The sequence below is a fragment of the Oryza brachyantha genome, chromosome 9 (assembly GCF_000231095.2).
Source record: "Oryza brachyantha chromosome 9, ObraRS2, whole genome shotgun sequence".
NCBI classification, from domain to species: domain Eukaryota; kingdom Viridiplantae; phylum Streptophyta; class Magnoliopsida; order Poales; family Poaceae; genus Oryza; species Oryza brachyantha.
In genome coordinates, this window is record NC_023171.2 from 7073199 (window position 1) to 7134146 (window position 60948).

At 39.6% G+C, this 60948-nt stretch overlaps 2 protein-coding genes and 2 pseudogenes across 2 annotated transcripts in view; all 4 read left to right on the forward strand.

Annotated features, from left to right (window-relative positions):
* Nucleotides 1-1756, forward strand: part of LOC102722799 (senescence-induced receptor-like serine/threonine-protein kinase) — a 9846-nt gene extending 8090 nt beyond the window's left edge. Inside the window, exons 11-12 of the mRNA XM_040527796.1 lie at nt 972-1161; nt 1357-1756. Coding sequence (XP_040383730.1) covers nt 972-1161; nt 1357-1756 — 590 coding nt within the window. The remainder of the gene's footprint in view (nt 1-971; nt 1162-1356) is intronic.
* Nucleotides 1757-17324: 15568 nt separating this feature from the next.
* Nucleotides 17325-24142, forward strand: LOC102723081 (receptor-like protein kinase At3g21340). The gene is made up of 12 exons (XM_040527574.1): nt 17325-17914; nt 19521-19678; nt 19766-20071; nt 20759-20900; nt 20999-21070; nt 21614-21691; nt 21838-22004; nt 22132-22385; nt 22576-22702; nt 22957-23025; nt 23333-23522; nt 23746-24142. Exons 1-12 carry the CDS (start codon nt 17325-17327, stop codon nt 24140-24142), a joined length of 2550 nt encoding a protein of 849 aa, XP_040383508.1.
* Nucleotides 24143-28097: 3955 nt separating this feature from the next.
* On the forward strand, nt 28098-37723 carry LOC102699531 (annotated as a pseudogene).
* Nucleotides 37724-44353: 6630 nt separating this feature from the next.
* On the forward strand, nt 44354-53091 carry LOC102718105 (annotated as a pseudogene).
* Nucleotides 53092-60948: the final 7857 nt, after the last annotated feature.

Consider the following 60948-nt stretch of genomic DNA (forward strand, 5'->3'; position numbering starts at 1 on the left):
TCAGATCTTTCAATCCTACTCTCCATTGAAGTGCTCCTAGAGAAATAAGCTCCAAGCGCCATTCCGTATGCATCCATAGACTCCCAACGATCACTCATGAACTCTCCAACTAGAAACTCATCCCTAGACCTAGATCCTCACAAGAATCACTCTAGATGATCATGAAACTAGTTGGAAGGGATAGATAGGTTCTAGAACAACCATAGGTGAGCTCTAGTTTGAAGTGAAAGACCAAACAATGGCTAGGGGGTGGGTAGCATTTTATTGTCCTATCATACGTCATGTAGCCGTTAGAAAAGTTACTTAACCAGACTGTCCGACTAGGTGGCCGAACGGTCCGGCTTACACTTAGGGTTTCTCTGAAGTTGTGGCCAGACTGTCCGGTCCTAACTAGATTGTCCGTTCCAGATTCTCTACAATTTTGACCCTAAGACTGTTTTTCATGACTTGGATGTATACCGGGACTGTTGTAGCTCCTCTTAATACAGTACGGTGTTCCTATGACTCAAAATAAAAATAAAGACCGTCTATCTCCATCAAATTGAGCCTCCAAATACCTTTGATCAATTTAAGCCTATGATCCTCATGGGCTTAACCGAACTCTCTGCATCACAAACTCATTAGCACAAAACTGCTTTAATGGGATTATCATTAATCATCCAAAACTCGATTTGGGGCTAGATGCACTTTCAATAAAGAGTCTCATGAATGATTCACATACTAATTGATCAACAATTAAGTTATCTATTTGAAGGATGGTGTAACACTTTATTCAAAATATACGTCAACATAGTAAGTGATACAAGCATCTCTGTGATTGCTTGCAGTGCATATCACTAACAATATTTTTAAAGACCGTGGACAAAATATATTTATTGTGACAATGTGAAACAATCAGCTTTCTCTTATGCAACATGAATGCGTGTACACTTCTTCTAACTATAGTTTTCCTAATAATGTTATAAATGCAGGCTTGGATTATCTACACAAAGGGTGTAGTTTACCAATAATTCATCGAGATGTGAAGACCCAAAACATTCTATTAGGTCATAACTTGCAAGCTAAAATAGCGGATTTTGGACTTTGCAAGACTTATCTTAGTGAAACACAAACTCATATATCAGTTGCTCCAGCTGGGTCAGCAGGTTACATGGACCCCGAGTAAGTGTATTTGTGTGCATACTTTTACATCTATGAACTTACTTTTGGTAACATATCTCTCTCTTAGTTAACATTTCAAACTATCCATGTTTGTCAAATTGGGAAATTAAAACCGATGAGATTGTGATGTTTGAAACATTTTTCCACCTTTAATTTTTATGCAACACATATGATTTTTGTCATGGCTGTTTGTAGGTATTACCACACTGGCCGAATCACTGAGAGTAGTGATGTTTATAGCTTCGGCGTTGTTCTCCTAGAGATAGTTACAGGTGAATCTCCTATACAGCCAGGACAAGGACATATTATTCAGCGTGTGAAAAAGAAGATTGCTAGTGGTAACATCAGCTTGCTTGTCGACACACGACTCAGAGGTGCCTATGAAGTCAGCTCCATATGGAAGGTGGTTGATACCGCATTACGGTGCACGGATGATGTTGCTTCTCAAAGGCCAACAATGGCTGCTGTAATTGTGCAGCTTAAGGAGAGCCTGGCATTGGAGGAAGCTTGGGAATATAGTGGCTTTCAGGGAAGCACAAAGACACCAAGTGAAACCACAATTTCGACGTCAACATTTGCTCCATCAGCAAGATGAAGCTGCATTAGTTACTGTCTTTATTGCATTTGTGTAGTTATCTACATTAGCTGGGTTTGATAAACTATTTCTCATGTCTGGATTGTGATGGATTAGTTTGTTTCTTTTATGTGTGGCAGCAACAATAAGGTACATGTATGTGAGCTCTAGCTAGCTTGCAGACCTGTCTGGTACTGTGTAACGAAGACCTTACTATCATCAGCTTCATAAGGCCGTGCCATATTTTGCTGTATTTTGTTTGATCTGTTCCATTATCACGTGATTAGAACAATGAAGGCCAATTTGCTTACCTTGTCTTTGCAATTCCGGCCTATTGTAGGAGTTGTAATACTCATGTTTGGTATCTCCAGGTGCATATCACCTAGCTAGAGGCAGCAAATATTTACGCCAAAATTTGATACCTCTCGGTATCTTTTCAGGTACGGCAAAATTGACATATAGTTTTTCCATGATTATGGAAATATTTATCTTTTTCATTTTTGCGTGAGAGAGATATGTTATCATTCCTTCACTATTTATTTAAATGCTTATGGGAAGAAAATCATTAGTTCAATATGCTTTCAATGTGCCATTTTGTTTTTAACAATATCAAAGTACCTAATAAAATTCTTTAATTTTTAAATTTAGCCATCTCTAATATATGGTAAAATTATTTACCATGGAATGTTGTCTGTATGCAGGTGTGCCTAGGAACGTTGTTTGAATTTGAAAAGATTTATTATATTTTATTTATGCTTGGACTATATTTCCGTTGCACGAAAATGCTTACGATGAAAGAAATATGGAAAGTGCTCTAAGATATATTTTAGAGCCGTTAACATGATTTAATTTAAAGATTTTAATTTCTGGTATGGTGCAACTTCCTCCCCCCCCCCCCCCCCCCCCCCAAAAAAAAAAATTCTTCCCGTCGCAAGGTATAGATCATGCGTAAAGATCGATATGAGGGGAATAAAATAGATGCCTGGTTAAGAACAATCTGTACTCTGTGTATTCAGTTTAGCTATACCGATTAAGGTACCCACTAAGATCTGATAGATCTTTGTGAATTTATCACTAACGTAAGTACATGAAATGTCAAGCCATTAATCCTTAAACTGTACGTATTAACACACAAAGAGGTGATCTTTTGGTTTTTTAATGAAAAATGCAAAATGACGTATTTGCAAACAAAAAATAATTTGTTAATAAAACATTTATATACATGTTTTTACCAATCTAAAAAATAAGACTAGAAAATAAACTACGATAAAAAATATCTAATTAATTTACCATGTAAATTATGAAAATTATGAAGCACACGCTAACTCAGCCATACACATGGTTCCATGCATATGGTTCTATGCATGTTTCTTAGGGCACTGAGGTGAGGTGAGCACGCATATAAGGCATGAACATAGGACTCTGTATGTATGACTTTTTGAACTCTCAGGTCAACGCAAGGGTACGAGGGAGCTATATATCGAAAAGGCTATTTTGCACACCCGCACGCGGAGCGCGCGCATGCAGGAACACTTTCAATAAACTGTTTTTTAAACAAAGTTTGTATTCTTTATTCTATGTATGTAAAGTTTGTAGTATAAATTTATATGTATACAAATTTCTTTATATTAAGTTTATATCTATAATATTTTTGGTATATATAGTTCGGTATATATAGTATTTGTATATATGTAGATATTTTATATAGACAGTTTGTATTTGCGTGAGTTTATATATATATTTATGTGTGTGTATATATACGTACTTGGGAAATGAGAGCGCGCGGCTTTAGTTTATATAGTAAAAGTCCACCAAAGATCCCTAAACTTAAAGGCAAGTCTGCTTTTCGTCTCTTAACCGGAACACTATAAATGTATCCTGATAAAATTATATAATCCATTAAAAAAAGATCACTCGACGGTATTTGACTCATTTTTTAATTGGTTTTGCTGACGTGGCATACGATCGGTTCCATATGTCAGGTTTTTTTTTTCTATTTCCTTCTCTCCCTTCCTATCCACTCTCTTTCTTCTTCTCTTCTCTACTTCTCTCCTATCCTTAGAGCAACCACAATATATCAGCCCAAAGCAGTCCATATGAGTGGGTCCCACTACAGGTGGCAATAGCTAAATTATAATGCACAATGTATCCAGATGAAGTATTCTATAGGAGTGGGTCCCATGGTGAAATAAAAAATCTTGTTACTTTAGGTGTTTACTTTGATGTGCTAGATGTATAGTACAAATAATTTTTTTTTTGTCTTATGGGCTGTCCATAGTGCTATGGGTAGCTTTTGCTATTTGTTTTCTATGAACTACTTTCACAATATTTCAGTCAGCTGGTACAAAATATTTAATTTACTATGGACTATTTTTTATCAACATTGTGGTTGCTCTTATAGCTCACGGTCGGTGGTAAGGATGGCAATTTTACTCGCGGGTACCCGACCCGATGGGCATGGGTATGTGTGTAACTTTTTGTCCGTGGGCATACCCATCCGATACCCAGTAATATAGTGGGTAGCAGCCGGGTAATAAAATTTACCCACGGGTAACCCGTACCTGACTCGAAAATTAGATAGAGGATGTATAATAGACTTAAAATGCTCTATGCGACTATGCCTCTATGGTTTTGGATAACTGTAATAATTAATACTTGAAACTACTGTAATAATATTGTCCAATTACTTTGGATGACTGTAATATATTTGTTTTACTGACTGTCTGTAATGGTTGAAAATTTCTATGGTTTTGGATGACTGTAATATATTTGTTTTACTGACGGTAATGGTTGAAAAATTAAAATGTTGTGAACTTGTGATGCAAATGCCTGTTTTATACACTGCAATGTTTTTTTTGAAATTTTTTTGTTATGTGGATTACTCTATTCTGTACCCTGTAACTAAAATGTATTTTTTTTAAAAACAACCACTGGGTACTCGCTCGCCGTCTGGCATGGGGTACAATAATTTACCAATTCAGGTATGAGTCGGGTATAGGCGGGCAGGTATCGGGTTGAGTATATTCCTGCTCCGTCCGTAGCTGATCCGACCCATTGCCATCCTAGTCGGTGGCGGTATACGTGCTGGGGCGCTGTCGACGGGCGACGGCGGCCTGTGGGCTGGGGTGCGGACAGCGGCAGGGAGGCGGGCGCGCCCGTACGCGGAGATGACGCGGCACGGGAGAGGCGGCGGCAGACCGGGGCGCCGGAGAGAGCAGAGCCCCACCGCAGCCACTCGCCGGCGCACTCTGCCTCGCGCCGGTCTGCCTCCTCGCGTCATCCGCCGTCGCGCAAAAGTTCGCCGACCACCACGCCGCCAGCCTTCCTCCCCAAGATAACGCCCGTGGCCGCCACGGCGCCGGTCACATCCCCTCCTCTCACCCCGGCCCCCGCCGTCGCGCCCACCCCCCGGCTCCGTCGTCACCCTCCGCCCGGCTGTGCCGTCAAGCTCCGACCGAGGAGGCGTTCGAGGACGGAGGGTAGGGCGCGCACGTCGCCATCGCCAACCACCACTCCCGCTCCGCCGATGTCGTGCTGCGCGGGTACAGCGGCTACAACACGCGCTCGGTGGCCCATGGTCGTCGGTCGCACAGTCATCGTCGGGGCCACTGTGTGGCCGGCGCCGCATGAAGATGCCAAGATAATCAATGGCGCGCCGCCGTGCATCCCGGTTGATTGATTCCGTCGTTGCGCAATGCGAGCAGGAGACAACGATTTGCTTCGATTTTCATTTAGCTACTTGATTTTCATTTAGTAGGAGATGGTTGATTGATTCATACGCGGAATGAAATCTGATCGATTTTCATTTAGCTGCTTGATTTGTTGTAAATCGTCTGGGTGTGACACCGGCTTTTTGGATGAAAAGAGTACAAGAAGAGAAAGACTGATAGGTGGGCTCCACGTATCTTTTTAAAATTATTTTTCTAACTAGGATGCCACATTAGCGAAACCAAAAATACATAGCGTCATGAGACTAAAATTACACGGTTTTTGTATAGTAAAGGGTGAAGGTTTCTGGTACTGAGATTTAGGGATGTCTACTAAACTCGACGTAAAATGGCACGTGAACCTGTTCCTTAGTTTACGGCAGGGGTCGCGCATGGTGTGGATGTTGTGCACGGTAGGCCATGTGGCGACCGTGGTTGGCGTGCATCGGCTTTCAGCCCACGAGCGCTTCGCGGTTGGGCCAAGTATGAGGAAGATCCAGCAGGCTTCACAAAACTCATCCTGGCATGCAAGCTTGCAAGACGGATGCGGTTGTGTGGGCTTGCTGCGTGCGATTATTTTTATTTATATTTTTATTAAAATTAACAAAAGTATTTTCTTTGTTTGAAATAAATTACAAAACTAGAACCCTATAGCTCAACTAATATGTGATATATATAAAACCCTCGTCTTATCGCTAAACATATGTGTATAAAATAATTTTTTAGAAGTTCCTTTTATTTATAAATATACAGTCTAATTTTTTTTCACAAAGCCAAACAAACAATCACTCCCACCGTTTAAAGTCCAAGGGATTGCAGCTGTGCAAAGCCTAGGGGCTCTGGCGGTTGAGCGGGACGGTAGAAACAGAGGAGATCGCGGCACAGTCGGCTATGCACGTGAAACCTTTATGTTTTTCGATTTAGCATTTGACTATTCGTTTTATTTAAAAAACTATAAAAAATTCAAAAAGGTCACATGTATCATATAATAATAAAAATATTAATCACTAGTTTTCAAATAAGACAAAAAGTTAAAAATTATATCTAAAAACTAAAAAATGAACCTATTTTACGACGGAGGAAGTGACGTATGAGGTGCCAAGGATTGCCGTGCTTCAGCTCTACTTGGAAGTAGACCCGCAATTAAGGGATGGGTCCCACATAACAAAGTGTGCTCCTGAGACATGTCTACCTTCCCAAGGCTACCTGAGAAGAGATTGGAAACAAACCAAGCGTAATTATAAATAAAAATTTATATACGTGTTCTTAGTAATCTAAAAGCTAAGCCCAAAAAATAAACTACGATGAAAAAACTCTAAAGTCAACTCTAAATAAAAAGTTGAAAATTCAAATTTAGACGTATAAACATAAGCAGAAGCAAAAAGATAGGGCAACTAGTCAAATGTCCTAATATATTAATAGTAAATGGATTTTCTCAATTTTGTAACTGAGTTTGAATGGTCCGTCAAAGGTGTAAAATTGAACAAAATGTTTTCAACTTTAGCAGATAGATTCCTGAAATAGGGAATAGTTTATGCAGAATTTCTGGTAAAGATAGGTTAGGGCCGTGAATGCTTTTCCAATTTGCGCAAACGTTTCCTCCGCTTGGTGGAGGTTTGCATATATATATATACACGAAATATGAGATGCCATGCATGAAAAAGAAAAAAAAACACTTTTAAGCACTCAAAATGCAAAAATGGACTGTTACAAAAGGTACACCATACACTTGAGTTATAAAATCCATTTGTTTAGATAGAGGTTCAGTTTTTTCACAACATTGGTTATTGTTGTAATTAGACATTGACCTCTTAACAGCTGAAACAGCTGAAATATTGTTTTCATTATCCACTTGCTAATTAACTTATAAACGACAAGAGAATATGATGATTTCATTGGCTTTCATTGCTCAGTGTGCTATACTGTGTGCAACTCGAGTTATGATGGCGATGTACAATTACTGTTGGGATTGAAAACCGGCACAGTGATATAGATTAGAGTTCAATGGTTATCAGATCTGATTGTTCAGAATCAGACCGGCTCTATGTCAACAAAGGAAAAGCATATTTGCATTGTCAAATTGGCGAACTTGTCGATTGAATATAGCCTATACGGATATTTATCTAATATGGTTTCATATTGAAGCAGTACTACATCTGTACTGTTTCAAATGAGAGTGATAAATATTTCAAATCAAACATTTCGACAACAGAGTATTAATTGTCCAGTTCAAAAGTCAAATATGTCATCGCTCCGATTTGCAACTTGAATAGTAAATCACACATTATGTTGTTGGACTGTCCGACGTTGCAAAATATTTTACACTTTTTGGCCGCAAATTAGGTTGTAGATGCCGGCCGGGGTTTAATCTATTTTCTTAAAAAGATTAATGGTATTGTTGACTGGAGTAACTAGTTAATTTGTAACAATATTCATGGTTGCTTTGGAATTTTTAAATTAGATCTTATAAGCAACTGCATCACCTAGCCTTAATGCCTATTGTGAACGGATGATTCTGAGCTCGGATGAGGTGTTGCCCTATGTAGTGCCGATTCTATTAGAATTAGGTTGCGTTCTTTTCTGGTGGAACATGAAACATTATTTTATTTAATATCATAAGCGATAAAATTAACTACTATAAACTATTTTTTTTACAAAACATACTGTTTAATGGTTCGAGAAGCGTGCTCTTAAAAGCTAAGAATAATTTAGAGAATGAACTCAATTTTAATTAGAAGATGGCTGGACGGTGAGTTGGGAGTATGGTATAAGATGGAACCTACGTGGATGAAATTATTCATTGATGACTGCGGGAGCAGGACACAAGATTTCATGTTGGTAAAACTAAACTCAGTTATCCAAACATCAGATTATTACAATTACCCGTAACTCCGGTCAAGGATATATATATTGCCGCTGACCTAGTTTTGATTTTAAAATATAAAAAGTCCTGATCAAGAAGTACGTCAACATTTGTGACGGAGTCGTATATCGGAAAGGAAAGTTGGCATCACATATTCTCTGAGGGGTGCTGGTACAAAATTGATTGATTTGGTCACCGTTAGAGTAATGCAGAGCTTGAAGGATTTTTTGACGTGATGAATTTAACCTGTTGGATACAGTGAGTTCTGTTCACTGTTTAGAGTCATGCAGAGCTTGAAGTTGATGTGATCAATTCCGCGTGACGTGATGGGCCTTAATTTAGCATCTATTTTATTATTGATAGGAGTAAAGTGCATGGTCAGTCAATAAACTTATTTACATACGTCATTTAAGCTCCCGTAGTTTCAACACACATATCTAGGTTTTAGAACTCGTTAAACTGTGTTATTTTAAATCTAAAACCACCGTGGGTCTTTAGGGATCCCATATATGTATGGGTGGGAATGGGTCAAGACCCAACCTTATTTAATTTTTAAAAAAATTTAGCTCAAAACTCTATACAATTTTATTTCAATTTATTTTGAACCAAGCCCTTAAATTCTATAGGCAAAATAGTTGGATATATTACCACCTCTACCTATACGTGTGCTGACATGATATGGTACTTGATAATTTTTCCTTTTGACACTGATGTAGAAGACAAAAGAAAAAAAAGGAAAATAAACGGAATAATGAGAGAACAAGATGGAAAAAAAAATCCGAGTAGGTCCCAATTGTCACTTACTATAGAGTTAGTGACAACCGAGTGAGCTTTCTTTTAGCATGGCATGTCAGCTGCGTGGAATTGTGGACTTATAGCAGCTTGGGACCGGAATGAAATACTTATAGCTTATATGTGTTTTAAGAGTAAGTGGAATTATAGAGGACATGAAAAAGACACGTATTTTATGAGTACGTGTACGTAAGTAACAAAGATAAATAAATTTAGATATCGGTATTGCATTTTACTTTATTGAGAATTAGGTATCATCTTTGATAGTGGATGTCGCTGTGCTTTGTTGAGAAAATATTTTCTGATTTTTATAATAGCTATTTAATAATACAAAGTTAAAAATCTATATTAGAAATATGAGATAATTAAATTTCATAGAAACTATCTAAAAATATATCTTTTAGCCATAAAAAACATACACGCGAATCAATAAGATGAAATCGAGAATAGACTGGTTCGGTCCAACACATTGGAATCGATCGTTTGGATGGGAGGGGTTGTCAGATCGGTTATATCCCAAACCGGCGGCTGTTGGATCCATCGAAAACTAGATGTACTAGGCGACAACCTCGCGCGTTGTCGCGGGAAATAGATATAGAAAGGACACAAATTTACAAAATATATCTTGATAAAAAAATATTAGTTTTTGAAGCATACAAGTTGTTTTTTCTAGAAGCATATTCACGTGTACTTAGATTGTATTTTTTGTTATCATTGTTTTTGTCAGAATTTTGAAATGGATTGTTTGTTCCATGTTCAAAAAAATATGGTTCTAGAAAATATTCCCGTGCTGCATTACTTTCTTAAGCCACTTGTTTTAAGCTATTTGTGAAGAGTGTTTTCTGAAATACTAATTTATCATGTTAATCAACTGAACATCAAAGTAATAAGACACCCAACAATCACTTTCAAATGAAGTCTTAGTCCGTAAGATTTCTTTGTGTTCATATCCCAAACATGGATTTTGTTGCATAAATATGATATTAAACCAATCAATGATCCATTGTAAATATAGAACTAAAGTATTTTTTTTTCATTTATATATCACTCCTATCCAATTCAAGTTGGGTGTGTGTGCTCCATTTGTGAAAAAATATAGCTCCCATCATGTAGAACATCGTGAAATAGAAACAAATGAACGTGGAGACTTTTGTGGTAAAATCAAGCCAAACTTATATTTTGGTTAAACCTAATATACTATTAGTAAAAATTTAAAGTACCATCTTACAACTTTGTATGTAACATAAATCACATCTCACTAATTTCTCTCTCGTGGTTTGGACTACAGGTAGGTGTATGCGCCTCTTTTTTTAGTCTATACTTATAAGCTAAAATTTAAATTTTTTTATTAAATTTAAAATTGGTTCTAATTTTTTTATCGTTTGCTTTATGATAGATACAACTTATATATAAACCTTTAATTCATAAATTATTTAATGTTTATAAATAGTTCGTTTCTCTTTTTACCAAAAAAAGAAAACATGGGCTCCGGTTTCTTAACTTGTGCGTGCTGTTGCTGACAGGCGGGCCCAACACCACGCCATGTCCCCACCTGTCAGGGAGGAGGGACGAAAAAGGCGCGCACGTAGTCACGTACATGTGGCGCAGGGCCAGGCGGAGCCTTCGTGGTGGACACCTCATCCCCTTTACAGATACGGTACGTATTCGCATGCGTAGAAAAAATAAAATAAAAACGAAATCACGCTTGACACAACATGACACGACAACCCAAATATATAAAGGCCTTGTTTAGTTGCTAAATTGTTTTGGCAAAATGATCACGTCGAACGTTTGATCAGCTGTTATAAGGGGTTTTCGACACGAATGGAAAAAACGAATTTTATAGATCGCCTAAAAACCGCGAGACGAATCTTTAAGTATAATTAATCTGCTATTAGTATATGTTGGTTATTGTAGCACTTATTAGCCTAAAAAAATCATGCACTAATTATGCTCAAAAAATTCGTCTCACAATTTCCCCATAACTGTGCAATTAGTCTTTATTTTCATCTATATTTAATGCTCTACTTAAATGTCCAAAGATTCGATTACGATGTTTTTAAGGAAACGTTTGTGTAACTATATAGGGAAGGCGACACTACATGCATGCAGCTCACGTAGGATGACATACGTATACGTAGAAACAGTAAACGTACTTGCGTGGCAGTTGGGTTCAATCCATACCTCAGATGAACAGTGCAACAGTAACTGACAGTTGAGCATGGTTCAATCCGTGCTTCACCGATAATATTAGTCTTTATAGATATATGGATCGAGATCGATAACAACGGCCGGCAAAGACAAATGCCAATGTACTGTAGTAGGTAAAATGCCCAGTGCTGCATGTACGTCCACGGTCCTGTGTGTTAATTAGTGTGTATATATCAGCGAGAAATAGGTCAGCAGCTTTTCTCTAATTAATTACTCCCTTCATACTTTTTATATGACGCCGTTGACTTTTTAATCTGCATTTGACTAGTCGTCTTATTTAAAATTTATATCTAAATATGTAAAATTATAAAGCATACTTGAAGATCCTATAATAATAAATCATATTATAACAAAATAATTAATAATTATATAATTTTTTTAATAAGACGAAAGGTCAAATGTGGACCTAAAAGTTAACGGTGTCGTATAAAAAAATATGGATGTAGTATATCTGTTTACTTCATTCATGTCAGATAGCTTGCTTCTCACAAATCGGTTTATACTGTTAGCACTCAAGCTTAACCTCAGGACCATTTTACTGGTGTAGTTCGAATAGGAGCAGTCATTTAGATACGAGATCGGCTAGATATATTAGTTCTGATAAAGGGAAGCCCATTTTATTTCACTAAATTTAGGTGATGGTTGTTTTTTGCATTTTTCTGAGTATAACAATTGTATCAAAATTCAGAATAGAGGCTACAGTTAAAAACATTTATTAAAAATATTTATTTAAAAAACATTTTCATATTTTTTTTCAAAATCTTCATTTTACGCCAAAATTTTGAATTACTCTTAATTAATCAGTTATCACCTCAAGTACATTACTATTGTACATCATTGGAGTCTGTTTGGCGAGCCATCATTGGAATGTGTTGATCGTCTCAAAATAAAGGGCAGCGCACGTTGGCCATTACTACGATAGCAGGATAGCACACTAATGTCGAGATTTAAGATGGACCCAACATAGAGTAATGTTTCCCAAATTTTGATATATCAAGTTATATGATATGCAAATCCGGATGCTATCAAAATCCTAGGTATTACCTTCAGCACAAGTTTGACCATTTTTAGAGGGCAAGCACAGGGGCGGACGCACGTTGCGCTGAATTAATACTTACTGTATTATTAATATATAATTAAGTAAAAAAATTTTGAGCATACTAACCATTCTAATAAGGTGCCCACTTGATTTTTGGGCTAAGTCCGTCCCTACGCAAGCCTCTCTTGGTTTTCTGAGTTAACAAGGGGCTGCATGCTGATGTGATAGCAATTATAATGCATATGGGTATCTTGCTAATGCAGATATACTCTCTTCAGTTCTATAATTATTATTGTCATTTCAGATAAAGTTATATGCCGCGTTCGACCAAGGCGGTAAGATAACTTATCCTCCTCATTTTTCGCGCACACGCTTCCCGAACTGCTAAACGGTGTATTTTTGCAAAAATTTTCTATAGGAAAGTTGTTTTAAACAATCAAATTAATCTATTTTATATTTTTTAATAATTAATAATTAAATAATCATATACTAATCTATTACTATATTTTTCGCATCGAGTAAGTTAACTTATTACCCTCCATCCCTGAACGTGGCCATAGTCAAAATTTTTAAACCTTGATTATTAATAACTTTTAAAATACGAGGACATGTATAGATATATGATAAGAAGCACTGTAATAAAAGGACACACTTATTTATTTTTGTTTATATTTTAATAAAAATTTTTAGACAAATATTGGTTTAGAAAATTGTATCGTTGTCTAAAACCAATAACAAGTATCAATCTGGAAGGAGTATGCATAAATAGATAGATTTGGCATAAGTGAGGTTCTAGCTAGCGATCATTAGATCATCTAGCTAGAGCTGCTTCATAAAGGGAGAATGTTAGCTCCAGCCATATATTGGAAAAATGATCCGACGTCAATCTAATATAAAGAAATAGAAAGTAATAACTACTGCATATATATCTTGTCCTTGCCCCAAATCGCCTCAATCATCGAATTCATAGAATATTGCCATGATTACAGTTGACGATTGGCACATACAAGTTTATTTTTCAATCATTTTGCACATTACAATTAGCAATTGTAGACAGGTTCTAAAACTGCAGGTACAAGTTTATTCCGTATCATTTTGTATAGGAAAAAAAGCTTGGTCAGATGGATCGATGCCGAACTTAACCCTGCGCACCGAGAAAAGTAGAAATCTAGAATTAATACAAATCCTGTGCCGAGGGTCACAAATTCGCAACGGCAATCAGTGTGCGAAATGTAGTCATCTTTATGCAGCAACTTAGGTTAAAATTAGCCTGATCATGCTAATTGTTTTCTTGTGCAGGGTAAAAACATCCTAAGGCTTTGCTCCTAACGTTCGTCAATTTTCATCAGATTATTTATTGGTTTTGGCACGCATGCTTTCTGAACTGCTAAACAATACGTTTTTTAAAAAAAATTAGAAATTCATATTTAAAAATAGATTTTTTTAACTTTATAGTAATTAATCTCATCATTTATATCATTAAGTAGCTATTATAAAATCAGAAAATTTTCCATTTATAAAAAGAACACAGACTACATGGTCGAATTAGAGTATGTTGCCAGCCATCTCCATAAGGGACATGGTCAAATAAGAAATGGGCTTTTGCCTCATTGACGCTGTCCTAACTTGCCAGGTACGCTTTCGGTCACATTCTAGTGTTGGTGGGACGGAGGAGGTGGAAGGATGGGTTAGCTGTGGCTAGGGTATTGACGCCGCCGGATTCTCACGCATTGGTGTAGCCATGTAGGATTGTAACATAACCTGTGGTTCAAATAAATGTATTTTTGGTAACAATTAATAGGCATGCATGGGTTGGGCGTAATACTACCCATCAACATCACCTTTTACAACAAAATTTAAAATTTAGAGTCGGTATATAATTTTGCTTAGTAGTATTTGTTGTTTGGACTTGTAAGAGACATTTAAAGTTTGTGGTAATGGTAGAGCCCATGATGAATTGGGTCACGTTGTTGTTGATGCTATTCTATTAACTTATAATTGCCTGTTGTGGGTATCTCTATTTACAGAGGAGACTTTGCCAAAATTTCTAAAAATAAAATAGGACTTAGTGATTTTTGCCCATTGGTGTACTATGTCAATAACTATGGTGTTATACAAGCCTACTAGAGGGGGAGGATGGTAGGATTGCCAAAACCATTTTTTTTGAAATAAATGATACGTATGATTTGAGATGAAGTCGCAGCCAGGGTTTGTGTCCTCATGGAGGGTGTCAAAACAGCTGCCCGACGGAGCAGGATTATCATAATTTTTCTGACATTTCCTAGAGGGGGAGGATGGTAGTTTTTGAAATTTCTCGCAGCAATAATCATGGTTATCACAATAACCGCAGCGGAGAAACCGCCGGTTTCGGCAACCCTAGTCGCAACTCTTTGGATGCCATCGGTAGGGCGACCTATTTGCCTTTGGTCTGACTGTCGTGCTCTTGCTGGTTTGACTGCTCATACCCTATCGGTCTGACTGCTTGAGAACATAGAAAAACTATCCTGATGAAAACCTAGAAACCTACAGAATCCTTGAAGACGTATTTACTTTATTTCATTAATACTTGACTACAAAGTGGATATAAAGAACTCCTCTCTCACATTTCAACTAAATTCATACCTCAAGCTAAACCCTAACTTTTTCCCTCCAAAAAGCTATTACTTTGAGGCCAAACACGACCTCTTTATTTATACCCTCCATGTGTCTGCATAAAAGCCATGAATCCTAAAGGGAAAACACTACAAATCTCATAGGATACCCTCTCGTACAAGCATTCAACTTATCTCTAACTCAAACTTTCCAATCTTGAAATCTATCCAAATCCAACTCCTTCCATATATCCATAACTCCTCTCGTATGCCACATGTATGTAATCTCGACTTCAACGTACGTTGTTCTCTAGCTTTATTATCCCACGTGATGTACTTGATTGTCTAAACCTCACCTTTTCTAAAGCCTAGTTCTGATCCATCACCAGCGATACTCCTAAATCCTCAATACACACTAGTACAAGAACAAATAAAAAAACCATTTTCAAGCACAAGTTCTTCTATAACTTAACTTACATTAGCACATAAACAATGTATTATATGTATATGAAACACATCTAGAAGCTTTTATCCATGAACAATCCAACGAAAATACTCGCTCCTTCTTCCGTCTTCGTTTACTTGTTACTATTGACCATTACTATTTCAACTTTAACCATTAATAACAATTACATCAGTTGATAATTAGTGAAAGTTGTATTGTTGTATATTTATACGTCATACATCACAAATATAACATATTTTTGATATACATAATATTTTTTTTAAAAAATATGAATGGTCAAAGTTTTCAGATGAATAGTAACCAGTGTCAATTATTTGAAACCAGGGAGTATATAAAAAACAACCCGAAACCAAATCTACCCTGAACACCCCGGTCTGAGCCAGGCAGGCTAGTCTGACCGGAGCTCCTGTGCCAGTCGGACTGGCACAATTAATTCGGTCAGGCCAGGTTACCATCCATCACACTAAAAGAATTCACAAATTTAATTCCAAGAAAATCTAGCCGATTTTTTATCACTTATATTTAAATCAAAATAATAGGTAGCCCACGGTACGTACGCAGAGCCTATCAGAAGTCCCTCGCTGCATTTTGTTCCACCAAATCCTTAAGTAGTAAGTGCAAGTGTTGAAATTGAACTAGTTTGAATGAGTGAACTATGAAAGTTGGATCTTGGAAGATATTAAGAGGTAGGTAAATTAATTGGAGTTGGCATCACCTTACTAATCTAACCTATAGTGCACCAACAGGATTTACTCATTGGATAAATTTAACGGCTGATATCATCCGCTTCAGATTAGACGGTCCACGTTTCATCTACCCTCTTTCCATTTATCGGCTCCCCAAATTATGCTCACATTCCATCTATCTTCCCCACATTAAATCTCATGCATTAAGTTTGAATTTTTAAACTATCAATTTATTTTTTTAAACGACAAAGAACTCATGCAATAAATATTTTCTATGAATTAGATGATCACTTAATATTTAATTAAATATCTTTCCATGTAATATATAAAGACACGAAAAAACTATCCTTATTAAACTCATAATAAATTTAAACTCGAGAGTTACACGGTTGTTTTATACTTTTGATATATACAACGTTAGTAAATTTTCATGTATAAATTTTGATTTATACGGGAATTTATGTGATGTAACTCATGTTTGTATGAAGTAGTTTACATTAAGTTTAGTTTTATAGACTTCAAATTTTATGTTAATATCAGATAATATGAATAAATTATTTAATTAAAATTATCCTTGCAATATATGAACTTTGTATTGTAGTGTTTCTGAAATTAGTGTATCAATTATCCTTGTTATTTGTTGATATTGTAGTGATTCTGAAATTAGTAATTACAGTTGCTATAATTACTGTTTAAACTTGAAAACTCTTAATTTATTATAATATGGTACAATCTATAATTAATTATGCAAAGTTATAATAGTCACGGTTAACTGACGGTTTGCTGCTATTTTATCAAAGTCTGTTTAAATAATCAAATAAACAAATGCTTGATAGACCAACAAATTCGAATATGGTTTATATATGATTGCATTAGAATGAATCTTTAATATCTTTTTTACACTATTAAATTGTAAATTAGACAGTAGCGTTAGCATGGGTATATTGCTAGTATATATTAAGACGCGTACGTAAGCATGCACATATATGCACGTAGATACTTAATTTTCCCCAAGAAGCAACCAGGCAGTACATGTATATATAATTGCCTAATAGTCATTGCAAAGGGTTCGGCTGGTGTCAATGGCGCCGTTGCTCCTGTCTGTTGTATTCATGTTAGTCACAGCCATTCATAGCGTCGTCGGCCAAGAAGGTTAATTAATTTCGTCGCTGCTTCAATTAACTACTCTCTGAGATAGGATTTTCGCTTGTCTATAATCAAAATTCAGATAGTAATGGTGTTTATGCATGGTTCGATCTCACGTGCGCATGCAGCTGGCTTTCTGAGCATCGACTGTGGCCTGGAGGCCAACTTCAGCGGCTACAAGGCCGACGACACCGGCATCATCTACGTCTCCGACGGCCCCTACGTCGACACCGGCGAGAACCGCCGGATGTCGGCCAAGGAAGAGGGCCCGTGGCCACGCCCTTACAGGACGCTCAGGAGCTTCCCCTCCGGCGTGCGGAACTGCTACTCGCTCCCCACCGTTGCCGGGGCCAAGTACCTGCTCCGGCTGGTGTCCATCTACGGCGACTACGACGGCAGGGGCAGCGCGTCGGCGGCGGTGCAGTTCGACGTGCACCTCGGGGCCAACTACTGGGTCACCGTGAGCAGCAACCCCACGGACGGGTTCTACGAGGCGCTGTTTGTGGCGTGGGCGAGCTGGGCGCCGGTGTGCCTCGTCAACACCGGCCGCGGCACGCCGTTCGTGAACGCGTTGGAGCTGAGGGCGCTCAGCGGCGAGCTCTACCCGGCAGTCATGGCCAACCAGTCCATCACATTGGTAGAACGGATCAACATGGGCTCAAACATTACTATTTCACGGTATGTATATGTGTATATTTGTCTACGTGCAAACTGCCTAGACACGCACCCAAATGATCCAATTATTTAGTCTAGTCCATTTTCTATGAAAATCACACACAGAAAAAGATCCTTTGCGAAAAAAAAAACCCATCAAGTTTTGGCATTAGGACCGTACGATGAAAGATTCCCGTATCACCCGCCTCATATACTCCTGTCCATCACTGACAAACTTCTCCAACATCGTCGTTGATCAGATCCCGTTTACTTAATTTGAGCAGTTTTACTTTGAGCTCTTGGCTAATCTTAACCGTTAAATTTGGTATTTTTTTAAATGATTGAGCACGACATTAAATTGTCGTGCATGGCCGAATAAACACACATGGGTCTACATGCCAATCAAACTAACAAATTCATTTTTACATATTGCTAAAATAGAGGAAGCTCCAAAGGATTCAAACTTATCTTAAAATTCATCATAAATTTTGTTGTTTTTGAAGAAAAAACAGCTATGACCGTGTTTGGTGACTGTTTACTTTTGAAAAAGAATCAAAATAAAATTAACTGTGTAAATTATTTTTTTTGAATAGGATATCCTAACTATTGATAAAGTTTATAGCCTTGTAGGGAAAATATTATTTATTCCACTTATTACATATTTGGAGTTTTTACTAGCAAAAAAGTATTACAATTTTTAATCAATAGTACTATTTAAACAAGGAAAGATATTCTCTTTCCTCATGACAATGCAATTGATGGCAATATTTAAATTTGACAATAAATGACTGTTACCCCACACGAGCTGACAATATTATCAATCGTTGGATCTATGTACAATGAATGTGGTTCATATTAACTTTGGTGCACTTTAGAAAAACCATTTGTGTATAATGGAGGAATTTGACAAGAACTTTGGAGGAAACGAATTGCCGCATGTGAGATTTCTGTGTTCCGAAAGAGGTTTTCATTTAGAGAACTGCTAATGCTCCATCTTAATTAGCTAGAATCAATAGCAGTAAATAACAGGCCATGCATGTAAGAAAAAACTAGACATGCAACACCTGAGTGGTTTATGACACGGGGCTAACTTCGGTGCATTTTACATGCAGTAGAATTTAATTCACACCGTTGATCTATTTTTATCAGACTATTATAATTAAATTATACTATCCGTATAGTAGAAATTTGAGGGGGGCAATATCGACCCTTTTATAGTAATTCTAAATTACATAATGGGCCGAGGAAGAGGAGTCTGTCGCCGCTCCGCATAGTAGAGAATGGGTGGACGATGCAGATTGGCCGAAGAAAGCTGGACGATGCAGAGTGGACTAATATAATATTACAAGTACAAGATCAAATAGTTAACAAATACAAATCAAATAATTAATAAAGTATAAAAATAACCTTTAAAATCGATGGATGAGATTAGTTCTACTGGCAGTATAATACTGCCAGTAAAATGCACCAGAGCATTCCCCTTATGATATATATATATGTTAAATCTATAGTTTTACGATCAGATAATAGCTAGCTACCTTGAATATTGAAGTTATATGAAAGAATTAATTAATTATATATATTTAGTTTAGGGTGATCTTGTTTTACATCTTTTTACATTGTTAATTAGGTACCCTTTGGACAAATATGACCGGCGATGGTGGTTGATGCAGTCTAGCCCAACCTGGAATACCCTTTTCACTGCATCGACCATCCAGCAGAGCGCTACCTACGCCTTGCCCTTGGCCATTATGCAGACCGCCGTCGAGGCGGCCGTCGTCGACGGCAGCTCGTCAGTTGGGAAGGCCTTCCAACCCAATACGACGATCAGCGGCGAAGTTGGTAGCCCTGGCACGCCGGTGCCAGCGCCGCTAGCGCTCGTCATTGCGAGGCCGCACCGCGCAGCCATGGAGTACAAGGCGTTCCTCCACTTCGCCGACTTCCAGAACAGCCGGCGCCGGCAGTTCAGCGTCTCCTTCAACAAGCAGGGTTCGTACCAGGTGAGCCCGCCGTACCTTGCCACTGACACCCTGCACAGCAGCTTCACGTACAAGGCCGCCGACGGTGTGTTCCAAATGACTCTGACGGCCACCTCTGATTCCATGCCGCCGCCGATGCTCAACGCGTTTGAGCTCTACACCGTCATCTCCCAAGGCAACCCCATGACATTCCCCATAGATTGTAAGCATTCTTCGTCTTCTTCTGCTATTTAATGTTTCTGTACTTATTCCCGTCTTCGTCTTCTGCTATTTAATGTTTAGACTTATGCGTACTTTTTGTTATGTCCTTGAGTTGATTACTCCGTTATATCAAGAAATTTATTGTTTTTAAAAAATAACATATGTTTGTGACCAATGTTACCAATCAAGAAACTGTGTAAGAGAATCATTGTCACAGAGTCCACTCTCTGATTCATATCTCCTTCGAATCATTGCCGTTGTTATATGAGTAAACTTGTCAATTTTTTGTGCTCATTGTTTTTCTTGGGCCTGCTATTTGGTGAACTTTTAATCATTGTGTTAGGAAAATAGAGGCATAACCGAGACACAAATCTAACGTAAAAATCCTTGTAGAAAATACCACGAGCGTGAACCGGCAATAAACACTATAAGATAATGATTATAACAGAAGAATACAAAGTATAATACGTACTAGCCCTAGTCCACTACAATACTTGTTTTAGTCCTATACAATACCTATAAATGTAAGTCAGCTTGTACATGTAAACATATACCGTTATTAATGGATTTGTCTCTCGTAATTTTTTCCTCTCTACCTTGGAGGGTTTTTTTTCACGTTAAATCCTGTCTCTTGATCTATTATACATAACACAATGCTATACTGAAACTTCTTCTTTGGCCCTGCTAGTCAATACCATCATGGCAATTAAAATCGAGTATGGGATAAAGAAGAACTGGATGGGCGATCCGTGTTTCCCAACACAATTTTCATGGGACGGCGTGAAATGCGGCAATGTGAGTGGCAACAACACTGCAAGGATCATATCTTTGTGAGTATTGTTGGAAAATTGTTGCATTTACTAGTAATATGCTATGAAATTAATGCCTAGCTGGCCTTACGTTGGATCATTTTAAAACTTACATGCAGGGATCTGTCCTACAGCAACTTGCACGGGGTGATATCCAATAACTTTACATTGCTCACCGCACTTGAATATTTGTATGTATTCAGAGATAGCGATTAATTTTATTTCAGACAGAGGTATATTTGATCGATGTTGTTTGGAGTCTCACTTTTTAATGTCTAGGTCATGTCTGGTACAAGCCTTTTGACTAAAATCTGAACTATGGTATACACGGTCCGTCAAACCTGTACGGGTTTTGACCTTGACCCATAATGATATGTCTACTATTAAATTGATGAAGTAATTATTTTTTAATTAAACTAGCTACCTTTTCTAATTATTATTTTCCCTATTATTTAAAAAGGCAGCTCTCCTAACACGGTTCAAATAAAAAGTCCAATAATTGGGTGATGTGATGCATTCCATAAATTAATCATGCTTTTCATAGAAGTTTTGTCACCTGTAGAGTTTTAAATAAGTACATATACATAACATTGTACTTGTGTATGATGTCAGATTTTTGCCTTGCATCATTATAAGTTGGTTTGGTACCTGGTTCTCTGCCAAATTTACAGTTTTTCACTTACCAAAATATGGCTGCTTAAAATTTACTGAAATCAAAATTTCATGTAAAACAGGAATTTATCATGCAACCTACTGAACGGACCCATTCCAGACTCCCTCCATAAAAACAATACAGGGTCATTTATTTTCAGGTTCGGGTCTTATTTTCAGTTTCTCTATTATGTATCCGAATTTCAGAATATTACTTTTTTGAGATTGGGGCTGGTGACCACTTAATTCTAAGTACTGCTTTTACACCAAAGTAAACACTAAACTGACCTGTCTTATGTGATTTTAGTTTTGATTCTGATGGAGATATGTGTAAGAAAATTATCGAACCATCTCCGACAAGAAACAAATCAAAAATGGCAATCATCTTAGTTATTTTGGTAGTGGTTCCTTTGATGGCAATTGCTGTGCTTGTTCTTGCGTATATGATTTGGAGAGACAAAAGAAAATTGAAACGTGCGTACGCTCTTCTCTTGTTAATTTGTTTTGATTTGTATTAATTTATAAGATTTCTTTAATGATGATATAGTATCTTTGATATTTCTTACATATAACATGTATTTGTGGCAACCAATTTCTTCAGGTGACCCTTCTAGAGAGCCAGCAGACGAGAATGTGTTAGCAAGTACAAACAATCATGTAGATGCCCTTCCAAAAGTTGACAATCGCCAATTCACGTACAAAGAGATTGAGAAGTTAACTAATAATTTAAAACAGTTTATTGGACAAGGAGGTTTTGGACCTGTCTACTATGGTCGTTTAGAGGATGGTACTGAGGTTGCAGTTAAGATGCGTTCAGATTCATCAGCTCATGGGCTTGATGAATTTTTCGCCGAGGTAACGGATTCACCTAAAAGCTTAAGAAATCTGAGCATCCAAAATCATGCTTTACATAATGTGAATGTTTGTCAATGATGCTATTTCCTTTAATTGTTGAAATGAAAGGGATCCTTTTTTGTTGTTAAACATAGTCACACTCATAGTAAAAATTATGATATTTACTCTTTTTATATGTTCCATTTCATAGGTTCAAAGTTTGACAAAGGTGCATCATAGGAATCTAGTTTCTTTGGTTGGTTACTGTTCAGAGAAGGATCATTTAGCGCTTGTTTATGAGTACATGGCTCAAGGCAGTCTCAATGATCATCTGAGAGGTTTGCCAAATGCAAACTTAACGCTTGACCTTTGTTTTCAAGGCTAGTGTTTCCTCTGATGAAGGGATATTATCTCACTGTCTCTACTCTTGTACATCTTGGATATTCAAATGATATTTATGTATCTAAAAAAAACTTTTGTAGGAAATAGTTGCATATTTCTAAGTTCCACCTATTGTAGTGATATAAATAAATTTTGAAAATTGGCATGCCTTACATGGTTCTATTCTAACTATCACTTTGCACATATCAAGGTAACAAACATGCTGGTGAAGGCTTAAATTGGAGAACACGTGTCCGAGTTGTAATCGAAGCTGGACAAGGTATGCAGCAACAATACAGCACACACTAGTGATATATATCATTTTTTTACCGGTTGTAGGTACAGTGTGTATTCTAATACTTAGACAACATATTTACATAAATTATAATTTTGTTGATGAAAGTATGCCGATACAAGTAATACTTTTGATAAGAAACTATAGTTTTATAAAATAACAATGAAACATGTATATTATGACGACAGTGTAAAACATGACATGTTTACTAGATACATCTTCAACATGCATGCAAGCATGCATACTTCTCTTCTCACTATATAACGTTCTATGTATATAATGTGATATGTAGGCCTGGATTATCTACATAGAGGTTGCAGTTTGCCAATTATTCACCGGGATGTAAAGTCCAGTAACATTCTATTAAGTCAAAACTTACAAGCTAAACTAGCGGATTTTGGACTTTCTAAGTCTTATCTTAGTGAGACACAAACTCATATATCAATCACTCCAGCTGGGACGGCAGGTTACATGGATCCTGAGTATGTATATTTTGTGTGCATTACATTTCTTAACTTACTTTTGGTCGAATACAATATCTGGCTTAATTTACATTTTAAGCATATGAGTTTGCTAAATTAAGAAATTAATACTGATAAGGTGGTTTTTATTAAACAAATTGATAGAATGGCATTATATGAACACTTAGCAATTGTAATCACATAATGGGCCCATTTAGTTCGACTAACATTAGTCATATTTTAGGTACTTCTATACTTCAAGGCTCACCGAGAGTAGTGATGTTTATAGCTTTGGTATTGTTCTATTGGAGATAGCAACAGGTGAATCTCCTATACTTCCAGGACTAGGGCATATCATTCAACGTGTAAAAAATAAGATCACAGCTGGTAACATTAGCTTGATTGCCGATGCACGTCTTGGGGGTGCCTACGAAGTCAATTCAATGTGGAAGGTTCTGGATATTGCATTGTTGTGCACTACTGATATTGGTGCTCAACGACCAACAATGGCTGCTGTGTTAGCACAACTAAAGGAGAGCCTAGCCTTGGAGGAAACTCGTTTGGACAATATTTTTAGTGGAACCACGGGAACAAGTGATAGCACAGTTTCCTCAGACAATTTTGGTCCATTAGCAAGATGAAGCTAGCAGCAGACACTCATTGCTGCCTCACTGTTGGTTTGCCACAGGTGTTTTTTAGAAACTATTTGGCTCATGAAGAATAATTATGAAGAATAATTATGTATATATGTTCTTTTATGTATATATGCTCTTTTATGGACTGTGATGGATTGGTTTGTTTTTCTATGCGAGCAAGAATAAAGACTCATTTCTATGAGTTTGTAAGCCCCTCTAGCAGTGCGCGCGCACAATATGCATCCTTCTTCCCATCCCAATGGTACTGAATGGGCTGCATTTCCTTAGTGTGTGTGTGATGCAAATAAAAATAAAATGGGAGCCTAAGTTCTCAATAGCCACTGATATTCTATTTCTATAAATTTCTTGACATACTGTTAAATTGTTATAGAACGTAAATTCTATGCAAGTCCTATGAGCACAACATAGACAAGTTTTAACTTTTAAATACAAAGACTAAAGCAGCTGTGATATCACGAATGGTGTGAGTTCAATCAGTTGCGAAGACCTGAAGCGTAGATCGCCACTAAAAGAACTAAGGCCGCGTTCTGCCAACGGGGGCTTAGTTAACTTATGTGTAGCACGGAAAACGTATATGATTAATTAACTATAAATTATTAAAAAAATATAAAATAGATTAATATAAATTTTTAAAATAACTTTCCTATAAAATTTTTTTTAAAAGATATACCGTTTAGCAGTTCGGAAAACGTGTGCACGGAAAACGAGACAAATAAGTTAATTTACATGGGGCAAGAACGTGGCCTAGCTCAACACAGATACTAAGATTTACTAATTTTACTACATGTAAAAGCAGTTCTAAGGGTGGCGATTCAAATCATAGTATGTGCTCTAACCGAAAGTTCTACAAACATGGTCTTTGCTACAAAGGAGAACCTAAACAAAAGTCCTGATCATCGTGGCAAGATTCTCTTACTTGCCGTCTGTCAGAGACATTGATATATATACTAGGGGAACAACGGCAGCCACGACATGGCCTGCTCGATCCACCGGGTCTGATCAAGATATCTACAGAGCCACAACACCAAACAGATCAACGAAGGAATCAACCATCCCGTCATTTGTGTCTCTATTTACGAGTGAAATGATACGTGTAATTCCACGTATTAGTTGTGGCGTTAATGGTGAAATGTCCAGTCCACTTATTAATTGTGAAATTCTATTTTATTTATTAAATTTATTTAAAATATATTACTTATATAACTATATATTTAATTACTTTAATTTATTCATATATTAATCTAGTACTCAATATTTATTTTGGATATGGGAAATAACCTCACCAATTCATTGTGAAGAGGTAATCACATCCATCCAACACACGTCCATCTTTCGAACCAAACAAGTGATAGGTTCACTTCATCCTATCTCATTCCTCCAACTAAAAAAATGGTTCAAGAAAAATAAAATCAACACATTCTACAAATCAAGAATAGTTCCAACCCATCTCACCCAGTTCAGTAACCAAGCACATCCTAAAGACTAACGGTTTATTCCCTAAGGGCGACCTAGACAGAGTTCATGTACCACTGCCACCAGCCCACCACCCCAAGATCTATCATGTACCTCGCATTGCCATAGCCTATGTGGCCCACCAAAAATCTAGTCAGCTGTAAGGACGACAGTGGTAGGGCTCTTTTTCCCATTCTTGTTGTTGACTAGGGCAATTAGGACGCCCTGTAGATCTCGTTCCTCCATGAATAGATCTACAGTGTTTTGTCAATGACTTTTTAACTATTTACCACTCTTATAGAGAGGCACTCTTGAGATCCCTTCCAAACTATTTTACAGAAACACCATATTGTCACGCCTAGAAGTTTACACCAATTTCTAAACAATAGCATGTATTAATTCTCGGTCTAGTAATCAGCCTGAGTACACACTATGACAAATCAAATACACAGTTCTACGACTTAAAAACAAATAAAAAAATTATCTATCGAAATGCAGCGAAAAAGAAACAAAACTAAACTCATCTAATCTTCAGCGGACAAAGACGGCTCCACACCATAGGCATTCTCAATGGCAGATAAACCTTTACTCCACCATTCTGAACTAGCACCTTCTGACTCAAGCTCTGGTACTTACTCTGGTGGGAAAAAATTAAGCATAGCTGAGTACAAACCATAATACTCAATAAGTAACACCCCCGAAAGTAGGATAAATGAATGCAATTGGTAACAAGGATAGACTAAGGTTAATTTGCACAAAGCGACAATATTTAGCAAAATAGTAGATAAAATAGAATGAATAAAAAGTAAAGTAAACATTTAAAATAATCATCTACTGTCCAACGTTACATAACATTGCAACAGGCCCAAACCACTATCCAACATTGCACCACATTGCGACAGGGTCAACCCTATGCCCAATGTTACACTACATTGCGACAGACCCGAACCAGTATCCAATGTTACACAACATTGCAGCAGGATCAAACCAGTTTCATATTCATTAGGTTATTAAAGGTTCAACTAATCCTAGTGAATCTGTCAGTTCGTCCCATAACTAGGGCACGACTATTCAAATAGTTTTACTCTGATCAGAGGTGTACAACTTTACTCACAAGACACAGTCCCACTGCATATTAATGTGCGCCGGTGTATCACCACGATACCACAGAAAGGAAATTGTGATAGGACCCATCACATAACCCTTCCTATTCAATCGCACCACACTACAGGTTTTGCCCCCTCCTTTACACCAAGTTGGACAGCCCCCTCTTGTGCCTAGGCGAATCTGGAAGCAACATAGGCCATCGCACGGTCCATTCATACTCCATCACGCTCACCCTAGACTAGGTACGACGAATAGTTCGAAGCTACACTTCAAATCCCATTGTTGCCCACGCTGGCTTGTGGTTAGTACATGTAAGACTCCTAGGGTTTCCTGAGAACCAATCGTCAATTGCCATGGGCACGACTCTCAAAATCATACACCCACAACCCACCATAAGCAATATTTTAGTTGGCATTAACCCTCACTAGGTAATTAATCATGATCACAACCATTAAAGGTCTGTCAAAGTTTATAAATAATTAAACAATAACATGTGAACTAGTTGAACTAAGCCAGGATAAGCATTGACTAACCCTAATTGTAGTCAAATTAACCCTGGGTAACAAGAATAATAAACGGGAATCAACGGATATATAATGGTAATTGCCCAATACATAAATAAATAAATTAAATTTAGATAAAATAATACATATTTGAATGTAAAACGGGATTTTGCAATTGTTGGATCAATATGTTCAAGGATGGGGTGCCACTTACCTTACTCTGACGCACGAGGAACTTCGGTAACGATCTCGAAGAGAACCGGCGCTTCGACGGGGTCAAAACCTATGACAAACAAAGCAAAACAAGCAAAAACATTCTATAAAACTACTGAAACAAAGAAAGAAACTATTTTTAATGGATTCTTGGCATTTTTCTAGATTTAATGAAATTTGAATGGACTAAAACGGAGGCCGAATGAATTAGATATGAATTTTAGAAGTTCAAATGTGTTTCCAAAGCTAACCGAAAAACCCTAATGATTTAATTATGCAATAAATTGGAGGAATGACGTCAGTGAGGAGAGAGAGAGCCTGGCTGATAGGCTAGACCCACTGGTCAGTGACAGGGGGGAGGAGAGAGAGGACAGCCCCTGACAGCGTTGGCCCTAGGTGTCAGGGATAGAGAACGGAGGAGGGAGAGAGAGGAGTGCTGATGCGTGGGCCCCATGGCCGGAGAGAGCAAGAGGCTGACAGTAGGCCCTTGCTGCTGGTGGGGGGGGGCTTGCTGACGAGCAGGCCCCACCGGTCAGCGAGGCAACGAAGAGGAGAGGGAGGGGAGCTCGGCCTCGGCGATGAGCAGCAGCGGCATGAGTGACGGCGACCGGCGGCAGCAACCGGCGCCGGCACATGGGTAGCGGCGGCAGCATGGCGGCTCAGCTATGGCGGCAGTGATGCAGACTGATGCCACACGGCGGTAGGCGGCTAGTGGTGTCACGACGGCGAGTGGCAGCGCTCGGCTGCGGCAACGGCGAGCACGCGCGGGGGGTGGCAAAACGGCGGCTTCGCACAGCGGCGGCGCGGTGATGATCCAAGAGGGGGTGGTGGCGGTGATGCAAGAGCGGCGACCGGGGAGCGGCTAGGAGGCAGCGAGCGGTGGAAGGCCGAAGTAGGGGAGGAGGGGGTGGTGGCGGTGATGCAAGAGCGGCGACCGGGGAGCGGCTAGGAGGCAGCGAGCGGCGGAAGGCCGAAGTAGGGGAGAAGGAGCGGGCAAGGAGATGAGGAGAAGGCGTTGAGCACCGAGGGAGAGGGAGGGAGGAGGAAGGGGAGAGCAGGCTCACCGGCGGTGGACGACAACGGCGATGATGGCAGCGAGAGCGGAAGCGAGAGGGAGAGGCGGACGAGAGCGACGTGAAGGGGGAGCGGTGGCGGCGGTCGCCAGAGTACCTTATAAGATCCATGTTCATTACATCCATGTGTTTTTGCTTTTCAGTAAATTTTATTAAAATAATGTTAGTTTTGTAATAAATTATTTGATAAACCTATAGCTCAGTGATAATGTGGCTTCCGGGCTTATTCTATAATTTCGAAGTTCCTAGGCGAACTAGGTGCCATAAACCCTTTAGGCTAAATATTTTTTTACTTGTAATATACATTATATAATTGCTTATCCTCTAAAGTGACAAAAATAAACATCAGTAACATGATAAACCAAGTATTAACTCCTAAGATTTTACTTGCAATGTAGTCTCAATTCTAAATTTTGATAAATAATATTTACACTAAATTGAAAAATAAAAAAGAAAATGAATGAAAAGAATGATGTGAATCAACAAGATTAAAACTTTTTTCATCTGTGTTCTTAGCGATTTAAGCTGAAAGAAAACTACAATAAGGACAACTTAAAATCAATTATAATATTAAGTTTCAAAATTCCAATTTTTGCTACGGTAAAAAAACCAACAAGTAAATCAAAGAGCTTTAACCTTAACCAATAAATTATCATCATTTATATAGTACGCTGATTGATCATCTATTTTTTAACAAATAATAGATGCAAAAATCAAACCACTTAAACATATAAATATAAATGGGTCAGCTTAGTGATCAAATGTTTGAAAATTTTAATTCAATCAATCAAATCTAGTTATAGACATGCACGCAAGTCAAAAATCTCATACACGCCCTCTCCTCAGTCTCCAATGCATTGCACGCATGCTTAACAGAAGAAAAAAAATCAAACGTTTGAGTAATAGTGAATATAAATTTGGCTAGGTCTTCTCCTGGCAAGGGGCCTAGCCAGTCGTCCCTCCTGCTCTCAGCCGGTCCTAGATATAGCCCTATCATAGTTTGTGAAGCTTACTCTGTGACTAATCTATCAAAATTTTGCATATATAAACAGGTATCCCGACGATCCATCTGATCGATACTGGTGGCAGTACATGCGGTCTGACTCTACCTCGAAGTGGAAAAACATTTCCACGGCATCGGCTGTAGAGCAGAGCTCCCAGTACGCCGTGCCCTCACCCGTCATGCAGACCGCCGTGGAGGCGGCGAGCAACAGCACGGCAATCAGGATCACAGATCAAGGCAAGACGACGACCAAGTTCATGGTTTTCGCGCACTTCGCCGACTTCCAGAGCAGCCAGCTCCGGCAGTTCAACGCCGCCGTAAGCGACGGCCGACGGCGGCAAGCCGTTGCTGTACAGCCCGCCTTACCTGTCCGTCGACACCGTGGGGCGTGGGCAACACCGACTGGTACACGCCCAGCGACGGCGTGTTCGCCATCACCCTTGCACCCCACCTCTGCGTCCAAGCTGCCACCGATGCTCAACGCATGCGAGATGTACACTCTCATCCCCAGTGCCAATCCAATGACATCCCCAGCAGACTGTGAGCATTCTATGTTCTATCTAATTATTACTACTCCATTGTCCCTTCCATGTTTTTCTTTCGGTCTACTGTTTAATTACACTTGTTCAGCTGTGCATACTTGTTTATATCCTCCCACTTAGAGTTGATCACGCTTGTCTGAGTTCGTCCTCCAGTTTAAAAGAAAAGCCCACGCGGTCTAAGTTGTCTAGGAACTCACAAGTTTCAGGCCGACGAAATACAAAACAATCTAGTCTTAATTGGGCATGAGTTAGGACGTTGTAAGGGCATGATTGTTACAAGGAGCTATGGCGCTGCCACGGTGATTACATCCTTGGGCTTCCTTTGGTTTGCATACTGCTTGACTGACCGATAATCCTCTTTTCTTTGGTCGAATTAATTATACTCCATCCGTCCCTAAATGTTTGATATCGTTGACTTTTTTATATATGTTTGACTCTTCGTCTTATTAAAAAAATTATATAATTATTAATTATCTCTATATCATTGTATTTATTGTTAAATATACTTTTATACACATATATAGCTTTACATATTTGATAAAAAAATTTGAATAAGACGAAGAGTTAAACGTGTATAAAAAAGTCAACGGCGTCAAATATTTAAGGACGGAGGTAGTAATACTAACACATATCACACGGATAGGCATGGGCAGATCTAGAAATGGACCAAGTCCTAGGACCAACGACCAGAGGAAAATTTAACTATTTACCACTTTTAGGTTTATCAATTGTCCAAATACCCCTCTTAGGTATGCGCTTAATAATTTGTCATTGGAGATAGGTTATTTCTTTAACTTTTTGCCATTTTTGCCCTACGTGGCGAGCCACCGTGGCATGCCCGTGTGGAAAGCGATACGGACCCCACCCGTCAGCCCCAACCCTCTCCTTCTTCTCCACCTCCGGTTGGGTGCTTTGGTTGATCGATTGGATTCGGTTCTCTTTTTTTTGTTCTGCGCGGGATCTGGATGAGATGGAAGGAGGGAAGTCGAGGAGCTCGCGGGAGGGGAGCGGCCACTCCAGGAACTCGCGGTCGTTCCCGCAGCAGCCGACGCAGCCGTGGGGCGGTGGGCATGGCTATGGGCAGGACCCGCAGGTGGGCAACGGCGGCTACTACGGTGCGCCGCAGCCGGGGGGATACGCGGCGCCGTACCCGGCTTACCAGCAGCAACCATCGCCGATGCCGTCCCCATCCGCGGCGCGGCAGCCAGCCCGGGCGGGAGGCGCCTCCAAGCCGCGGCTTGACCGCCGTCGACGACGCGCTGCCCGTGAGAGCTCGCCGCCGAAGATCTCCGCCAGCCGCCGCGCTGCCGCTGAGAGCTCGCCGCCGGCTGCCGCGCGACCACGAGCTCCGCCGGCCGTCGCGCCGTCGATCTGGGCCACCCTGACCGCCGAGCCCGTCGCCCGCCTCCCACTGCCCCCGGCGCCGCCGTCGCTGGCCGGAGGTGGAGAAGGAGAGGGGAGGGGCTGACGGGTGGGGTTCGCGTCGCTTTCTAGACAGGCATGTCACGGTGGCTCGTCACGTAGGCAAAAAGTTAAGAAATAACCTCTCTCTCCAATAACAAATTATTAAGCGTAAATGAGTGGTATTTGGATAATTAACAAACCTAAAAGTAGTAAATTTTCCCGGGACCAGAGCATGAGTCTGCCCTCCTAGATGTACTTTTGGTAAGATTTTAGTGACAAAGTGTTTGCACGTATCCTATTGATATGTGAAAAAAAAAGAATCTTAAAGAAACCAATTATTCACAAAGATGCATGATCTATGAATTCAATACAATTCAGCAGCAAACCTAGAGGCCAGATTGCATTGAATCATGCTAGCTAGCCACTATTTCGGTCGTAAGGCTGATAATAAGCCTATAAAGGATCACACTTGTCAACAATAGCATGCATATTTCTTCCATTCAAATAACTTAACAAGTTCCTTTACCTACTTTGTTTGACTCATGAAGCTTCTCTCATTTAATTTCTCCATCTACTTCTCCATTTCAACTAGTCTAATTTAATTTCACATTTCTAATTTTTTCATTAAAATTATTAGAAATATTTATATTTTAAGGCCGACGGATTAAGTCCCACGTTTTAACCCAAGTCACCCATGAATCCCAGTATGCACAAAACCCTAGTAAACGAACAGAGAACACCATGCCGGGAAAGCGACAGTTCACCGGCATGCGGCGGGTCACGGCGATCCCCTTCGCTGTGCGCCGTGGTTTGAACAGCGCCAACCATGCACATTTCACTGACGCGTCTTCGTAAGTTCCTTCGTGGCATCTCCCGGAACCGCTGTCAGCCCTGCGGCGTGTGTCCTCCCAGCGCTGCGCTTCAGGTGTTCGATGAAATGGCTGTGAAGGTTAGCTCGCTTGTTACTGGGCCTCACGTCCGCTTGCATTTTTTTTTCCAACTTGGTCAAGGGAAACAGCAAACATTAAGGTTATCTCACTGCTGTCTGAGGTGAAATGTCCAGGTTTTGTGTTTATTTTTTCGTTCATGGATCTGTGTTTTTGCAATTTTAACCAATTATTCTCGTGAAACTTAAATTTTCATTCATAGATCTGTGTTTTTGCAATTTTAATCAATCTCCTGAAACTTAGTTTTACTTTGTATGCTAGTTGATATCGTCATGTCAATTAAACTCGAGTATGGAATAAAAAAGAAGTAGACGAGCGATCCATGATTTCCTGCAGCCGGGGACGGCGTGAAATGCAGCGATGCAAGTGGTAACATTATAATATCTTTGTAAGCATGATTCAAAATATAATGCCTATACTTTTATCATAACGTAAAATCGGTGCCTTTTGCCTTATGTTGGATCATTTGAAAACTTGAATGCAGGGAGCTCTCCAACAGCAACTTACATGGGGCCATATTTAATAATTTCACATTGTTCACGGCACTAAAATCTTTGTACGTATACACAATGTTTGATTTTATTTTGGAAAGATGCATATTAGATTGTGAATCTTTTTAATTCCACAATTCTTTTTAGTCCTATACCTATATGGCCTGCAGCTGCCTGCTTTTCTTCAGCAACATTGTTGCTGTAATCTGTATTTGGATCTGTGTTTCTTAATAAATTTAGTACCCTTGTTTTGTCGGCCTGCCTGAAAATAACTTTTTCGACAAAATGATCTATATTTAGCTTTCTATAACATAACCTAGACGAATGGTTGAGTTTACGTTGTCATAAATCATGCTACTGCTTGGTAAATTTGAGCTCTTCTTATCCTTTATTCCATTTAGATTTTCAAGAAAAGAGCATATACATGAGATTCACCTTACAACATTTTTAAATCGGTTGGTACCTGGGTAACCTGGCTGTGTTCTGATAGAAGAAGCTTGCCCTCCCTTTGAGGTTTGTATTTCAATAAATTCAGTTGCATATTGTCTCGACTACTTAAAAGCGAAGTCATCCATCCTCCTCCCATCCCAAGTCACACAAAACCCATTACTTTAAAAAAACCAGAAAAAAATCAAATGGTTTCTTTAAGAAAACTGTTTTTTTTCTCTATGGGACTGCTTTTATATGGATTGTTTCTTTTCTCTATGGGACTGTACAGTCCATGGTTAGTTGTATGGACCTGTAACAATGCATGGTTATGTTATTGGTTAATAAGGGTGTGTTTGGTTCATGGTTAAGGCTGGATGGGATATGACGATCCATATTTTGTTGGATATGGTGATCCAGTTTTTTGTTTGGTTGAGCGAATATAGTGATCCAGTTTTTTTTTGGTTGTAGGGATGAAGATGGATTTGGTGATCCCGACTTTTGTTTGGTTAGAGGGAGTACGATGAATTTGTAGGTGAGTATAACACCCATCAAATTAATACACAATACAAAACATAAAATTTCCAACAATTCACTGTCTCCGTTATAAATATACATAGAAAAAAGAAAAAAAAGAAAAAAAAAAGGAAAAAAAAAGGCTGGATCTGGGCCGCCGCTGCCTCCTCCTCCCCCCGGCCGCCGCCGTCGCCTCCTTCTCCCGCCGGCCGTCGCCTTCTCCCGCCGGCCGCCGCGTCGCGCCTCCTCCCCCAGCCGCCGCCGTCGCCTCCTATCCCTGGCCGCTGGCGCGCTCTTCGCCGTCACCGCCTCCCCCCGGCCGTTGGCGTGCTCGTCGTCGCTGGTGCGCTCATCACCGCCGTCGCCGTCGTCGTCGTCGCTGCGCTCGTCGCCCGCTCGTTGCCGTCGTCATCGTCGTCGGCGGCCAGCTCGTCGCCGTGCTCGTCGTCGTTGTCGCCGGTCAGCTCGTCGCTCGCTCGTCGCCGGCTCGCCGCCGGCCAGCTCGCCCCCTCGCCCGCTCGCCTGCTCGCTCGGGCGGCCAAATCCGACCAAATCGGCCGGATTCCTCCATCCGGCATCTGGGGGAATATTCCTCCCCGGGCATCCTATCCGACTCCCGCCCACCAACCAAACACCTATAAAAAAAATGGGCCGCCATATCCTATCCACCCAAAACCTCTCATCCAAACACACCCTAAGAAAACCATAGTCGCCTAAAAATATTTTCTTGCCTACAAAGAAAGGCACATTACTAACATATAAATTGCATTTAACCACAGGAATTTGTCAGGCAACCAACTGATTGGACCAACTCCGGACTCCCTCTGTAGAAATAATAATACAGGGACCTTCCTTTTTAGGTTTGAGCGTTATCAATGTTTTTCTTTCTGTTATGCATCCAAAATTCATAATGTTACTTTTCAATTGAACTTTGGGCTAGTGACCATTGGTGATTCCTTTTACCACCAAAGGTGAACTGATTGTGTTATGTGATTTCAGCTTTGATTCCGATGGAGACACGTGCAACACAGAAACAAATGATATAAATCCATCTCCACAAAAAACAAAAAAGCAAAGGAAACAGAGCAGCTATCTTAGCTATTTCTGTAGTGGTTCCAGTGATGGCAAATTGGCAATTGTTCTTCTTGTTTTCGCATATTTGATTATTTGACCTGGAGACAGTCAAGAAAGCGTAACAGTGAGTATGCTCTGCTCTTGTTAATTTTTTTAATTTATTGATTATCAGCGTCTATATTATATATTTTATGTTGATTAATTATATTTCATATTTGTTTATAACTGGTATTTGTTGGAATCAGTTTCTGCAGATGTTCCTCCCAGAGAACCAGAACTTGAGACTACTCTAGCAAGTAGAAAAATTCATGGGGATGTCCTACAAAATGTTGAGAATCCCCGATTTACATATAAGGAGCTCGATAGGTTAAATAATAAATTTGAACATTTCATTGGACAAGGAGGTTTTGGACTCGTGTACTATGGTTGTTTGGAAGATGGTACCGAGGTTGCTGTCAAGATGCGTTCTGAATCAACGTTTCACGGGCTTGATGATTTTTTTGCAGAGGTACTGAGTTCACCTGGAATTATTGAAGGAGATTTTGGCACCCAAAGTTGTCTTTACTTAAAACATAAATGTAGCTCATATGTTTTGTTTTGTTTGTTGAGGAAAATTGTAATTTTTTGCACAAACTTGGTCGCACTCACAATCAGATCACTAAGTGCAAACTATGAGTTTTACTCTCTTTTGTGTTCCTTTTCACAGGTTCAAAGCTTGACAAAGGTATCTTTTCTGTTCCTTTTCACAGGTTCAAAGCTGGACAAAGGTGCAGTACAGGAATCTAGTTTCTTTGGTTGGTTACTGCTGGGAGAAGGATCATTTAGCATTGGTTTATGAATACATGTCTCAAGGCACTCTCTATCATCTGAGAGGTTTGCTGATTGCAAACTTAACCCTTGTCTATGATTTGTTTTGAAGGCTAATCTTGTCCTTTGTCGAGGAATACCATCTTTACATTATTTGAACCTGAGAATAACTTTCTAATGATATTTATTTTTCTATATAATAACAGCTTACCTTGCTGTGTAATATAACAGTTGCACATTTTTATTTCAATCTATGGCACTGATAGGTACAATTTGTTGAAAATTGGCATGTGTTATGTTATTTCAGTTCTAATTGTCAGTCTGTGCATACATTAAGGGGTGTGTTTGGTAAGCCGTATGCATCTTCATCCACGCCTGACGCATGCAGCCTATGGTTGTTTGGTTGCCTGAGATGGATCATGGGCATGTCTCGATTGATGCAAAAGTTAAGGACGGGCCTGGCCATGGAGAAACGTGTTTCCATCTCGTTCCCTGTAAGCCTGACCCAAGTGAGAAAGAAAGCCATGATGTGACAATAGTCTATTGGCTCAAAGCCTAGTTTTTGTTATCCAGTGCAGGGAACTAAACACCTTCTTTAAATGACCTGCCTCTGTGTGTACAACAACCAAACAATTTCAGATTTCACATGCAAAACAGGGCCATCCGAGCTAGGCAGGCTCGATGGCACTTGCATGCCAGTATTTACCCAAGGAACCAAACACACCTTAAGGTAATAATAGTGTACGTGAAACTTTGAATCGGAGAACATGTGTTCGTGTGGCGGTTGAAGCTGCACAAGGTATGCTCTAACAAAAATATATGCTTGTGAGATATCCTTTTTAATATAATGTCCTAGAACATGAAGTTGATATTTTAATCACAATAGTTACACAAACAGTAGCATCGACAAATTTATAGACAAGTAATTTGAATAATTTGATACACATTAAACAATACTTCTAATAATATATTAAAAGTAATGAAAAACCACTTTTATCTTATTACAACATTGTCAAACACAACATGCTTTCTTGATACATGTCCAGCACACTTCTAACTAAAATTTTTTGGGTCTGTTGTGGTAAATGTAGGTCTGGATTATCTGGATAAAGTTGCAGTCTGCCGATAATTTATCAGGATGTGAAGACCCAAAACATACTCTTAGGTCAAAATTTACAAGCAAAAATAGCAGATTTTGGACTTTGCAAGACTTATCTTAGTTAGTCTAGCTGGATTAGCAGCAGGTTACATGGACCCCGAGTACACGTATAATTATGTGCACACTTTACATTTCTAAACTTGCTTTTCATCCAATACCCATTATCTGGCTTATAAACTTTTAAACTAGCTATTTTTACCGAGTTGGAGCTATAAAACTGATAAGATGGTGTTGAGTTGTGTGGAAAATTTTCATCTTAATCACTTAATGCGGCATTCAGGTTTTTTAAACATAAGTGTTTTGTAGGTACTACTATATTGGCAGGCTCACTGATAATAGTAACATCTGTAGCTTTGGTGTTGTTCCGCTAGAGATAATCACCGGTGAGTCTCCCATGCTACTTGGACTAGGCCACATCGGTGAGTCTCGCATGCTACCTGGACTAGGCCACATCGTTCAGCGTGTGAAAAAGAAGATTGAAGCAGGCATCATTAGCTTGGTTGTTGATGCACCACTCAGAGGTGCCTATAATGTTGGAAGGTAGTGGACGTAGCATTGTTGTGCACTGCTGATATCGCTACTCAAAGACCTAGGATGTCTGCCGTGGTCATGCAGTTGAAGGAGAGCCTTGCACTGGAGGAAGCTTGTGTCGATGGTGGTTTTCAGGGAGGCGTAGGGACACCGAGCGATACCACGGTTTCCACTTCTACTTTTGGTCCATCAGCAAGGTGAAGCTGTAGCTATTCCTGTGTTTTGCTGCATTTGTGATGGTTCTGTATGAAGAGTACTCATGTGTGTGTGTATGCTCGTGTATGGACTGTGATCGATTAATTTGCTTTCGTTTTTGAGCAATAAGTAACCATAATAAAGTATTGAATGTGCTATGCTTTTCCACTATATTTTGTTCGATTTCCCATTAACACGTGGTTAGATTTAGGATGAATACCACTAAACTAAAGATTTACCTATTTTTACTTTGCAATTAATGTACTACGGAATTCCTGTGTAGGTGATATGACATTTCCTTCTGCAGCAGGTCAGAAGATTCAAAACGTACAGCAATAATTTTCTTTATGATTCACTGGAATAAGTTGTCAATTGATTCGGGCTTTAATTTCTTTTTAATTTTTCTAGCACTCACGTGCAGAAAATCATTACATCACTTAGGTATTTTTTTAGTAATTAAGAAAAGAAGGATTATGACACCCGAGAATCAGCTCTTGGGAGGGAGAGAGGTGGCATTACTGACGTGCATGCTGGGATTGATCCTGCTAGATGTAGATCGAATGTCCAGGATCGACTATAGATTGGATAACTCAAGATCTAAAGGAGCTGTTAATTAACCAGCAAGGACCACATGTTCTAAAATCAGCTTCAAGTTTAAAGTTAAAAATTCAAATTTTACTTATAAGAATAAATAAGCGAAAAAGATGAGGGGTGCAGATCAGGGTGGCCATCTAGTGCTATTTCAGATGGTTGTTGACATAGGCTCCCCGGCGACCGACAAAGAGAGAACTAGTGGAATGAACGTTAAGAACGTGGCGATCCATACAACTGCTTCCATTTCATATTGTAAGACCTTTTAGTTATGCCTAGATTCATCTATTGATTAATGTATATTGTATACGTATATGCCTACATTTATTAGTGTCTATATAAATCTAGTTAATAATAGAAAGTCTTATATTGTGAAACGAACGGCAGTAGCGTATATGTGAAGGAAGACGATAATAGGAGACTATCGGTGATGACGCTTGGTGGTGGAGCTTTTTGGGTCTTTGATGACATTGGCCTCTAGTAGGCTTTGACATGAGCAGAGTGGTCAATAATCTTTTTTCCTTTCCAAAATGAGGCATTGTGGCTTTCGGTGCTTCTAGTGACATATGTGAGAGCGACTAGAGCCAATCAGACATGACGGAGACTAAACAAACCATAGTGCGACAACTAGAGATGACGGTATAATAGTACAGTTTATCCCTCATGACACCATGGTAGTGGCAGACTTCTCAAGATTTCTAAGTTGAGGGAATTCCAAACCCATAAATTGATGAGATAGATATTCAATAGTTACCTCAAATCAAGTAGATCGAGGATGACGGTGGTAATGGTGTGGACTCTTTGTAAGGAAGGAGGTGGTTCTTTGATAGGGGATGAAATGAATGGTGTTGGGCCAATTGGGGGTGGCTACACTAGTAGTGGAGAAGAGGAGGGAAAATAGGTTGAGTTGACCAAGTGTTTTGAGGCTAGAATCTTTCATCTAGTTTGATGGATGAAAAGCGTTGTATCATAGAAATATTATCAGCCTTTTAGTAGTTAACCATAATCCTTGGGATCTCAATACGAAGGACCTAATCCAAGCGGTGCATGACATGACTAGCTGGTAATTTCAAGAATAACTTGTTGAGTTTCCTTTTCTCTTAGATTGAGGCTCTTTCACTAAACCTTCCCAGTTAGAGTGAAGGGACTGATCTTGAATCCCCTTATCAACAAGCACATCATAGATGTCGAAAGACAACCCTATTACATATAAGTTAATTTCCTTATATGTGTGTTTGGTTAGGGGAGTTTTTTTTTTTGAAGAGAATGAGAGTTGAGAGAGATTGAGTTATTCACTTTTTTTTTGGTTAGAAGATGTGGAAGTTTAAGAGGGATCGGGATGTGGAATTAAGAAAGAAACTTCATACATTTTAATACCTGAGAAGGGAGTGAGAGTTCGACGGAGACTATTTCTTTTACATTGTTTAGAAAAATCTGAGTTGTACGTCAATGGTTAAAAATTTACTACGTACACACATAAACTCTCCACCAATTCTCATATGTCTAAACCAAACAAAGGATTTGCACTAAAAATAATTATCGTTGATTTCCTCCTCTAAACTCCCTATGTCCTTCTGTCAATAACACCCCAAGAATCATAATAACCCTAAGATGTCGCTAAACAACCTAACGTGCTATGCCAAAACAAATAAATTTCGGTATAAGCTCTTCTAACACAAAAAAAGTTGTGGAAGCATGCACATAGATACAAAGAGAATAATAGGATATACCATGGAAGCATTAATAAGTCAACAATAAAGGATATCTTGATAGGTTAGATGAACAAAAGGGTGTTTAAACATGCACCTATCATGAGTAACAAGTAATAGTTTCACCATTCATTATGTGGTGAGGACATGATGTAATTACAACCCTTCCCACATGGTTGCTAACACATCAAGATAAACCTGGGTAGAGAGAAAACAAGGGGTGTGAATTATTTAACAATAAATTATAATGCGGTAAAATTATCATGCAAATTAGTACAAGTAGATCAATATCTCCATAGCTCACTCTAAAAAACTATAAAGAATATTTTATCACAAGCCACAATATTTTCCTTATGAATGCAAATGAACATACATGTCATGCCATGCTCTTTCTCACCGTACCCCTTCTCGGGAAAGTACAGTGTTGTACCGGTAACATCACGACATTGTGTGACAGAAGTCCTAATGCACGATATGCGGTACATGCTCAATGTATGATAATTGCATGGTTTTCTTAACCAACATTCTAATTCTCTTACTATTAGGATTAAATGTCTCAAAAAAATATAAAAGATTGATAGCCATAACATAAACAACAAGTATAAGAAATACATATGAAGTTAAGTTATGATGACATTGTGCAATTATAAATTCAGTCAAGGCAACCAATAACAATTTAAAAGGGTAGCAACATCACTACGTCCACCTACCTTTACCAATGAAGACTACAGGTCTAGTTGTGACCCGATCACCCGAAGTAGAACTACAAGTACAACGGTCATTTCAGCTACACATACAAAACACATATCCTATGATACATAGACACACATGCTTCCTACGCTGCACACCCACCACAAATACTAAACTAGAAAAACCTATAATCTGTCAAAAAAAGCACCATGACTTAACAACTTTAATTCGACACTACATAACAAAGAAAACTATAGTATTTCTGAAAAGTGCATAATGAGATCTACAAAGCTCATGCAGATACCACATGTTAATTATTTCATTTAGATGGATTAAAGAGAGACATAAAACACACAACTGTATTTTTTCAAAAATCTATAGAAATATGCAGGCAGTGATCTCAGAAACCCTAGGCCGAGGGAACTATGCAGATTGTGATATCAGAAACCTAGGCCGAGGGAAAATTCGGTTGATCTCTAACTTTACCACACAGAACACCTAATACGCCCATGAGAGAGGGGGTGGGTGGGAATGATAGGTGGGGAAGGAAGCACACCTTCCCTAGAGTTATGGGGAGAATAGGGGTTGGCTGGGCCTTGGCCTAACCCATTAGTGGCCCATCCATCTACAAAAATTTTATGATTTTTTCTTCTAGTTCCGAGAAAAAAACATGTACCAACATACAAATATAATCCTAGGGTGGTCATTTTTTGCATGGTGTTACAATCAAGTTGCCAAACAAAGCCCTATGGGCCAATCCAAATTGGGTGTATCTTTTTAACTTGTCTGTCTTATAAATGGTTTGCCAGGTTGCTGCACAATTACTTGATGACAAATAAAAAGAGAACTCCACTCTTCATCTTGGGTGTGATACGGCCAGGGCCATGGTAGACATTAGGAGCTTCGTTTCGAAATGCCAGGGCCAGGGCGAGTGAAACTAATTGATAACTTAAATATATATTCTTCAATACAAATATACAATATGAAGAAATATAATTCAGTTCAAGCAATCAAATTTTGGATCACCGTAGCTCAGGACTAAGGTTCTGATGTCCTGTGTGGAGTAATTATCTAGGAAAGGATACTGTGGACGCAGCCATTCTGGACGATGCGTGGAGGTATCCACTGTCCAGGCCGATTGCAAGGTGCAGTACGTGTTGCTTTGGTGATTGGGCCTTCTCCTTTGGGCCTGTTGGTCCAGAACGTCACCTATATATAGGCAGGCATCCGACTCTTGTTCCATTTTCAGCCCAGCAGCCAACTCGACGACGCATCACAAATTTACACCACGCTGCTGCACCGTAGTTCGTGTCTATGTAACAACGTACTCCCTCTGTTTTCTATTTAATGCCTACTGAAAAAAATATATATAATTAATAATTATTTTATTACGATTTGAGTTATTAGTAAAGAAACTTTAAAATTTACTTGTAGTTTTGTATATTTGTACAAGAAATTTAAATAAGATGAACACTCAAACGCAGATGCAATATTTAACGACATAAGTAAAAAAGGACTGAGAATATAAGGGAGGGTTGGAGTCTAGTTAGGTGGTGTCCTCGCGGAACATTGGAAAAAAAAAGAGAATAGACTCGACTACCGGCTGAACATGTTTTTATGCCCAACGTATGGCAAACTATGTGCAGATTCAGTCATATATGATTGTGGCCTGTGCATAATTTGTTGTGGAAATTGCAAGTCAGCTCATGCAGCTGACATAAATTGGAGTTTAGTTGTTATCGTATCGTCCCTTTCATTTTCACAGATCTATCATGCGTTCTTCGGACTGAATAAAAAAGGAAAAAATGTCTGCCTTCCTGTCAAATCTGAAATAAATTGAGTACTGTTAATGCCAAGAAAATTAAAGTTCGCTTTACAAACATTTTAGGCCATCGATTATTCAAAATTAAAATTAAAATTAATCCATTCACTTCTCAGTCCCACCAGGACAATGTCTTTCTGTGCGGTGATGATGAATAAATGCAGTCCAAAGCTAAACTATTTTTTATTCAAAAATTATGTAAGCGACTTCTGATAAATGTTTAGACACTGCACATAAAAAAAATGAACAATGCTGGCTGTGTCACACATGAAAGGAACGGTATGACGTTCAAAATTGGATATATGGGCGTCGACGTCAAGCGCCAATCGATCTGCAAGGGACACAGTCGCATAATCGAGGGACTGGGTAACCGTCGTAATTCAGAAAGAATCAACGTACATAAGGTAATCGAGTATTATATAGTGAGTTTTTTTTTCTTGTCATCTTTTTACTTGTGTGGTGAATCCTTGTGTAAGGAGTTTGAGCCCAAATACTCATTACAGCTTTTGAGTGTATATATCTCCTCTATATGTAGAGGCCCGGGTGTTTATCAAAACAAATTTGCATTTATAACTGTTATAAAAATTGTAAATAAGTCCATGTTATCTACTAGGCCTACTGTAAACAAATTTACACTTAGAATATTGCGACGTTGGGGCAAGTACTAAAAATATGTTACAAGATCAGATATTGTTCGATGGTGGGATGTGCATCACTAGTCAAATGCAAATTGAGAGGAGACTGAGGGAGCCAGGTAAGCCCTCCCCCACCGCCGCCTGCCACTCCGGCAACGGCGTACACCAAATCTCCCCAGCCGCTGCCAGCCGCTCCGGCAGCGGCGGACACCTTTCCTCTCCCGCAGAGTCCGCCTGTGCCAAGCCGCGACAGTTTGAGCTCCCCACTGCGCCCTGGAGCCCGGTGGCGCTGTCCGAAGCCGTCGCTGTGCGCACCACCGTTGACGCCATCAGAAGACATGACAAGGATATGCAACAAGCAGTCGTGCGAGTGTACTCCCTAAAAACTTTAGCATCCGCCTACCCTGTGCAGGTACTCTGGCGAATGTGGTTCCGGAGGCCTGCTCATCCCGAACACTCATGAGCGCAAGTCAACAGGACCAGGGAAAACAGAGGAGGAGCGCAAGAACTCGTGAACCAAAGAGGAGAAAAAGAATGGAGAAGTATTTGCCTCTGGCCTCGGGAAGAAGGAGAATATGGAAATCAATCCCGCACCCCATATTTCCGTTACGTGATTACGACGCAATCAGATCACAATCAAATCGCACAATTATCGCTGTGGACATTACGGGAGGCAATCACGGGGATTCAAATATCATTTCCTTAAATTCCCAGCCGTTGCAAAAAGGAAGGCGGCCGGCCGACGCCACGTCACGGACCAGAACGGACCAGAACGGACCGAACCGGCTCGACGCGCGCGTGTTGCGGTCCCCCTACCATTTCAACCAGTCAACAAAGAGTCTCTACTAACTCTCTATTTAAGTTGAGATTCTTCACTTTAATTCTCCAATATGGTATTATTGTCTGTACCATTTAATATGGGCTAATGAGATTTTAATTAAACTTAATTGGGCCTAGCCCATTTAATCAACAATCCCTACCAAATTTCATAGCTCATAAGAAATATTCTCAAGCCTTATCTTGTTTGTTATATGAGTGTTTCGGTGAAGACGGTTAGGTTAACTTTCACCTAGGAAAAGAGCTACACCAGACCACAAGTGAACTTTGGACAATGTCTTGAATTATCCTTGTTATGCGATCAGGTTTCACTCAAAACCTTTACTGATACGAGACTGTCGTTTGCACTCCCTTTTATTATATAAGTCAAACTCTAGGCCCTTTTATGAGTATCCAGAGATTACCCAAATCTCATAGACTATGACTAGAAGCCGAACTCATATAGGTGTGGTCCTTCTAAGATGTTCTATAGGTCAACATCTCCGTTTTTGAGAAAAGCAAGTCAGATCCAAGGTTTGCAATTTCGAATTGAGATTTCTGAAATTTCGGTTCTATCGGTGGGGTCCGGCAGTAGTGAGTGTTGGGCAAAAATTTTGGTGAGAAAAGTTTGCAAAAATTTGCATTACACCCCTCTCTCCTTCTCAGGCTGGTCAAACAAAGCGATAGCCATCCAGATCGAGCTTTTTGGCAGGCGACGGCATGGTGGTTCGGTGTGCGCATGCAGCGAGGGGAGGGCAAGGCGCCGGCGGCAGCAGATGCGGCAGCAAGGAGAGGGTAGAAGGCGGCGGCGGCAGGGGGAGGAGGATGTGGCAGCGGCGGCTACAGGGGGAGGGGGAGGATGTGGTGGCGGCGACGGCTGCAGTAGGAGGGGAAGGAGGCCCCGGCCGGCGTCGGCGGTAGGGAGAGGGCTGGATGGCGGAGCCAGTGACTGCAGAGGCAGAGGAAGGCGGTGGCGCCGGCGGCTAGGGGAGGGGGAGGCGGCGACGACGGCGGCAGGGAAACACATCGACGGTGACGACTCTTCCAGAGATAGCATTTTTGGGTTTTTTTTGCAGAAATTTGGTGAATTTTCAAATTTGAGTTTGAAAATTTTCGTTTGAAATCTCCGAAAAAATTCTGAAATTTCCTGTATTCGGAAATTTTGGTCCCCGCCGGTAGAAAATTACAAACCGAAAGTTAAAACCCTGGTCAGATCACATTAAGGGATAAGCCATTGTACCATGCAGAATAGAAAAGAAGTGCATCATGGAAATAAGTCCATTTAAGGGTCTCTTCACTTAGTTATATAACAGCTTGTCTTACAATGGATAGGTTTCTGCTATTGTGCAACTTTAGGTGGGTCTCAAGCTCATTTCCCTCGATGCATTGTCTATCACATTACGTGATAGTCCCTTGGTGAACTGATCTGCCAGATTCACAGCTATCTGGACATAGTTCAATGCTATCACTCTGGAGTTTTTCTGTTTCCTGACAGATTTTAGTCTTCTTTTTACATGCCTAGATGACTTCATGTTGTCCTTTGAACTGTTCATCTTAATCATTACTGTTTGATTATCACAGTTCATTAGAATTGCTGGTACGTGGAGGGTGGTTGGTTGATCACCGTGTGACGCGTTACGTTGTTTCGTAGCGCGCATCGTCTGTGTGGCCATATATATATATAGGAAATCTCTATCCTACTACCAGGCTACTCTCTTCACATCTAAGGTGCAGAAATATCTCCATACATTTTTTTCTCTCTTCCAACAGAAAATACAAACAACTATACATATAGTTGTATCATTCATATGAGATTTAACAATATCTATACTTTCTATTCGGTGGGATCAGAAACAGTTATGAAAGTATTTCTCATCAGGGACGTGAAGGGAGTAGCTACACCTGGTAGTATGATCAAATTTTATATGTACATATGAAATTTGTATGTAAGCATGTAGATATGCACATAGGTATTGGGGATACCTCGTGCTAACAATATGAAAACGGCTACCCGCAATATATATACACATCGAATTAAACTAGGGAGAGCAACCGATCGACAATGGCACTCTTAGCTTATTTTGCTGTATTCGTGTTAGCTGCAGCTCATGGTGCAGTCGGTCAAAAAGGTTTTTCCTTTGTCGTCGTCTCCATAATTCTTTTGAGACAGAACAAAGAATCTGAGATCGAGATATCATTTCGATCAGTTCTCAAATTAATTGATACAGCCATCTGATCCTTTATGTATATGGATGCAGGCTTCCTGAGCATCGACTGCGGGCTGGAGGACAACTCCGGCGGCTACAAGGACCCCACTACCGGCGTCGTCTACGTCTCCGACGGCCCATACGTCGACGCCGGCGAGCCCCACAAGGTGGCCGCCGACCAAGGGAGCGGGCTCCCGCGTGCTTACCAGACGCTAAGGAGCTTCCCGTCCGGGGAGAGGAACTGCTACACGCTGCCGACAGTCGCCGGAGCCAAGTACTTGGTCCGGGTGGTGTCCTTCTACGGCAACTACGACAGCAAGGACGGCTCGTCGACGCTGCAGTTCGACCTGTACATCGGCGTGGACCGCTGGACCACGGTGCACGCCGATAGCAGCTGGTTAAACGAGGCGCTGTTCGTGGCGTGGGCGAGCTGGACGCCGGTGTGCCTCCTCAAAACCGGCCCGGCAAGCACGCCGTTCGTCTCGTCGGTGGAGCTCAGGACGCTCGCCAGCGACCTCTACCCGGACCTCACGGCCAACGACTCCATGTGCTTGGCTGCACGGTACAACATGGGCACAAACATTTCTGTCATACGGTATGCAAATTAATATATTTACAGTTTTATCTTTCCGTCGTAGTACAATTTTGTAACTATTTCGTCTAGTCCTTTTCTATTTGGATCGTCAAAAATTCCTAAACTTATATATTTATGCAGAAACTTACACTTAATTATTGACATTGGAGCCCTTAAAAATCCATGTACCACTCCAGCCAACTAATCCTCCTCGCCATCTATAGCATGGCGAGAACTCTCCCTTAGCTGTTCCAGGGAAGTTGTTGGAGCTTCTTATACATGAGAGTACCTTACAAAAAAATTCTTGTTCACATGTTTGTGTTCATTATCCATCGGTGTAATTTTGTTCCCGGTAAATTTCACGCAACTCTCTCTATATATATGTGTTTCAACAAATTAATCTAGAGTGTGACAAATCGATTGTAATTAATTTGTTTCTTTAAACATATGGCTTAAACTTTGGTGTTGTGTGATAGCTTTGTAAATTTTACTTATCCTCTATTCTGGCTTCATATATGTAGGTACCCCAACGACACATATGACCAGTACTGGTGGCAGATACGTCTAGGTGACCCAACGTTGAAGAACCTTTCCACAGTGTTGCCTATCGAGCAGGCTTACGACTTCTCCGTGCCCTTGCCCGTGATGCAGACCGCCGTTGAGACAGCCAGCAACAAAACGGTGTTCAGTGTTGCACTGCAAGACAAATCCTTGCCAAAGTTCATGGTGTACTTACACTTCGCCGATTTCCAGAATAGCCAGCTCCGGCAGTTCAACGCCTCGGGCGATGACCAGCCATGCCAGTACACCCCGCCTTACCTAGCCACCGAAACCGTGCGAAACACTGACTGGTACAGGGCCCCCAATGGCCTGTGCACCATCACCCTTGCGCCCACGGCCGCCTCCAAGCTGCCACCGATGCTCAACGCGTTCGAGATCTACACCCTCATCTCCCATGATAGTCCAAGGACATTTCCAAAAGATTGTAAGGATTCTCGATCTCTCTCTAGCTTCGTATATAATTTCTGCCGTTTTGGATAATGATATGGTCAAACTTTTAAAACTTTAATCATTAACAAATTTTATAGTATTTAGTTAAAAAACACTATGACAACATTTATAGATAAATATAAAGAATACTTCAATAAAACTACACATTTTTATCTTATATATATATATATATTAATAGAAAATAATAGTCAAAGTTAGATTTAGAAGTTTGATAAAAAAAGATAGATTTAGAAGATCGTAAAGTGTGTCCAAAATGATAGTAATTATTAATTTGGAGGGAGTATGTAACCCAACGCCTTATTTGTTTTATTATTGTCCTTTTAACAATAGAAGTAGAACTTGTAGACTCTGCGTGAACTAAGATGTGCTCTTCTATAATTTAATATTTCTATTAGACTTATTATGAATTTTTATTATATTATAGTTAAAGATGATACTCGATACATAACCCACGGAATCATTCTCTCCCAAAACTAATGGCTTTCCATATGCTAGTTGACACCATCATGGCTATTAAATTCGAGTATGGGTTAAAAAAAAATTGGAACGGCAATCCGTGCTTCCCGACAGAATTAGCCTGGGATGGCTTAAAATGCAGCATTACAAGCGGCAACACCGCAAGGATAACATCTGTGTGAGTATTATTCAAGACACATAACGCACAACGCAAGTATATGTATGTAGATCATGCCATAACATTCGTGCCTTTGCCTTATATTGAACCATCTAAATTTTTTTATGCAGGGATCTCTCCAACAGCAACTTGCATGGGGCCATATCTAAAAACTTTACATTGCTCACGGCACTCGAATATTTGTATGTACATACGGTCGATTGATTTTGTTTTGGTAGAGGCATATATATTTTACTGATTATTAATTATCTAATTATTCTAAGTGCTCTTCATATATGCCGTTTGAGAGATACCAGGAGCTACCACAAAGTAAACTAAGTACTGTAGTACCAAGCTGAAATCTGTAAAAACATGTACACTAGAGTTAGTATATACCTATATGGCTTGTCAAGCTCCATATGATATGTTTTTTTAACCAAATCTGAAATGTGGTATACTTGCTCCCTACAATCCTTTTATCAATGACTTGTTTGGGTTTGGCTCATTATACGAGTGGTAACTTTCCAGTACATTTTACTAGTAGTATTATACTACAAGTAGAAAAAGAATATTTTTATACTTCGTTAAGTACTTGATTAGCATTATTTTGTAATTTTGTTTTTTACAATAAAGATCATAATAGAAATGACGATGTTACCCCTTTAGATTTCTACTACACCTAATATTATTGATAGTATAATTTAATCACAACCGTCCGATAAAAGAGATCAACGGTATGAATTAAATTCTACTACCAGTAAAATGCACCGGAGTCAGCCCCTTATACGAGATATCTGTAGCTTGTTATCATGGCAATAAGGGGGTGTGATTTGTGCTGTAAAAAAAAATCATGCTACAACTTGGTAGAATCAACATATTTTACTTTCATGTCATAAACTCCTATTGATGTTTGCACCCATGTGTCCATAAATGTGGACACAGCAAGAATTTGAATCCTGGTGGATGAAATCTGTCAAGAACTCCATCACTGAATCACTGTTGCCTTTCCACAACGTGGTAATTCTGGCTTTTCTTACATAATTAAGACCATGTAGAGTTTGAGGGCATATATATCACTGTAGTTTTGTGTGAAGTTCCAATGATTTGCCATATAACATTTCGACTCGCCCTTGATACCCGTGTCTATAGACCATGTTTGTCCTCCCTTTAGTTAAGTGGAGTTGGCTGTGGATTGTCACTTGGCAAAGCACAGTTGACTGACAAATAATTTGTTGCCTAAATAATACTAAGGCATATTACTAACATCAAAATTTCACATATCTCATCACAGGAATTTGTCAGGTAACCGATTGGATGGACGGATTCCAGCTGGCCCCGTGTGTAAAAATAACGCAGGGTCATTAGTTTTCAGGTTTGGATATTCTTGTTGACGTTCTGTATCATTTATTGAAATCGTAAAATATTATTCTTTCTGTGGTGTTTGAGATGGTTATAGCATTGATGGTTACTTTTACAAAAGTATATTCTGAACTGATTGTCGTATGTGATTTCAGTTATGATGGACATCTGTGCAACACAGCAGAAGAGTCTACCTCAAGAAATATGGCAGTTATCTTAGCTCCCTCAATAGTGGTTCCTGTGATTGCAATTGCAGTTCTTGGTCTTGGATATTACTTCTTGACACGGAGAAGAAAGCCCATAAGTGCGTATGCTCTTCTGTTGTCAATTTTGTTATGACCTGTATTAGTTTATGACTACTGGGGTTTATCATAATATACTTTGTTATGATTGTTTACAATATTTCATATTTCTCTCGTATAACTTTTATATGTCCAAAACCAGTTTCTACAGATCATCCTTCTATAGAACATGAACATGAGCATCCACTAGCAAGTAGACAAAATCACAGTGTTGGCGCCCTGCAAAAAGTTGAGAATCGATAATTCACATACAAGGAGCTTGAGAAATTTACGAACATATTTGAACGGTTCATTGGACAGGGAGGGTTTGGACCTGTGTACTATGGTAGTTTAGAAGATGGTACGGAGGTTGCTGTCAAGATACGCTCTGAAACATCATCACATGGGCTTGACGAATTCTTGGCTGAGGTAATGAGCTAGAGTTCATCCGGAAGTTAAAGAGATCTTGTAGCACCTCCAAATATTCAAATTATACAGTCAGTTTGTCATTGAAGTGAACTACGATAATCTCACTAGGTGCAACTGCCTTTAAATGCTGTAGCATTTGACAAACTGCTTTTGTCTTGATTTAAGTGGCATTGTGGCACATTAATGTTAGTGCAATCTTGGAAGCTGACAGAATACTGAGGACACGGCATATATAACACATCTTTTTATCTGTTTTGAAAAAAATGAGGAAATATACTATAATGGCTCTCATTAAATAATGTGTATGCAGTGAGATGGAGAGTGGTTGGGTATAAGATGGAAAGGAATTTAAATATGAGGTGATCAGTCTAGAAAAACTTATATTTATGGAACAATTGAAATGTCTGAATCCCTTATGCTTGGGGACGGAGGGAGTATAATTATTATATATCTACGTTTCAAGCGCAGATTTCACAAAACTGATGAGCACAATGCAGGACAGTTCTGGAAACAGCAAACTGAGCGCCCCCCCCCCCTTCCTTTTACTATAGCTCATCCATGTCTTTCTTTTTGTTGAATAATGGAATCTTTTAGTATAGTTGGTCACTCAAAGTAGACTAACTGCAGTTTGTGTTCCATTTTGTAGGTTGAAAGCTTGACAAAGGTGCATCATAGGAACCTAGTTTCTTTGGTTGGCTACTGCTGGGAGAAAGATCACTTAGCATTGGTATATGAATACATGGCTCGAGGCAGTCTTTATGATTTTCTGCGAGGTTTGCCAATTGCATTCCTTTACTAAGAGATTGTTGTTTTGAGATAATGGGTACACACGATTCTAACCTAAGAGGGACAGATATCTTAAATGGATTTTAATGATATTTCTATACATGAATATAAAAGAATATTAACTTTTGCTTGTTAATAGTTGCATATTTCAAAGGTCAAGCTAGTGCACCCAAGGGTACAATTTGTTGAAAATTCAACCGTGCGATATGATTCTAAGATCACTATCACTTTGCCCATATATGAGGCAGGTAATCGTGGTATTGGTGAAACCTTGAATTGGAGAACTCGTGTCCAAGTTGTGTTGGAAGCTGCACAAGGTATGTTGTAACTGAAACAATTGAGTATATATATTTTTTAGAAAAAACTTATTCTCAAATATGTGCAGTGTATGGTTTAGAACCGTATCAACATTTGTAATAAAAAAGTAGGATATGAAAACGACGTCGATGCTCGAGAGACTCTCATTAAACGTGTGATACAATAAGTACTTTTAATAATGTAAAATTGTTTAAAGTAACAACAGAGCATGCTTATTTAAGAGAATTTCCCAAACAACATGTTTTCTACATCCAAGTTTAACTCGCATGCACTTCTTTAAAATCATATATTGATTGTTTCATCATTGCCAATTTATTTAAAGAGATCTAATCCAGTCCAATAAAAAGTACCTTGATGTATCGGTACCTGACGGTACTTAATCGTTTTTCGCCATTGGATAGCTGAGCAGGATAGATATTCTTAGATCTAATGATCAGAAATGATTTGGCACTGTAAGGTACTGGTATATATAATTTTTCATGTAAACCATAGTAAATCGGTAGTAATGCCAAATCCCCATTATAATGCCAACACTGGTCTAAAAAAGGCTAGCTTGGTTCGGCACTGATGAGGTGTTTTGTAGTAGTGTTGGATACACACTTCTCACAATTATTTTCTGGATATGATGTGATATCTGTAGGCTTGGATTATCTACATAATGGCTGCAGTCCTCCAATAATTCACCGGGATGTAAAGACCCATAACATTCTCCTAAGCCAGAATTTACAAGCTAAAATAGCAGATTTTGGACTCTCAAAGACTTATCATAGTGACACACAAACTCACATATCTGTTTCTCCAGCTGGATCGGCAGGTTATATGGACCCAGAGTATGTTTATCTTTTTATGCATACTTCTACATTAATTTACCTTTAAACTTTTCCCAAAATGAGGAGTTGAACCTAATATTATGGTGTTGAATGTGTCATTTACATTATTGTAATCACTTTATGAGACCTATGGCTCGATTTAGCTATATTAACACTAGATATATTTTAGGTACTTTCACACCGGCAGGCTCACGGAGAGCAGTGATGTCTATAGTTTTGGTGTTGTACTACTAGAGATAGTCACCGGTGAGTCTCCTATGCTACCAGGACTAGGGCACATTATTCAACGCGTTAAAAAGAAGATTAATTCTGGTAACATCAGCTTGGTTTCTGATGCACGACTTAGAGGTGCCTATGATATCAGTTCAATATGGAAGGTGGTGGATGTCGGGTTGTTGTGCACCGCCGATGTTGGTACTGAACGGCCAAGTATGGCCTCTGTGGTCATTCAACTAAAGGAGAGCCTTGTATTGGAGGAAGCTCATGTAAACAGTGGTTTCCATGTAAGCACAGGGACGATGAGTGACAGCACGATTTCGTCGTCGACGTTTGGTGCATCAGCGAGATGAAGCTGCTGCTGCTCCAGTGATTCTATAATGTATCGCTGATGGTTCTTGCTATAGCTGGTTTATCCAAATTATTTGCTGCTTATGTATATAGACAGTCTTGTATGAATTGGTTTGCTTTTTGTGTGGCTGCAATAATTGTTGTAAATAATGTGTGATAGCAACAACAATAGGATGTAAAAATGGTTCTTGCTATAGTTGGTTTATCCAAATTATCCAAAGTATTTTTTTTTCCAAAGTACCATTTGGTTGGGCCAATTTCCTGGACCAACAGGCTGACTAAAATTGGACCAGTATCAATGATTGTGATGAAAACTTTGGTGGTCAAATGGGCCTTCAGAGTTGGGCCATTAACCTGTGGAACCGACGTAGTGTTAGATTGATCGTCAGCCTTTATCCATTGGCCTCTATGGCTTTCCTTGTTACTCTGACAGACCAATATATAACTAAGTCGATGATAGTTGTCAAAAAAAAAAAAGTCGATGATGAGTAAAATGTTTCAGACTAGCTTGGGTTTGTTCCCAAATCCTATATGTGTATACCATGTTAGTCTCATGATCAATTGCTAACAGGCACATCAGACATTTGGCACCCACTTCCACAGAACGACCAAAAAATAACGGGACATGCGAGTCGGTTTCATAATACCTAGCACGGAATGACCGAAAACAAGGCCTCCGCGTGCCCAAAAGAAACACCCAACACAGATGATAAAAAAAACTATCGACATGTCTTGGTTGAACAGTGGAACCCTTATTTGTACTGGGTATACATAAAAATCTGAAAAAAAAGTGTGAGCAAGATATTTGTGTTGGGCATAGGTATGACCCTACACAAATGTTATCCTCATTTGGGTTGGGTATAAAAGAACACAAAATGAAAAAGTACAGATGATCTATTTATGACGGGTATTGGTACGATCCGGTACAAATGTAGGCTCACACAGAGGCTTTCTGTAATTTTCTGTAGACGACCTGATGAACTAGAGATACCTATCTCTACTATCCCAATTCTGTCGTCCAGATCCTGGAGCAGCAACTCACCACTCCCCTGCCTCGTTGGCTCATCCCGTACCACTGCCACATCCTCCTGCCATCCGCGCCTCCTCCCTCGTCGCTGCCAGCAGATCCAAGCCAATGCCTCCTGGTCTGCCAACCCTCTGCGCCATCTGGAACTTGCAATCTTGATGTATAGCAGATCCGAGTTCAGTTTTGTTTTCTTTTATCTTGGTGCATATCTAAGCTTATAGCACCATCCATGTGATTAGGTTGGAACAAGGTGACATGCAATCATGATCCTCTAGTATCAAACATCACGCACATGGAACCAGGTGATCACTAAACTACCCAAGTAGCCTACACCTTTTTTAGTACAACATAATATGCACAATAGTTTTGCGACCATTGAAGTTTGTAAATTTAAATATAGGAGCAATTGATCAGGGATGCATATGATGACCATGGTGGGTGTGCGTCAGCCTTCGGCCCACAAGCGCTTCACGGTTGGGCAAAGTGTGTGAGGCCGGGAAGGTCCAGCAAGCTTCAAAATACTCATCATGCCCCGCTACCTAGCGTATAAGATGGCTGCAGTCGCGATGGCTTCCTGAGTGCGATTTTCTTTTATTTATATATATATTCACTAAACACAAGCTCACCGACTGGCTCTGGCGGCTGACCTGGACGGAGGAAACACATGAGATCACGACACAAATGGCTAGGCACGTTAGGAGTGCTAATGGACAAGGTCCTTCGGTTTTTTCACTATCCTATTTAATTTTTAAATATATTTAGTAGTTTACAACTCTATAATTTTAGCTTCAACCCATTCTAACCTAACCCTTCAATTTTATAGATAACAAAGTTAGGTCAATTACCACTCTTAGGACCCACAAGGTCACACATTACCACTCCCCCCCCCCCCCCCCCGCCGGGGGAGGTCTGCATATATACACGGAATAAGAGATGCTATGCAGTACAAAAGAAAAAAACACTTTTATGCACTAAAAATGCAAAAATGGACTGTTACAAAAGGTACACCATACACTTGACTTATAAAATCCAATTGTTTAGACAGAATTTAAGTTTTTCATAAAATTGGTTATTATTGTAATTAGACATTGACCTCTTAACAGCTGAAACGGCTGAAATATTGTTTTCATTATCCACTTGCTAACTTATAAAAGACAAGAGAATATATGATGATTTCATTGGCTTTCATTGCTCAGTGTGCTATACTGTGTGCAACTCTAGTTATGATGGCGATGTACAAATATTATTGTTGAGATTGAAAGTCAGCACAGTGATATAGATTGGAGTTCAATGGTTATCAGATCATTCATTTTATTTCAAGTGGCAACATTTCATTTTTCATAATCAGACCGGCTTTATGTCAACAAAGGAAAAACATATTTGCATTGTCAAATTGGCGAACTTGTCGATTGAATATAGCCTATACGGATATTTATCTATTATGGTTTCATATTGAAGCAGTACTACATCTGTACTGTTTCAAATGAGAGTGATAAATATTTCAAATCAAACATTTTTGCAATATCGTTAGCACCTAGAAGAACTTTCGACAACAAAATATTAATTGTCCAGTTCAAAAGTTAAATATGTCATCGCTCCGATTTGCAACTTGAATAGTAAATCACACATTAGGTTGTTGGACTGTTCGACGTTGCAAAATATTTCACACTTTTGGCTGCAAATTAGGATGTAGAGGCCGGGGTTTAATCTATTTTCTTAAGAAGATTAATGGTATTGTTGACCGGAGTAACTAGTTAATTTGTAACAATATTCATGTTAGCTTTGAAATTTCTAAATTAGATTTTATAAGCAACTGCATCACCTAGCCTTGATGCCTATTGTGAACGGATGATTCTTAGCTAGATGAGGTGTTGCCCTGTATATTAGAATTAGGTTGCGTTCTTTTCTGGCTAACGATGGAAGATTATTTGATTTATAAAACACATATGGTTTAATAGTTTAGTAAGTGTGCTTTTAAAAACTGAGAACAATTTGGAGAAAGAACCTAGTTTCAGAAGATGGTTGGACGGTGAGTTGGTAGTATGGTATTCCTTCCTTTTCATAATGTAAGAGTTTTTAGTCTTACGTAGATTTATATGGATGCTAATGAATCTAGACATATATATAAATTATATACGTACATTCATTAATTAATGAATTTAGACAAGACTAAAAAGTCTTATAATATGAAAACGGAGGCAGTATAAGATTGAACCTACGTGGATGAAATTATTCATTGATGACTGCAGGATCGGGACACAAGATTGACCTGGCTCAGTTACTCATAATTAAGTTTATTAGAATTACTCCATCTAGTAGAAATTAATATTTGATGTTAGTAGAACTAAACTCAGTTTCCAAACACCAGATTATTACAATTACCCGTCACTCCGATCAAGGATATTGGCGCTGACCTAGTGTTCATTTCAAAATATAATAAGTCCTGATTAAAGTGGTCAACATTTGTGACGGAATTGTATATCGGAAAGTTGGCATCACATATTCTCTGAGGGGTGCTGGTACAAAATTGATTCATTTGGTCACCGTTAGAGTGATTCAGAGCTTAAAGGATTCTTTGACGTGATGGATTTAACCCGTCGCATACAGTGAGTTTTGTGCACTGTTTTGAACCTACCATATGCTAACTGTAAACTCAACCCAATAGAGAGTAAAATACTACTTTCGTTTCAAAAGACTTTATTTTTCTTTTTCTGATTTATATCTTTACCGTTTGACCATTGATTTTATTTTAAAATTAATAAAAAAACTTAAAAAAATAATTATTTTTAAAGTACTATTCATGATTTATTATCTAATAACAATGTAAGTATAATGACAATGTAAGTACTAATAAAATAATAAAATAAAATAAAGAGTCAAATATTATATAAAAGATGAAAAATAAACTTATTTTGAGACGGGGCGAGTAAATCCCAATTCACAAGCCATTAAATCACCTGGCGAACTGCGTGTAGCTGATTTGGTTAGACTCCTCCGGGCAGAACCTGCCATCCGGTTTCAAATCCAGGTTTTGATACGGGTGTTCGTATTTGTGTGAATTACTATTTTAGTGGTTATCGACATATATACCCTGTAGATAAAACTCATAGATGTTGGTTAGGCATGTGTGTGTTTTAGGGGCGAGGAACGGTGCTAATTTCCATATAAAATGACTTCTCTTGGTGGTTCTGGTCTACCAACCTTGTTTTAACTTGCGCGTTCAAAAAACATTTTAATTAATATACAGTTTGAAGCCCATAAGCTCGTCTAAACTATTCAATTAATAGGGGTCTACCCCACACTCGACACCACTGTTGAACAGGGTGCGCTAGCATAAATTTAATAATTTAATTTAAAATTTTCGTGCAAATTTATCGCAAAATACACATCGGATATATAGTCTTGGTTTAATGGATGTATTACACAAGGTCCAAAGTGCAGATATATAGCTTGGGTACTAAAGTACCTATCCATGATGGCGAAAATTTTACACATCGATACCTCTATGCTATAGTTTACCCCAAAATCAAGTCTTATAACTCTCACTCACACTCCATCACTACAGTGTTGTGGAAAACGCTTGGTACGGCCGTATATACGGGCGTATATACGGATCCGGTGTCCTCCCATCATGTTTTGGCGATTCACTCGTCATTAAACGTTTCAGAACGCATAATTCCCATTTTAACCGATTAATCGGCCATTTCCGTATAATCCGCCATATAAACAGGGAAAGGCCTAGCCCACAACAAGAAATCCAGCCTATTAGTTGTGTTGTGTAGTATATAATATGTGCATGTACGTTGTGCCTTTTTATTTTCCTCCGTGCCGCTGCAGTTTGCAGACTTCCTCTGAACATGAGTTTCTTGCTTCCGACGATGATCACGAGAGTGAAGCTTCAGATACTGATGTTGCACTTGATGATGATTCTTCGGAGTAACATATATGTTCTTTGGGGCCTTGTTTAGTGTCGCTTTGCCAAGTTATTTATGCATTATGAACTTTATATATGTTCAATTAATGGTATGTCATGATTGTTCTATTTAAATTGGCCACGTTTAGTTCCCAAAAATTTTCACCCAAAAATATTGCATCGAATTTTTGGACACCTAAATAGAGTATTAAACATAGATAAATCAAAAAAATTAATTGCACAGTTATGTGAGAAATCGTGAGATGAATCTTTTGAGTCTAATTATTACATGGTTAGCCATAAGTGCTACAGTAACCCACATGCGCTAATGACAGATTAATTAGGCTCAAAAGATTCGTCTCGCGGTTTCCATGCTAGCCGTGAAATTCGTTTTTTCATTCTTGTCCGAAAACCCCTTCCGACGTCCGGTCAAATGTCTGATCTGAGACGCAAAAGTTTTCATTTCACCAACTAAACACCCCCATAGTAGCAATAGTGTGAAACATATGTAGTTGACTAGTTATATGATGCATTTACCAGCTTCACAAAAGAAAAATATTATCAACTACATATATATTTACAAAATGTTAAATTCTGATTAATCGTCCGTATTCCGATTAATCATTTGACGGTACCCTCTCCATCAAACTTCCGTATTCCGTCTTCCACGACACTGAAATCAGCATCATCCCTAACCTTACACGGGAAAAGTAGAAGTCAATTTGGAGGCATCCTGTAGCAGACTGGTCTAAATACAAAATTCTCAGTATTTTGGACAATCATATCAAGTCTTATCTCTCACTCACTCCATTACTACCTAATCAGCATTGTCACTAACCTTATATCGGAAGAGTACGAAGTCTCATGGAGACAACCTAGAGGGCACGAATTTCTGAATTTAGTTATGTATTAAAATCTCTGTCCAGAACCAGTCAGGGTAAAAAAAGACAATATTGATTATATAACCATTCATTCTTAGAAACAACTGGAAATAACATTTAATCTAATGAAAATGCCGCGGAAAAGATAACGTAGACTAGCTCCAGCCGGTACGGATCTAGTCCACAGACAACGCTTCGACGGCGGAACAGCTCACTCCTGAGAGTCACCTCCATCGGATTTCACATCTAACTCTGAAGGAGGAAATTGTGCAAGGCTGAGTACAACCACCGTACTCAACAAGCAGCACGGAAAAGAGGGTAATAAATTATGCATAGGAGTCATCAAGGACAGGCTAAGGTTAGTTACAATAAAGCAGCATTTAATAAATAACAGAGATTAAACAGAATAAAGACAATTGAGTAAACGAAAGGATAAATAAATAACTGTTGTAAAATACCACATCACTGTCCAGCGTTACACCACGCTGCGACAGGCCCAACCACTACTCAACGCTGCACCACGTTGCAGTAGTCTCAAGTGAAAGCCACTTTACTTAAGTCATTAAAGATTCAACTAATCACAGTGAAGCTGGGAGTCCACCCTTGACCGTGGGCATGGCTATTCGAATAAGATTATGCTCTGATCAGAGGTGTACTACTGTACCCATAAGACACGACTGCACTACACTTGAACGTGAGTCGACATATCGCCATGGCATACCAGAAAGGAGACCATGATAGGACCCATCACACAACCCTCCCTATTTAATCGCACCGCACTTCAGGTTTCACCCCCTTCTTTACACCAAGTCGGGCAGTGCACTCTTGTGGCTTGGTAGATCCGGAAGCAGCAGAGGCCATCGTTACACCACGATATCCCATCCATAATCCATCATGCCTACCCTTTCCTTGCTACGTCAAATAGTTTAAAGCCATGCTTCAAATCCCACCTTACCCATTTCGGCATGTGGTTAGCACTAAATTACTTCCCGGGTTTCCCGTGAACCGATCCTTAATTGCCATGGGTGCTACTCTCAAAACCATGTACCCACAGCGCACCATTATCAATATTTTAGTTAGCATTAACCCGAACCGGGTAATGAATCATAATTAACAACTATTGAGAACTAGTAATGTTCAAGGTGTGATCCCATGAGCTACTTGTCCTAAGCACGGCTAAGCATTAACCTAGGCCTAACTCTATTCAACTTACCCCTGGTCTAGCATGAATAAAGTTGGATAAACAACGGCATAAATAAGGATTACCCAAAAAATAAATACAGTAAATACTTTAATTAAAACAATGCATGTTTGAATAAATAAAGCAGAGAATTTGCAATAATGGGTTCAATATGATCAAGATGAGTGCCATTTGCCTTGCTCTGGTCCTTGGGGTACTTCGGCGATGATCTCGAAATAAACCGGTGCTTCGGCGGTATCTGAATCTAAGGGATAAAGCACAAAAATAAATAAAACAGGCCTGAAATCTACTGAAACTGCAAAATAAAGTATTTTTAATGGATTCTTGACAATTTTATGAATTTAATGGAATTTGAATGGACTTAAACGGAGACCGGATGAATTAGTAATGAATTTTAGAAGTTTAACTGTGTTTTAAACAAAACAGAAAAGTCCTAAATCAATTATTACGCAAATAATGGGGCTGCTGACATCAGCGGAGGGAGGGTGGCGCCGATAGGTGGGGTCTACCCATCGGTGAGACAGAGGGGGAAGGGGGGCTGACTGGTGGGCCACGGAGGGGAGAGAGGAAGGAGGGAGGGGACTGACGGATGGGATCCGTCGGTCAGAAGAGAGAGAGGAGAGGAGGAGGTGTGGCCAATGGGTGGGGCCTGTCGGTCAGAGAGAGGGAGAAAGGGGAGCGGCGAGGGAGGCGCTTGGTCGGCGGCGACCGACAGCGGCCGACGACGGTGGTGGCGCACGGTGTGACGACGTGCGGCGGTGCACGGCGGCGGGAGGCGGCGGTGTTCGCGTGAAGGAGGCAGCGTGGCGAGACGGTGACGGTGCGACGAGACGGCAACGACGTTTAGCGGCGGAAGGCGAGGACGGGCGTCGGCGGCGACGGCATAGCGATGAAGTCATCGACAAGTGGAGGCGTGGCGACGATGGAAGGTGACCGACGGCGCACGACGAAGGCGCGGGTACCAAGCGGCGGCGCCGGAGGGGAGAAAGAACGAGACAGGGAAGGGGAGGAGGCTCACCGGCGACGTCGAGGGCGGGGGTGCGTCGGCGAGGCGGCGGGACGCGTGATGACGACTGGCGGTGAGGGTG

What these genes read in the sequence shown, in the direction of transcription:
- LOC102723081 (XM_040527574.1), top strand. Translation starts at nt 17,325, where the DNA reads ATGGTGTTTATGCATGGTTCGATCTCACGTGCGCATGCAGCTGGCTTT. An exon ending in ACTGCAAGGATCATATCTTT is followed by an intron (nt 20,901 to 20,998) that starts GTGAGTATTGTT and finishes ACTTACATGCAG; the next exon opens with GGATCTGTCCTACAGCAACT. An exon ending in TGTAATCGAAGCTGGACAAG is followed by an intron (nt 23,026 to 23,332) that starts GTATGCAGCAAC and finishes TGTGATATGTAG; the next exon opens with GCCTGGATTATCTACATAGA.